General features: G+C 29.8%; 5 protein-coding genes across 5 annotated transcripts; 3 read left to right on the top strand and 2 right to left on the bottom strand.

The window, feature by feature from the left end:
- Positions 1 to 1,006: 1,006 nt before the first annotated feature.
- Positions 1,007 to 5,817, bottom strand: LOC149060172 (uncharacterized). The gene is made up of 8 exons (XM_089216180.1): positions 5,676 to 5,817; positions 3,299 to 3,483; positions 3,022 to 3,207; positions 2,496 to 2,920; positions 2,164 to 2,434; positions 1,949 to 2,084; positions 1,575 to 1,841; positions 1,007 to 1,495 (listed from the first exon to the last, which is right to left on the bottom strand). Exons 1-5 carry the CDS (start codon positions 5,770 to 5,772, stop codon positions 2,371 to 2,373), a joined length of 957 nt encoding a protein of 318 aa, XP_089072306.1. The 5' UTR covers positions 5,773 to 5,817; the 3' UTR covers positions 1,007 to 1,495; positions 1,575 to 1,841; positions 1,949 to 2,084; positions 2,164 to 2,370.
- A 21,154-nt stretch (positions 5,818 to 26,971) lies between these two features.
- On the bottom strand, positions 26,972 to 27,867 carry LOC149060171 (uncharacterized). Its single transcript, XM_089228032.1, has 2 exons — positions 27,066 to 27,867; positions 26,972 to 26,982 (listed from the first exon to the last, which is right to left on the bottom strand). Exons 1-2 carry the CDS (start codon positions 27,865 to 27,867, stop codon positions 26,972 to 26,974), a joined length of 813 nt encoding a protein of 270 aa, XP_089084158.1.
- Positions 27,868 to 29,134: 1,267 nt separating this feature from the next.
- Positions 29,135 to 31,289, top strand: LOC149060170 (uncharacterized). The gene is made up of 4 exons (XM_089228027.1): positions 29,135 to 29,188; positions 29,547 to 30,231; positions 30,296 to 30,886; positions 30,931 to 31,289. Exons 1-4 carry the CDS (start codon positions 29,135 to 29,137, stop codon positions 31,287 to 31,289), a joined length of 1,689 nt encoding a protein of 562 aa, XP_089084153.1.
- Positions 31,290 to 36,926: 5,637 nt separating this feature from the next.
- On the top strand, positions 36,927 to 38,901 carry LOC149060169 (uncharacterized). Its single transcript, XM_089216176.1, has one exon. It carries the CDS (start codon positions 37,189 to 37,191, stop codon positions 38,563 to 38,565), a length of 1,377 nt encoding a protein of 458 aa, XP_089072302.1. The 5' UTR covers positions 36,927 to 37,188; the 3' UTR covers positions 38,566 to 38,901.
- A 24,474-nt stretch (positions 38,902 to 63,375) lies between these two features.
- Positions 63,376 to 64,884, top strand: LOC107170810 (uncharacterized). Its single transcript, XM_089228026.1, has 2 exons — positions 63,376 to 63,426; positions 63,514 to 64,884. Exons 1-2 carry the CDS (start codon positions 63,376 to 63,378, stop codon positions 64,882 to 64,884), a joined length of 1,422 nt encoding a protein of 473 aa, XP_089084152.1.
- The last annotated feature ends 7,205 nt before the right edge of the window (positions 64,885 to 72,089 follow it).

The raw sequence follows: 72,089 nt of genomic DNA, 5'->3' as shown, positions 1-72,089 counted from the left end.
CCCATCTAATAAATCAATTATATCTGTGTGAGTAAGCTTACTCATTTTTAAAAAAATTATGTTAAAATTATAACAATAAAATTTAATAAAAATAAAATTACACAAGTAACGACGGAAAATAACAACGAATCGAACGTCAAACTACTAATAACAATAATAGCATTATGACGTTCACGTCACCCGTTAGTCCGTCGCGTCTCGCGCGGTCGTGTTGAGCCGACGAGTCCCAATGTACATTGTAATGTACATAAATAGTACCTTCTATAAACTCCGTGATATTTTATTCTGATTCTACACATTATAACGAATTCATAGACAACACAATAACGAACGTAGCGCTTATCATTATTTAATTATCAATTATAAAAATGTATGTACATTATAATGTACATGGGGACTGAAAGGGTTAATGTTTCAATGTTATCAAGATTTAGTTCATTTTGAATTAGACTGGCTTTTATAGAATCTATTTCTTTTTGAGGCCCTACAATAACTGATTTATTTAATTTACCTTTAGTAAACATTTCATTCAATTGAAGTTGGTGTCTTATTGCCAAAGTCATGCAAATATTTCTTCTATTGAATGATGATCTAGCAGAAATTTTCGAAGTCTTGTGTTTGGCTTCATATCTCATGGACCAAAAGTTTATGACAGGACCAAATTTTCTGATCATGGAGTGATAATGCGTTAAAAAATGGAATTTTGGTTTGAGATGACTATTACTGTACTTTAAATAGAGTTTCTATATTAAACACAATATTTCATGATTATGTACAATGCACCTGTAGGCTGTAACCTGGATATGTGCAACATTGGCACATTGCACACGATGTATTTACCGAATCTAGACAAAATGTGATTTATCAAAATGGTCAGATGCCTCTCTTGAATTTAGTAATTCATTAACACCCGTCAGTCAGTAATATTAAGCTAAATAACTAATAAGCAGGCAGCATTGTTGGGCAACTAAGGCATGTCAAAAAGTGAATACAAATTTGCTAAAAAAACTTAAGACAAGGTCCCGAGGGAAGGTTAGGTTAGATTAGGTTAGGTTAGGTTAGGGTTAGGTTTATTAGGATTATTAAGTATAGATTGTATAATTATTATAAAAATAAAAAAAATAAAAATAAAAATAAAAATTTAAAAAAAAAAAAAAATATTAAATTAACTATTTTAGGGACGGTAATGGATTGATTCTTGTTCTTGGTGGTTGTTTATTAGGTGTAAAATTTCTTCCGTTGTGTATGAGGAGTCCTTTGTTTTTTTGGGTAATACCTGTAGCAAATTTTTTAATGTGTACTTGTAATTTTTAATTTCGTTGATATAATGTTCTTCAATGTTGTTAGTTGTGATATTGTTGAAATTTGTGTGTAGTATGTTCTCTATGTATTGTTGTATGTATATAATTTTTGTTTGGAACTGGTTGAATATATTGTTGTTATTGTACTGACTGTGTTTTTTGATTTTGTTTTTAGGGTTGAAGTTGTGTGGAAGCTGAAACAAATACACAATGAAGAAGATAATTTGAAGTTATGAATTATTGCTGGTATAAGAATAAAAGAAATAAAGTTACATTATAAAATACGCCTGTTGTATAGTACGTCTCTCTGCTGATAGTCATTATTTGGTTTATATATTTATTGGTGTTCATGTTTTTATTTATTTCCTCCATAATTTGTTCCATATTCAAATTATATATTATGTGTGTGGTAATAAATTCAATTGTCAAATAATTTTGAAATACTAATTCTTTTAATATTTTTTTTAAAGATTTTTTGTCAATGAAATTAAATTTTATTACACACATTATAATTGTAATGTGATCATAAATATTTAACAACTGTAAAAAAAAAAATTAAATGCTATTAATAAATTTTAAATAATGATATGTAATGAATTTTAAATAATTATATGTAATGAATTTTAAATATTTTTTTTAAGGCATACCGTGCGTCTTGTTTCCATGCTGATTAGGCAGGCCAGAATAATTGCATGATTACAATCATTGCTGGCCGGGATGGAAAATTGAAGGACTTCATATTGATCAATTACTAACGTATGTATATTTGTGGATGAATGAATTCTATTTATTTTTAAATTCATATTTTACATTATTTATTTGAATTAATTTAGTGATGATGGAATAGTCAATAAATATTTACCTTGTGGGTTCATATGATACACTAATCATATGGTTCGGCCTCCAAGAATCCATTTCATCCTCAAACTGACGAAGCAATTTCTCCAACGACAATACATTTTTTATGTTAATGAATTGCAAAAAATTCATTATTTTTTTATTATTTTCATCGAGTATGCCATTAGTGAGATATTTAAATATGTTTATGTATTTAAGGATCAGGTGTAATTTAGATAAATATTTTTTTTTTTTTATATGCATGTGTAAGGATATGTTTTTCAGGAATTTGTAAACTGTAAATAGAAATATTAGTTATTAGTTATATTAATAAGTTATGTTCATTATTTTACTTACTCATCAATAATTTGTTGTCTGTTATTGTATGAAATAGTGTTTAAAATGAAATAGTCTAGAGATGGAATGGTTGTAATGAAATTGATATCTGTTGTATTAAATTTGGAAGGAGCTGGAATCTTTTGTATTTTTTTGAAGAGTTTTTGAGGCATACTATGGTTAATATTGTTTTGTGGTTGTATATGGTTTATTTGTTTGGAAGATGTTAAGTATTGTGTATAATGTTTGACCGCTTGACTGTGTAATATATCTATGGATTTTTTTTTAATAGCCACCAATTTTTTTCGCCCTAATTTTTTGCTAAAATTTAGGGCAACATAATTAGATGCTATGTTATTTACGTTTCCCTTTGTAATATCTTCTTCTATTTCTTGTGTTTGTATATATTTTATTATGTTATTAACGTCTTTATATCTTGATAGCACCTGTATATAATTATTGTAGTTTATTTTTTTAGTTTATTGTTAAGTTTTAAGTGTACATATATGAATTGTAAATATTTTATAATATAAAAATTGTTACTTGCATTGGTTTTGGAATTAACAATGCATTGAATAGCCCCAGAATTTTCAATAATGATATTGTTAAATGTATTAACATCAGGTGTTCTTATTCCATAACTCTTAACATAGTGGAACAACGAGATACTATTCAATGAGTCTGTATTAACACTTAACTCTGTGATCGCGGATGCAATTGTTATTAATAAATCCTTTTCAAATAAAATGTATTTTATATAAATAAATGAATATTATAATATAATCATAGACAGCATAATAATAATGATATAATGCATTGATTACCTCTGAATGGCGTACTCTCTTTTTAATGTTATTTTGAATATCTATATGACTGTACATAATATGGTATATTAAACCCATTTCATAAATAAACTGTTCTTGACAAAATGGACATCGAATAAACAAGAAAGTATAATTTTGTACCATTGTTTGTTTGTGTTCATAAACAGTGTTTGATTTGTCAATAACTATAAACACAAGAAGAAAAGGACATTAACACCAGGTGGATGATAAAAAAACCACCCTGTATAATAAACAAATTTTGAGTATTAAAATAATCTTAGTTTCCATTGGGGTGGGTTGTAAAAATTATAAACAGTATTACGCTATGTTACATATAATCGTGTTTTAAATAATTCCAAAAATTCTGTAAGATCAACCCTTCCACCGATCGAATGAAACTTACACAACTAGTTACTGGTACCCTAAGCTACCATAACTCCCCTAAGCTACCCTACAGCTACAAAAAGTTACTGAAACCTAACTACTAATTAAAGAAAAATATTAAAGTGCATTGTTGGTTAAAAAACAACATTTTTATTAAAACATAATATTTTTTAAACATTTTTTATCCTTATAAAAAACTTAAAAAATTATAAGGATAAAAAATATTTAAAAATATAATTTTTACAACCCACTCCAACACCTAACTACTAATTAAAGAAAAATATTAAAGTTCATTGTTGGTTAAAAAACAACATTTTTATTAAAACATAATATTTTTTAAACATTTTTTATCCTTATAAAAAACTTAAAAAATTATAAGGATAAAAAACATTTAAAAATATAATTTTTACAACCCACTCCAACACCTAACTACTAAATAAAGAAAAATATTAAAGTGCATTGTTGGTTAAAAAACAACATTTTTATTAAAACATAATATTTTTAAACATTTTTTATCCTTATAAAAAACTTAAAAATTATAAGGATAAAAAACTTAAAAAATTATAAGGATAAAAAACTTAAAAAATTATAAGGATAAAAAAAATTAAAAAATTATAAGGATAAAAAATATTTAAAAATATAATTTTTACAACCCACTCCAACACCTAACCCCTGTTCCATAGGATAATTCGAAAAAATCAATGTGTTAAATACTTACAATCACCAAATTTCGGATGAGAACCACACGTAACACTCGGATTGACGCCACTACGCACTTCAACAACATTATGTGCGTTAGCCAAGCTACAAATAAAGTTAGCGCGTTTGGACGACATCACGACAAGATGACAAACAACAAGAATTATTTAGAGAACAGTGACGATGGCAGCCAAAACTCTTACAGAGTTGTGAAGGCACAGAAGAAGAAGAAGAATTACAAAATAATTTTGTCATGTTAGAGAATGGAGTGGGTAATAGTGATGATGGTTATGTGGTCGTATAACAATGGGATCGATGGTGGGGGACGTTTAAAAATAGTAATCCGTCCGTCCGATACAGCGTGGCTGGTATTTTTGAACGCTAGAAGTTATTAATAGTAATCCTGATAGTGTCAAACTCATCAGTGACACGCAGAACAGGATCACAGGCTCAGTTAAGGTGGAGTTATGGGTTGATTTTATATATACTTGACGGTTTAAATGTATATTCTTCGATTGGATGTACCGGGGTGAGTCTATATATCGACGCCCCCTACGATCTGTGAAAGTTTCAGGACGATCGGTCCAAGGGTTGATGTTACAGAATTTTTGGAATTATTTAAAACACGATTATATGTAATATAGCGTAATACTGTACGCGGATCGATGTATAACACGATATAATGGTGTGAACGGGTTCAAACCTCGGTAACACAGAGTCTACAGGGTCCTTCACGGGGTCGCAGTAGCTAGGGATGATCGGGGGATGGTCGTTTTTTTGCCAAAATATCGAGAGGTACCCCCCCGTTGGGAACTTTTTTCATTTGCCGGGTGAGTCCCGGGGCAGACTACCTACCCTTTCCAGGGGTGTACTTTTTATAGCTATAGGGGTTATGGTTATTTTTTAATAATTTTTCAAAGTAATGGTTTAGCGTACGGTTTCCGCATGATGCAAGCTATTCGGACTCGCTGCGGTAATCGTCTCCTCATCGCTAACGAGTTAAAATGTTATCCCTAAAAACGTATTCACAGGATAGCACACTACCTGCACTTTACAGGGACGTATTTTTTATAACTGTAGGGTGGATGGTTTTTATTTTTTTACGTATTTTCCAAATTCATGATATATCATAACGTTGCCGCATGATGCCAGTCAAAAGTCAAAAGTTCTCAACGGGGGGGTACCTATCGCTTTTTTGACGAAAAACCACAACTACCCCGATCGAGACCAGCACTTACGACGTTGTTCGGGGACCTTAAGCAAGTGTATCGCCAAAGTTACAAAACGTTATTACCATTATCTCGTAGTGTAGAGGTATCCGCGTATAATTGTACACCGATTTGACGTTTATATGGACCTGCTGCGGTAATGCGCTTCCTGTTGCCATCCATTATGATTGTTAACCTCCAAAGTACATTCACAGGATAGCACAGTACCTACCCTTTCCAGGGATGTACTTTTTATAGCTGTAGGACTGTGGGTTATTATTTAATAATTTTTCAAAATAATGGTTTAGCGTACAGTTGCCGCATGATGCAAGCTATTCGGACTCGCTGCGGTAATCGTCTCCTCATCGCTAACGAGTTAAAATGTTATCCCTAAAAACGTATTCACAGGATAGCACACTACCTGCACTTTACAGGGACGTATTTTTTATAACTGTAGGGTGGATGGTTTTTATTTTTTTACGTATTTTCCAAATTCATGATATATCATAACGTTGCCGCATGATGCCCGTCAAAAGTCAAAAGTTCTCAACGGGGGGGTACCTCTCGCTTTTTTGACGAAAAACCACGACTACCCCGATCGACACCAGCACTTACGACGTTGTTCGGGGACCTTAAGCAAGTGTATCGCCAAAGTTACAAAACGTTATTACCATTATCTCGTAGTATAGAGGTATCCGCGTATAGTTATACACTGATTTGACGTTTATATAGACCTGCTGCGGTAATCATCTCCTCATCGCTAACCAGTTCAAATGTTATCCCTAAAAACGTATTCACAGGATAGCACACTACCTGCACTTTACAGGGACGTATTTTTTATAACTGTAGGGTGGATGGTTTTTATTTTTTTACGTATTTTCCAAATCATGATATATCATAACGTTGCCGCATGATGCCCGTCAAAAGTCAAAAGTTCTCAACGGGGGGGTACCTCTCGCTTTTTTGACGAAAAACCACGACTACCCCGATCGACACCAGCACTTACGACGTTGTTCGGGGACCTTAAGCAAGTGTATCGCCAAAGTTACAAAACGTTATTACCATTATCTCGTAGTGTAGAGGTATCCGCGTATGGTTATACACTGATTTGACGTTTATATGGACCTGCTGCGGTAATGCGCTTCCTGTTGCCATCCATTATGATTGTTAACCTCCAAAGTACATTCACAGGATAGCAGACTACCTACCCTTTCCAGGGACGTACTTTTTATAGCTGTAGGACTGTGGGTTATTATTTAATAATTTTTCAAAATAATGGTTTAGCGTACAGTTGCCGCATGATGCAAGCTATTCGGACTCGCTGCGGTAATCGTCTCCTCATCGCTAACGAGTTAAAATGTTATCCCTAAAAACGTATTCACAGGATAGCACAGTACCTACCCTTTCCAGGGATGTACTTTTTATAGCTGTAGGACTGTGGGTTATTATTTAATAATTTTTCAAAATAATGGTTTAGCGTACGGTTGCCGCATGATGCAAGCTATTCGGACTCGCTGCGGTAATCGTCTCTTCAACGCTCACCAGTTCAAATGTTATCCCTAAAAACGTATTCACAGGATAGCACAGTACCTACCCTTTCCAGGGATGTACTTTTTATAGCTGTAGGACTGTGGGTTATTATTTAATAATTTTTCAAAATAATGGTTTAGCGTACGGTTGCCGCATGATGCAAGCTATTCGGACTCGCTGCGGTAATCGTCTCCTCAACGCTCACCAGTTCAAATGTTATCCCTGAAAACAATTTCACAGGATAGCAGACTACCTACCCTTTCCAGGGACGTACTTTTTATAGCTGTAGGACTGTGGGTTATTATTTAATAATTTTTCAAAATAATGGTTTAGCGTACAGTTGCCGCATGATGCAAGCTATTCGGACTCGCTGCGGTAATCGTCTCCTCATCGCTAACGAGTTAAAATGTTATCCCTAAAAACGTATTCACAGGATAGCACAGTACCTACCCTTTCCAGGGATGTACTTTTTATAGCTGTAGGACTGTGGGTTATTATTTAATAATTTTTCAAAATAATGGTTTAGCGTACAGTTGCCGCATGATGCAAGCTATTCGGACTCGCTGCGGTAATCGTCTCCTCATCGCTAACGAGTTAAAATGTTATCCCTAAAAACGTATTCACAGGATAGCACAGTACCTGCACTTTACAGGGACGTATTTTTTATAACTGTAGGGTGGATGGTTTTTATTTTTTTACGTATTTTCCAAATTCATGATATATCATAACGTTGCCGCATGATGCCCGTCAAAAGTCAAAAGTTCTCAACGGGGGGGTACCTCTCGCTTTTTTGACGAAAAACCACGACTACCCCGATCGAGACCAGCACTTACGACGTTGTTCGGGGACCTTAAGCAAGTGTATCGCCAAAGTTACAAAACGTTATTACCATTATCTCGTAGTATAGAGGTATCCGCGTATAGTTATACACTGATTTGACGTTTATATGGACCTGCTGCGGTAATCATCTCCTCATCGCTAACCAGTTCAAATGTTATCCCTAAAAACGTATTCACAGGATAGCACAGTACCTACCCTTTCCAGGGATGTACTTTTTATAGCTGTAGGACTGTGGGTTATTATTTAATAATTTTTCAAAATAATGGTTTAGCGTACGGTTGCCGCATGATGCAAGCTATTCGGACTCGCTGCGGTAATCGTCTCTTCAACGCTCACCAGTTCAAATGTTATCCCTAAAAACGTATTCACAGGATAGCACAGTACCTACCCTTTCCAGGGATGTACTTTTTATAGCTGTAGGACTGTGGGTTATTATTTAATAATTTTTCAAAATAATGGTTTAGCGTACGGTTGCCGCATGATGCAAGCTATTCGGACTCGCTGCGGTAATCGTCTCCTCAACGCTCACCAGTTCAAATGTTATCCCTGAAAACAATTTCACAGGATAGCAGACTACCTACCCTTTCCAGGGACGTACTTTTTATAGCTGTAGGACTGTGGGTTATTATTTAATAATTTTTCAAAATAATGGTTTAGCGTACAGTTGCCGCATGATGCAAGCTATTCGGACTCGCTGCGGTAATCGTCTCCTCATCGCTAACGAGTTAAAATGTTATCCCTAAAAACGTATTCACAGGATAGCACAGTACCTACCCTTTCCAGGGATGTACTTTTTATAGCTGTAGGACTGTGGGTTATTATTTAATAATTTTTCAAAATAATGGTTTAGCGTACAGTTGCCGCATGATGCAAGCTATTCGGACTCGCTGCGGTAATCGTCTCCTCATCGCTAACGAGTTAAAATGTTATCCCTAAAAACGTATTCACAGGATAGCACAGTACCTGCACTTTACAGGGACGTATTTTTTATAACTGTAGGGTGGATGGTTTTTATTTTTTTACGTATTTTCCAAATTCATGATATATCATAACGTTGCCGCATGATGCCCGTCAAAAGTCAAAAGTTCTCAACGGGGGGGTACCTCTCGCTTTTTTGACGAAAAACCACGACTACCCCGATCGAGACCAGCACTTACGACGTTGTTCGGGGACCTTAAGCAAGTGTATCGCCAAAGTTACAAAACGTTATTACCATTATCTCGTAGTATAGAGGTATCCGCGTATAGTTATACACTGATTTGACGTTTATATGGACCTGCTGCGGTAATCATCTCCTCATCGCTAACCAGTTCAAATGTTATCCCTAAAAACGTATTCACAGGATAGCACAGTACCTACCCTTTCCAGGGATGTACTTTTTATAGCTGTAGGACTGTGGGTTATTATTTAATAATTTTTCAAAATAATGGTTTAGCGTACGGTTGCCGCATGATGCAAGCTATTCGGACTCGCTGCGGTAATCGTCTCTTCAACGCTCACCAGTTCAAATGTTATCCCTAAAAACGTATTCACAGGATAGCACAGTACCTACCCTTTCCAGGGATGTACTTTTTATAGCTGTAGGACTGTGGGTTATTATTTAATAATTTTTCAAAATAATGGTTTAGCGTACGGTTGCCGCATGATGCAAGCTATTAGGACTCGCTGCGGTAATCGTCTCCTCAACGCTCACCAGTTCAAATGTTATCCCTGAAAACAATTTCACAGGATAGCAGACTACCTACCCTTTCCAGGGACGTACTTTTTATAGCTGTAGGACTGTGGGTTATTATTTAATAATTTTTCAAAATAATGGTTTAGCGTACAGTTGCCGCATGATGCAAGCTATTCGGACTCGCTGCGGTAATCGTCTCCTCATCGCTAACGAGTTAAAATGTTATTCCTAAAAACGTATTCACAGGATAGCACAGTACCTACCCTTTCCAGGGATGTACTTTTTATAGCTGTAGGACTGTGGGTTATTATTTAATAATTTTTCAAAATAATGGTTTAGCGTACAGTTGCCGCATGATGCAAGCTATTCGGACTCGCTGCGGTAATCGTCTCCTCATCGCTAACGAGTTAAAATGTTATCCCTAAAAACGTATTCACAGGATAGCACACTACCTGCACTTTACAGGGACGTATTTTTTATAACTGTAGGGTGGATGGTTTTTATTTTTTTACGTATTTTCCAAATTCATGATATATCATAACGTTGCCGCATGATGCCCGTCAAAAGTCAAAAGTTCTCAACGGGGGGGTACCTCTCGCTTTTTTGACGAAAAACCACAACTACCCCGATCGAGACCAGCACTTACGACGTTGTTCGGGGACCTTAAGCAAGTGTATCGCCAAAGTTACAAAACGTTATTACCATTATCTCGTAGTGTAGAGGTATCCGCGTATGGTTATACACTGATTTGACGTTTATATGGACCTGCTGCGGTAATGCGCTTCCTGTTGCCATCCATTATGATTGTTAACCTCCAAAGTACATTCACAGGATAGCAGACTACCTACCCTTTCCAGGGACGTACTTTTTATAGCTGTAGGACTGTGGGTTATTATTTAATAATTTTTCAAAATAATGGTTTAGCGTACAGTTGCCGCATGATGCAAGCTATTCGGACTCGCTGCGGTAATCGTCTCCTCATCGCTAACGAGTTAAAATGTTATCCTTAAAAACGTATTCACAGGATAGCACAGTACCTACCCTTTCCAGGGATGTACTTTTTATAGCTGTAGGACTGTGGGTTATTATTTAATAATTTTTCAAAATAATGGTTTAGCGTACGGTTGCCGCATGATGCAAGCTATTCGGACTCGCTGCGGTAATCGTCTCCTCAACGCTCACCAGTTCAAATGTTATCCCTGAAAACAATTTCACAGGATAGCAGACTACCTACCCTTTCCAGGGACGTACTTTTTATAGCTGTAGGACTGTGGGTTATTATTTAATAATTTTTCAAAATAATGGTTTAGCGTACAGTTGCCGCATGATGCAAGCTATTCGGACTCGCTGCGGTAATCGTCTCCTCATCGCTAACGAGTTAAAATGTAATCCCTAAAATCGTATTCACAGGATAGCACACTACCTGCACTTTACAGGGACGTATTTTTTATAACTGTAGGGTGGATGGTTTTTATTTTTTTACGTATTTTCCAAATTCATGATATATCATAACGTTGCCGCATGATGCCCGTCAAAAGTCAAAAGTTCTCAACGGGGGGGTACCTCGGCAGGGCTACTATACATATTATATTCTGTAAATAAGCAATAATTATAAAATGATTATTTATTTAATATATTTTGACATTTTGTAAATTGTATTAGCCATTAGGTACTTGCAATTCCAGACATAGTGCAGAACACTTTAGTCTATAATATTTATAATACCTATGCATGATAATATACACCATTTTTTTTTTTACACTAAATGTAACTATAAATCTTTGGAGTTTGCACAAACAAAAAAAAAACTTAATGTGACTATAAAATAAGTTAACTTGTTATGTTAAAAGTTCTTTAAAAAAAAAAGTAACTTATTAAAATAAAATTAAAAGTAACTCGTTAAGTAACTTGGTTAAAAGTAACTAACTTTTTAATTTGTTAACGCAGCCTTGGAAATATTTGTAAATTGAATTTAAAAAGTCATGTTTTATATTACTAGATATAGTAGATACTAGGTGCCATTAAAATTTAAAACTAAAACATTGTTTATTATTTATTTATTTAATACATACTTTAAAAACTCTATAGTGTTATTGTTATAATTAAGAATATTTTTGCTACTTGAATAAGTAAATAAAAATAGGTATCTAGTATCAGGTAGACACAACACACCTATATCAATTGTTTACAATTATTTGATCTTTACATTTAAAGTTTTATGTCTTACCTTATATACTTTTACTTTTGTTCAGGTGAACTTTGTGGACTAAGTAAAAACTACGACAATATTGTAAGGCAATTAGATAACGGGTTACAGCCTACAAGAAATTTAAAGTCAACATTTCTGATCAACTCAAAACGAATAAAATTGGCTGTTGAACAACATGATGCAAGAATAATTAGTAGCTGGCAGTTTTTGGTAAAGTGTTCACATTCTTGCACAACATATGAAGAAAGGCTAAGGCGTTGGGCATTGGACATTGAAGTCCAAGATATACTGCAAGATCAAGAACATGAACACGAACAAGAGCATGAACCAGAAGAACAAGAACACGAACAAGAGCATGAACCAGAAGAACAAGAACACGAACAAGAGCATGAACCAGAAGAACAAGAACACGAACAAGATATACAATTTCAAACAAACTCAACTTGCTTGACTTGTATGGTAGTAACTGCTGGAAATAATGTTCCACAGTACATTGCTTTACCATGTGGACACGCATGGATATGTGAAACATGTGTCTTGATGTTAAACGAACAATACCCAAAACGTTGTCCAATATGTCGTGCTGATTTTTATTATTTATGAAAAACATTTAAGTAGGTATTAATGATTCCTAAGTATTAAGTAGCCTTATTATTTAATATTATTTTTACCTATCAACACTAATTTGATGATGGGCATCCATTCAAATGTTGAAATAAAATATAAGTTTAAATTTAATTTCATATTATAATATAGTTTGTTGATAACATTTTATTTTATTAATTATTACAACTCCTAAGTCCTACTCTCATCACAGCCATATGATTTAGTGAAAAGACAATTAATAGTAAAAAGTAATCATTGCTGTTATTGGTGAAATATATTCATTAATATTATAAGCACAAATTTTTCTTATAAATATTTATAGGTACTACAAATTTTCACAACATTAGATAATAAAAAGAAAATATTTAATTAAATAAACAAAGAATAAAAATTTTAATTATTTTGTTGTGATTTAAAAATCTAGTGGTGAGTATTTACTTGCTACTTTTGTAGTATATTACTATAATTTATACAGACAAGAGCTTTTCCTAATGGAATATTTTTGACAAAAATTAAATCAACCAGCAGTAATAGGTACTATAATTCTTTTTTTTACAACACGGTTCTGACATTATATTTTTCGTCTCAAATATGGATCTGAAAAATACTTTTCTCAAAATATATTTTCGGATATTTTACGCGCTCCCCGTTTTATTTAGGTAAATTATTTAGCAGTTTAGTAGTGTAATCAAACGATTGACTTCCATGACAATGACAATATTAAACTTTATTATAATAAATAATTATGATATAGTATTTTAAGAAGACAGAGGTTAAATTTATAAACTATTTTAATAATATAACTATTTATTTCGACGACGTATAGCCTATAGGTTAGTTAAAGATTAACACCCTCAGTATGTTATATATTATTGCTATTGTTTGTATATATTATTCAATCAACCAATATTATATTGTAAGTTATCGTTGGTACTTGGTACGCTGCAGCTGTTTGAAGAAGTTTATACTATTGGTATTGGGATTTGGGAATGCTAAATTATACATTAAAAATATTAAAAATACAGTAAGTTACACTATTTATAACAATAATTCTTAAAGTGATGCATTTTAATAAATTATACTTTAATGGTTCACCTACGCATTTACCTAATAGTTGAAGGCAATATGTTGGTAAATTAATAAAACTAGCATATTATATTACTTTACATAATATGTATAGTCGCACCTAAATCTGATACAATTATTTTATTTTTACCGTACCTAGTATTGGTCCTTTTCAAATAAATAACATTTGATAAGTGTACAATAATATGTATTATATAAGTTATTTATCAGCGTGTATGCACATTATTATAGTTTTTATTTTGTACTTTTTCAGAGAGTATATTATAAGTCTATAAATACTTAATAGATAAGTCTATATAATTCTAGCTATAGGTAAAATGGTTAAAAAGTTACTATGGAAATATATACCTCTATAGGTACTGTTTGTATTGAATTAACTCATATTATGTAGGTAAATAGGTAATTAACTGCAGATAATACATACAATGCGATAATTAATCTAGTTTTTAAACCTAATAATTTGTGTATGTATTACATATTATCTAAGATCTTATTATAGATCAGGTAGCCACAAATGGCACACTACTAGGAGTACTAAGTATATTAATTTCAGTATAAATTAGTATAAAACAATGATAATTATATATTTAATAGCCCCTACTCCTTAGCACAATTTGAAAAAAATCATTTATAATTTTCTACTGAACATTTTGAGAACCATTGCTATTTATTCCGGATTATAACGGTCCGGGAATTTACATTCCGCAACTTTACGTTCCGGAAAATGACGGTCCGGAATATTACAATCCGGGATTTTAAATTCCGGAATTTTACGGTCCGGATTATTACGATCAGGAATTATACGGTCCGGGAATTTACGTTCCGGAAAATGACGGTCCGGAATATTACGATCCGGGATTTTACATTCCGGAATTTTACTGTCCGGGAATTTACATTCCGTAACTTAAAATTCCGGATTATTACGGTTCGGGATTTTACATTCCGGAATTTTACGGTCCGGATTTTTACTTTCCGTATTTTTATAGCCCCCCATTTGACCTCATAGTCAAAGAAAAATATCTTGTATCCAACGCAAAAACATACGTATATTAAAAAAAAAAATTTAAATATAATAAAACTTTATTTTTTTTCATGTTTTCCAGCAACCTGATGCAGTATACTTTATATTTTATACACATTTTCTCCCATCCTAAATACACCTTTGCAATCTGCACTAAAATATGCTTAAGCCTAAAATTATTTATTATAGGTAATAATAAAAACCTACCGATATCTTCTATAAAACTCTAATGATGTATACGCTTCCAAAGGATATGTATTTTCTTATGGGCACTTCTTGTTCATCGGCAGCATAGTGTATGAAGTCAATTAGCTCAAATATATCATCGTTCATCTTTAATTGCTTGTAATTAAAATTATTAATGAACGTTAACCTGGTACTGATGGATAGGTCATATCTAGTATAATATATTATCTAATGGATATGATACACTTAAATTGTATTAAAAAAATTATGAAAACTAATAAATTCAAGTAAGTAATTTGAGCCATATTCGGGGTTAGTCACATTATGTGTTTGATCTTTGGAGCACTCCGTAGATTCATCGATGGTACATATCCTACTCGTTTTTGGCTCCCAGTTATCCATTAAACGTTTCCCTAAATCCCACACTAAATTCTCCCAATTGACCTTATTTTAATCTTCTCATTCCCTTCACTCCGAACTTTAACAAGAATCTTCTACTCTACCCACAGTTGATCGTCCAATCACCGACTTCATTTTGTCTGCGAAAATCGTATGCGAAGATGGTCCTTTCGGCAGATTCATCATGTGGTCCTGCAATGGCGGTGATGTGGTGGCCGACTACTCAAACTTCTGCAGTTCGAGGTCCATGAGTTGTTGGCTCTGCTCCACTGGACTGCATTGATATGGGGGCAAGTAAATGGGATATCGAGGATGTGGGTGTCATACGGCCACGGAGCAATCAGCGTGATCCAAGGTCCAAACCAGACGCTGGAGGTACAATTTTCCTCACCAAGGTGACATTGTATCTTATGCAATAATGAAGTATGATACAGGCATTGTATCGTGTACAAGCTACATCGTGCGAAGGGTTCGTTATAATAATATAATTTTCTTGCTACTATAGTTGTATTTAGTAGTATGGATTTAAGGTTTAACCTTTTCAGACCTACCCACTCTTTTTTTAAGAAAAAAATTTTTTTTTCAATATTATGTATAAGTATGGACTCTATAATATGTAAAAAATCAAAAAAAAAAAATTCGATCATTTTCTTGGAAAATTCATGCTAGTACACTATGGTGTACTCTGGGCTTCAACTGATGTGAATTATTTGGTGATAGGAATAATAAATTATACACATTTATATTTATTTACACATTAATTATTATTTTAAATGTATTTAAAACGTCTAAAACAATACAAACTCCTTAAAAGTAACTATATAAAATTAATAAAAAAAAAAAACAAATTTACTTAATAAAAAATAAACACTGGTACCTTAGTATTTTTAAAACGATAAAAAAAAAAATAGTAAAATTTTATTATTTCATTTAAATGGTACTCCCTGAAACATTTACTTTTCCCGTCTAAACACAAATGTTGCTTGCATTTTGAACAAAACATATGCGTTCTACGAGTACACGTCTTCAGTTTACATTTAGTGGCATTTTTTAACTCATCAAAATCTGGTAAATGATCCACCGTATCAAGACGAATTTCATCTGATGGCAGCTTGCCATCAACTTTTCTATTTGATGAAGTCGGAGAAGCTTTATTGGGTGGTTCATAATCATCTTTTGTACAAGGACGTCCTTTTTTTCGTTTAGGCGTAGTTGGTTTTCCGACATTTATTAACCCATTAGCCAATTTCATTCGAAAATGTAAGAGATCGTATCTTTTATTTTTTTGTATTTTAAAATATTCAGCGTCTTTTATGTACGTTAGCCAGCAGTTTGCGGCAGTCATGTCAAAAGCATGAGCAATCATGCGCAATGTCCATTTTCTTGATTTAATAAATGTTCTATAATAACTAATTAATTTGTCCATATTATCAACGCCACCCATAGATTTATTATATTTTTGTACTATCTCAGGTCTTTCAACATCGACATAGGTTTTATTTTTCTTATCCCAACGTCTGACGACATCTGTATTTCCAGATGTAATGAAATTCGATGCCAAATTAACCACTTTGTTGTCATACCATTGTACAAGACCTATGTTACAACTAGGTACATCGGAACGAACTTCAAAAGTAGTCCCTCTTCCCATTTTAGCCAAGTTTTTATCCGAAAGTATTGGTGGTTTCGCAAACCGATTAACACGTATCGTACCAGCGGCACAAATACCTATTTGCTGCAAACGTTCAAAAAGATTGAATGATGAAAAATAATTGTCGAAGTAAAGAAAATGTTTATTTTTTTTAACGATTTTACAAAGATGTAATACGACTCCTGGACCTTGACCAAATTGTTTTTGAACTTGTAAATCAATTTCGGTATTATCACCTTGATATAGCACAAAGTCGTATACAACGCCACTTTCACCACATAACATAAAAATTTTAATACCCCATGGGTTAGGTTTATTTCTTATATACTGTTTTATTGATAAATGGCCCTTAAAAGGGACCATTTGTTCGTCAATACAAATATTCCTTTCCATAGGAAGAGAATTACATTTTTTTTAAATTGTATCATATAGTGGTCGAATTTTTATAAAAACATCTTTATTGCCTGGTGGTATTGTCATATTATCAATAAAATGAATATTTGATAGAATTGAAAAAAAACGATCTCTTGTCATATTATCTGCAACAAGAGGTACGCGAGTATCTTTTTCCCAGTACATACGGACACGAGGAAGCTTTAGCGATCCCATTATAATATGAATACCGATTACAATTTTAATTTCATCAGCAGAAGTTGGCTTAAATCTTGTTTGAGATTTTTGGATTGCGTATAAATTAGTAAAATAAGAAATTTGTTCAAAATAATTTTTATCAAAATATTCTAAAAAATATTGCAATGGCGTTTTTATAAGACTAGGGACTGTATCATCTAAACTATCTAATTTTAAAATCGGTGGATTAAATGGCATTCTACCCATTTTATGTCTTTTTTATTTGTTTGTATTATAATACTGTCATCATCTTCTTCGATAACTTCTTCAATGTCACTTGAAGCAAACTCTACCAAAAGATTATCTAACTCTTCGTGTGGAAAGTCGTCAATTTCATCACCAGATGAATTATCGATTTCCGAATCATTTGCGTTCAGTATAGATAAAATTTCAGAAGACCGTAATTTTGACATTTTGATTAGATATTATTTTATTATAACAATAAAGAAATACAGAAAATAAAACCTTTATAATATGGTAATTATTTCTATAAACGATATAATCGTGGTAATAAAATAACACGAAATAAAAATAGAATTATCATATGTTTTTTTTTTTGTCATGCAGGCCTACCGTACACGATAATGTACCTCCATATTAACTGATATAAAACTCGTAAGATTGTATTCATGACAACGAAAAACGTTTGTATAGATTCGTTACTAGCATCACTACCAGGAAAAAAAATACCGTTGGTCTTATCAAGTGCAATATAACAGATAAGCAATAAATCATTGTAGAAATTTAATTATCGATATTATATCTAGAATTAAGTTATAAATATCATTTTTATCGGTTGTTATTCTTTCTAATACTATTTATACCGGATTTTTATCGGGTTATATGTATACTAAAATAAAATTCTCGCTTGTTCAAACTAATATGTTGACAAGATGCTACGTAATGAATTGTTGAAAGTAAGGTACACTACAGTGACCCTGGGGTCTTAAAAGGTTAATGTTTTTAGGGTTTTATAGTTACATGCAGTGCTCGAATTGGGAAATATTAAGTTATGGAGCTCATTCAAAAATTTAAAAACTGTGTTCGAAGTGCTAAATTATTTTACACAGATTCTTGGGAATTTGCCCCATCCCCCACTATGCCTAAATTTTTGAACACTTTATTACAAATTTATACATAAAAATCTGAACATATGACTTATTAAATTGCATTAGAAAGTAATGACATTTATGCATTTAAAAATATATAAGTATTCATCAAAATATTAACAATTATGTGGTTAATATGCCCTAAAAAAAATACATTTTATAATATACTAAATATTGCATTTAAGAGAATGTAATTAAATATGCGCAAAAATAAAATTACATGCTAAAATTAAGTAAAATTTTTTTAATTATTTTATTTAGTTAAATTTTCCATGAATTTATATGCATACCTACAGATTTCAAAAAAATCGTGTCAATGCATCTTTAAAATATTTGTTTTGCAATTAAATTTCCTCTGAAGAAAGTTTAAAGTCATTTTAAGGTTTTTTTATTAACAGTAGTTGAAATTGAAATAATTTCTAATGACTATAAATAGCTCAAACAACTCAAAATTGTTAGAATGTTTTATTATTAAAGTGTCTATTTTTTTTGTCATGGCTTTCTGTTACACCCTGCATTATTATACAAATTATATACCTACTACCACCGTATAGATAAAATGGTCGGGTAATTAATGAGTTGAGTTATATTCCAGAAATGCTCACACCAGATAGCTGTTAAAAGTTAGATCACTTGAGTTTTTTTTTTGTTTATTTATGCACTTGCCATTTTTACGTCGTATCATATTATATTACTAGGTATTATTATTAGATTATCTCAAATAATATGGTGTAATTTAGGGTGGTCCTTAGTAATAGAGGTAACATTTTGCCCCCACATTTTTGTAGTGAGACCCCTAAAATCTGATCTTATGCATTTAAAAATAATGTGTGTAAAATTTGGTCAAGATTGACTGAACCTAGTCGTGCCCCAAGAGGGTTGATTATTTGAACTTAGGGTAGTTTTTCAGTTTTTCCTAATTATCTCGTTAACTATTCTACTTACGATAAAAATATGTAAAACGTGTATTATATATAAACTTATTTACTATAAAAAATGTTATAATTAGTAATATGCTTAAATCTATTTATTTACATGAAAATCAATAATGAAAATATTGCATACAATTTCTGCTACATATTGATTTTACAGTATCTCCATAGATTGATTAAATATACGAGTAAAAAGTCTTATGTTAAATTGACGAATTAATGATATTATTTTTTCGTAATGGTCTTAATGGATGCATAATATTATTGGTTGCATATTGGTCATTAACTTGTTTACGTCCGGGTTAAAAATTGAATAGAAATTATCTCTTTAAAAATTCATTCACAATAGTCTTATCGCACTGTATCGCAGTAATTTTTAGAATAAAAATATTGTAGCTATTATAGTTGTTTCAGTAATATTATCGCAGTTGTCATTTGGTGATCGGTGACTATTAATCGTTTATTCATATTTTAAATATTACTTTAAAATGTCGCAAAAACAAGTGTTTTTGGTTGGGATTAAGAAAAATCAAATAACTGGTGGAGAGTTACCCTCAAAAAGAGATATTTTAAGCGTACTTTTTTTTAATATGCGTGTTGTTAATCTTAGTTAACAAAAAAATGCGTCATTAGTAATTGACGAGTGTCTTATTTATTGGAAAAAAGCTCGCATACCTACACATCATCGTTTGGATTGTATTGCTAAATGCAAAAAATTTTACACTAATTTACGAAACCTGGAAAAGCATAAAACTCGTACAAGTAAATAAAATAAAAACAAACGAAAAGAATTTGAAGATGGCTTAAAAGATTTGTTTGATATAGCACATGCTGACGCTCTATCTATGATAAAAATTGACGAAGACAAACAATTTTTAATTTCACAGTGAATAAAAGGACGCCAATGGTGTATGCTTGGAGTTGATACGAAACAAATAAAAATTTAAAAAAAGAAGAAAAATTGAAATTACTTAAAGAGAAACAACAGTCAATCCTTCAACCAGGTATGTGTTATATAATTAATAAAATATTTCGATTTTTTATAGTAAAGTATTTAAGCCGTAATTATTTATTTTTATATTAACAAGTTAATCGATTCATTTAACAAATTATTTTATTTTTTATTTTTTAGTACACTATTCCGAAACCGATTCATCTTTGTCCGACTATTCGAATTCTTGTTGTGGTATCAATATGCTAGAATCTCCAAATCTTTTTATTCCTAGTACATCGGGACATCCAAGATAAAATTTTACCTGAGTCTGGGCCAAAAAAACAAAAAGAGCTAGAAAAGAAATAATATCTCCACGATTATCAGCTGTTTTTGATAAGTGAAAGATAAGTGACAGGGATTGTGTCCATATATTAACTGCAGTTTTAGATGCAATATCGGTAGATCCAAATGAATATATTATTAACAGAACCTCAATAAAATCTGCTAGGGAAAAATTTCGACAGCATGTTTTTAAAGAGATGCAATATAGGTTTGATAATTTAAATTTTAAATCATACGTACTTTATTGGGATTCCAAATTATTACCAGACATAACTGAACATTTGATTGTTGATCGACTTCCAGTAATTGTTACAGCGCTGAATATAGAAATGTAATAATACCAAAACCGTAAATTAATAACCGATCATTATACCCGTAAAGAACATGTACGTCACGTTATTTACATTTTACACAATAATGTAGCGATTATTGTGTGGTCCATCACTTTTGCAGGCATGTAATCGTATCATAAAATGTAACCAACAAATCATTTATGACTGCAGAACGGACTATATTGAATCAAAGTATTAAAAAATCAATAATTATCGAAAACATGTATAAGTATTGAATACTATAAAATAATTAATATTAGTTTATTTAAATATAATACGTACGATGTATGTATAAACAACTATGGGTTTTATTCCAGAACAAAGCATTGAGAAACGACATACTCTCGTTGGTTTGCAAAAAAAATTGAGATTGATCGGTCAGATAATACTGTTGTATTGATTTAAAGACCGTTTTACCCCAATAACTGACGTGGTCATGCCGTAAGAAATCGATTTCGATTTCATAACTTTCGACATTTCAATCCTTAGACACTAGACGTACGCGAGATTGCGTTGTAAATGCGTCTACGAATACCACTTAAAACGATTGTCGATTTGGTAGATAAAACTTCCTTATTTTGTAATCGTATAGTTCGGCATCATCAATGTCGATAATATGTAGTAAACAATAAGTATGAACACGGACGATAACTGAACTGGTTCTAATCTGTTTGGTGCCATGCTGCCGGTCGACAATAAGTACGTCAATTCCATTTGGATGACGTGTTATATTTATTTGTTGGTCGTCGAAAATTACTGATCTTGTTAATTTAGACTAACCAGATACTATTGATAATCGTCGAAAACCAAAAAATACTAAAATATATGCACTTTTTAACAAATGTGCAAATTAATTGTGTAAACTGAATTCGGGTTTAATGAACAATGGATGATATCAATCACACACATTTTTTATTCCGATTTTAACCAATCCTCATTCCAATTAAAGTGTTTTCAAGAAAATCCGCTCCCTACTATTATTTACCAACACATCGAACGGAGACGGGCTACGTCCTAACAGTTGTTAGGAGTTCCAAAACTTGATTCGGGTACGGGATATGAATCAAATTCTGCTATATATGACACTCTAGAGGAATGGTCTTTATTAGACAAAGTGCAGGCTTTTGTATTTGATACAACTGCTAGTAACACAGATCGATTAAACGGTGCATGTCATTTATTAGAGCATAAACTTGATCGTGATATTTTATACTTGGCATGTATATAGGCATCATGTGTATGAAATAGTTCTACAAGGTGTATTTACTGAAGTAAAATTAGCAAAAAGTACAGGACCAGATATTTTATTATTTAAAAAAGTTCAGAAAAGAATGGACCACTATAGATACAAATCAGTGGCGTGTAACCTAGCCACCTAGGGTCCAAGTGTTGCTCAAGCAACACCTTAATTATGGGTGGGTGGGTGGGTATTGCTAGAAGGACAATATTATTACAATAATAAACTAATTAAGCGTTTGTAGAAAAATATAATTATAGTAGGTATTTTGAGTAGTGAGTAGTGTCATAGTGAGTACCTACTTATATATGGCTATATAGGTACCTATAGTAGTAATACCTATAGTTTTGTTATTAAAACAAAACTATAGTAGGTACCTAGGTATATTATGATTTATAACTAATTTATTATGAGTACTTATATTTTATAATGCCTAACCTAACCGAGAAAATAAAAATAAATAAAAATATATTATACTATATTATTATGTAAATCAAAATAGAAAAATATCAAATTAGTGTTTACGACAATACGTAATGATTAGAATTATAAGACAAAAATAAACGGTACCTTCTGGCTTCCACTAGTTTCATAGAAAATCTATTTTTAATTCTTATATATTATATTGTATTTAGTGGAATATTGGATATTTATCAAAGTAATTTAATTTGTCAGTTGTATAAACTGCAAGGCGCAAGTGGTCACAAACTAACATAAGAAAATCCTAAATGCATAGTGCGTTCTTGTCTTCTTGGTTGTAGCCGTAATAGTGTATTATGTACCTATAGAGTATAAATTAGTGTACTATTATACTATTATTAGAGTGTATATTTTATGATTTTTGTCAATAATAAAAGTATAATGTCAGATTCCAATTACGCTGCTTGTTTATGTGGTAAAAATCGATTAAAGTTAAATGAAACTAACTGGAAAAGACATTTGACTTTTTGTAAAGTCGCAAAATTAAAAAAAAAACAATACCATTGTCGATGTACTTACATTTTTTACAAAAAAACGTAAAATAGATAATGAAGATGTACTAGAAAAAGGTAAGTACAACTTTATAAATGCTCATACTATTGCCTTCAAATTATTTATTATTATCATTTATCATTACAATTATAAATAGTTCTTATTAGAAAAAACAAAATTTCAGTTTTAGAGAAAAAATAAATAGGCACCTAATATGAAATATACTTTTACGAAGACGTGTTAATTGTCTTAATTAAATAATATCTAACCACCCACTACCTACATACTTTGTTAATATTTTTCTAGAACTTGGATTCATATTTTCATCATTTTTTTAGACATTGACTTAAATTTAATTGGTAAAATTGAATCAACAGCAGATAATTGTGACTCAATAGATAAATTACAAGTTAATAATTCAACAACAATAATTGATTCAGTAAATTCCAATAGTATTCATTTGGCTTCAAATTCATTTAGTTCTGGTAAGTACATATCCAATCTTCATTTATTTTTGGGTGAATAAACCATTTCACTTCTTTATAAATTGATTTATTGTTTTAAATTACAATTACTGAATTAGGTACCTACTATAATTCATTGAATAATAAAACAATTTACAACACAATATTTGCTAAGACTTGAACTTGAAATAATCAAATGATTACAAAACAAAAAATCCTATCCGTGTGTTTCCGATGTTTTTGAAATGTAACAATACCAAAACCGTAAATTAATAACCGATCATTATACCCGTAAAGAACATGTACGTCGCGTTATTTACATTTTACATAATAATGTAGCGATTGTGTGGTCCATCACTTTTGCAGGCATGTAAGAGTATCATAAAATATAATCAACAAATCATTTATGACTGCAGAACGGACTATATTGAATCAAAGTATTAAAAAAATCAATAAATATCGAAAATATGTATATTGAACACTATAAAATAATTAATATTATTTTATTTAAATATAATACGTACGATGTATGTATAAACAACTATGGGTTTTATTCCAGAACAAAGCATTGAGAAACGACATACTCTCGTTGGTTTGCAAAAAAAATTGAGATTGACCGGTCAGATAATACTGTTGTATTGATTTAAAGAATACCACTTAAAACGATTGTCGATTTGGTAGATAAAACTTCCTTATTTTGTAATCGTATAGTTCGGCATCATCAATGTCGATAATATGTAGTAAACAATAAGTATGAACACGGACGATAACTGAACTGGTTCTAATCTGTTTGGTGCCATGCTGCCGGTCGACAATAAGTACGTCAATTCCATTTGGATGACGTGTTATATTTATTTGTTGGTCGTCGAAAATTACTGATATTGTTAATTTAGACTAACCAGATACTATTGATAATCGTCGAAAACCAAAAAAATACTAAAATATATGCACTTTTTAACAAATGTGCAAATTAATTGTGTAAACTGAATTCGGGTTTAATGAACAAGGGATGATATCAATCACACACATTTTTTATTCCGATTTTAATCAATCCTCATTCCAATTAAAGTGTTTTCAAGAAAATCCGCTCCCTACTATTATTTACTAGGGATCAAAATTTCGGAAAATTTCCGGAAAAATTCGGGAAAATTTCGGAAAAAAACAGTTTTTTTCCCAGAGCCCCGGAAAATATTGAAAAATTGGAGAATATTCAAATAATTTATTTCCGAAAAAACCGAAGTTTTCGGAAAATTAAAAAAAAAAGTATATTTCGGAAAATTTCGGAAAAAAAAACAGTTTTTTTTTCACAGACTCGAAGAAAATATGGAAAATTTAGAGAAAATTAAAATAATTTATTTTACGCTTAAAAATTTAAAATTATTTTAAAGTATATTGAAAGTCCAGTTTTAACATTCAACGACCCATCGGTTAACGGTATTATACATTTATACTATTATCATTTATCAATACAGCGCGCGACGTAGTGCGTACGATCGGTTATCATAAATTACTGTACTATATTATTGGATATTTGTTGATTGTTCTAAAAATAACATTACCCACATTACCCATTATATGTATTTTAGTATTTATGTCATAATCTTTGAAGTCTGTAATTTTCCAAATAACGTTAGAGTGTTAGACCTTGACCATCATCATTAGAACTAGAAGTTAGAACGTATTTATTATTATTTTTATATTTTTAATATAAACATTAAACAATAAAAAATATACTGAAATACGTAACAATTAGTGACGTAAGATTAAAATTGAAGACATTGGTTGGGATACAGGCAACAGTAAAGTTATCACTTATCTTCCATACAATTTGACAATATTGTTATTTGGTAATTGGTAGTTGGTACTATTCGACTGAATAGTAGTATTGCACTATTGTAGTATAATAAATATAATAAAGTATAAACAATAATTATTGACGTCGACCGTCGCGTTGTGTAACTAAAATAAAAATAAATACAACACTGATTTAGATTTGATAAGAAACTTAGAATCAATAGAAACCACGGTCTTAGAAAGTAAAAACAAAAACATCGTTACTTATTAGTGTTATTAGTGTTATTACCTACAACTCAATACTTAATATTTGTTTAATTTTGTTAATGTAAAGTGGTTAAGTCATTACTTTTATTTATTGCTATGCTATTACCGCGGCCTTAGAATATCAATTCTTTATAAAATAGGTAAGTAATAATGTAATATTACTAATATTTATAATTAGGTAATACAGTATTTGACATTTGTGTTTTTTTTACCTATTGATATTTAAATTTTTTTGTGATTGTACTATTTTACTATTTAGTATTTACTATGGTCTGTGCTCACTATTCATAAATACATTATGCTAATGTTGAAACTAGAATTACCTAACCTAATGTATATGATATAGGTACCTATTAATTATAATAAAATTTCAAATTAGTTAATCAATATCTGTTTTCAGGAGGTTTTTCAGTTTCCCTAAACATTTAAAATGAGACCATTGTGTTCAATTTGGGATTTGTTGGACAAACATGAAAATAAATCGGTGAAAAGTAAATTTTGTGCATTTGAGTACAAGTTTTCTAATGCCACTAGGATGAAACAACATATTTCTTTTCAATGCAAAAAATGTCCACTAGATATTAAGCAGAAAATATCTGAAAATTTACCTCAGTCTGCTAAGAGAAATAATTTATCAGAATCAGTAAGGTATACAAATGATACGGATACACCTGATGAAGTTCAAATGTTAGAGACAACAACAACTGTAAGTATTCCTCTAGGTTCATACAATTGATAACAATATAACTAAAACAATTTAATCATTTTTGATTTTATTTGTTAATGTCAAGAACATTTTTTTATTCGCACATTTTATACATTTTGATGAGTAATGACCAGGGCTCGTAAGTTCATGCACTAAAAAATGCATAAATAAGCATGCATTCATGCCTTAAAAATTAGCAAAATATGTATTAAAATATGCACTAAAAAGTTTGAAAATATGCATTTATAAGCCCTAAAATTTTTAAATTATGCACTAAAAATATGCATTATGTAAAAAAACCATGGGCAAATTTTAAAATAATAAGAATATATCCATTAATTTAAAAGTGTTTTATTAATTTTAATTTTTATACATTTATTAACCAAAATTAGTAAAATAAAAAAAAATGAATACTTGTGAAGTTCATAATATGGCTTTGTTATCTAATTTTTGAACACCATTATTCTGCACCTACAATGAAAATATTTGGAATTTAATATTAGGTATTTCATTTTGAGATATATTAGTACAATATTTACAAAAATTATACTTACTTAAGAAATTACACTGTATTATTAGCGTTTTTTTTATGTTTTCCAACTTAAAAGATCGGCGATTGTCTACCAATAAGTTTTTGAGCATAGAAAAAGATCTTTCTACGTCTGCTGAAGTAAGGGGTGCATATTTGAAGTACAATAAATCGTTTGCCGTCATATCATCAGGTAGATCTAAATTTGCAATATTGTCTTCTTCGCCACTCAAAACTTTGGAAATTTTACGAATTATGTTGTACCCGATATTTTTGTCCAAAACATATTTTAGTTTTTTTTTAATTTCAATTCCGTGATGTCCTTCTAATTTTGTAAATGTGTCTTGGATTTCTTCGACTATTTTAAGTCCTTCACTTAATAGAATGCTTTGTTCTTGTAGACGCGTGATCGCTATTGGTAGGCAATCAAAGTTTGATTTGATATAAATCAAGTTAGCCTGAAGTTGTTGGAGTTTGAAAACATTTTTCGATTTTTTTATAGCCACAGCATCGCTTTCGTCAAATGATTCAACTATACGTTTTATAGTTTCAAAATGTGTGCAATAGTACGACGCAGCAGTTAACCATGTACCCCAGCGAGTGATAACAGGTGATGGGGGTAATGGTAAGTCAGGTGCTTCATTTCTAAAGTATTGTATTCTATATGGACATTTTCGAAATACTTGCTTAACGTTGGCCACTAAATCGTCTACATTTCCAAACTGTGAACGAATTTCTTCGGCCACACGATGTAGACCATGTGCCATACAAGTGAGATGAATCATTTTCGTGTAAAAAGATTGTAAAGTACGAGCGGCCTTTGTCATATATGTGCGGCGTCAGTCACAAATAACAGGACATTATCGTACTGTATTCCGTCGGGCCATAGTAACAACAGTGATTTATCTAATGCTTTACATATAGTACTATGATTTGCTTTTTCCAGTTGATCAATATTTAATAAAAATATTTCACCAGGAGAATCATGCAAGAGTGTTCCAATTATTGTGCTCACTATATACCTGCCCTCAACATCTGTGGTCTCATCCATCGATATCCATATTTTTTTACCGTTAACTTTTTCTTTAATCTCGTTAACCGTATCGATGTAACATTTGTCAACATATCCTAATCGTAATGTTGATTCTACGGGGGTATCCTTCATAGTATACTTTTCAAGAAAACTTCTAAATTGTGGATTGGATAATTTGTGAAAAAGGAATATTGGCAGCTAGCATCGCTTTACATAAATCTAAGTTATATTCACTCTTTTTCGATATGGAAGGTACGAGCAGCTGTATTTTTTTGTTTCCTTCCTTTCTTTTGAAACGTTGAACACCACGTACATGCTTATCTGAAGCAATGTGTTGTGAAATACTAAAACGTTTTTCACTGGATACTTTTGTTTCACAAACTTTACAGATCAAAACTTTGTTGTCCGTTGAAAAAATATCAGATCCAAATCCGACACAAAACCTTGCAATCGGCTTGCAACTGTTTTTTTTTCTTTCGGCATTGTTTAAATAAAATATGAATTATGTGTACGGTACCAATATCTCACACGAAAAAAGGAAAGCGAACGGACTACGGAAAACGCGTTAGACTCATACAATTAACAACTCATCGGCGAGACGGTGACTGGCGGGTGCAAGAAAACTATTCTGTACCAATGCACAAAATTATATAATAGATGCGGGTTGGTGAGAAACATTGCACGAGCGTACATGACTGTACAGGTATCGTTTTGACGACGCACGACGGACTTAAAACGGCGGAGGATGGTAGTGGTACGATAACATTGTTTCCGCGGTACTAAGTAAAACGCAATCCAAATAGGTATGTACTAGCTAGGATACTAGGTAGTCACAGGATAATAATAAAAAAAAAATACTATCATTTTGTAAACGGAAAATTAAATAAGAAACAAGAAACTTTTCAAATATTTGTCTAAAAAATTTTTTTATGAAATAATATGCGCTATCAACTCTAAAAAATCGACTATATGCCAAATATGCCCTAACACCCAAAACATGCACTATTAAACTTTATATTATTATTACTACTGTTATGAAACGGATTTGTTTCTCAGTTAGCATGTTTTCCTGTGAAGCAGAAAAAACATGCGGATGCATGAACTTACGAGCCCTGGTAATGACTACAATTCAATTAACAAAATTATCAATTATCTCTTAAAAGTTAAAACTGTTAAAAGTGAAAATAATCCAGCAATAGGTGTAAAACTATAAACATTTAGTGTTATAATTAATGGACATTAATTAGTAATTAAAAATAATTTATTAAACACAATTGTTTAACTATTTTCCAATGATAAGTAAATCATTGGTAATTTATTATAATTACTAGAAAGCATATTATTAGGAATACCTTAGTACTTATTAAAATTGTTTTTTTTTTATATTATTTTTTGTAAACAAGGTCAAAGTTAATCTAAAATAGTGAAATGTATTATAATATTATTCTTTATTTACTTTTATTTATGTTTTAGGATAAAAACACAAACCATTCATTTCATATTGTGGCTTCTACATCAAACTTTAATGTAATTCAATCAGAACTTCAAGGACCATCTGTGAAATTTAAGACACAAAAGATAACTTCATTTTTCGATCGAATTACAGTAGAAGAACAAAGTGAATTGGAAATAAATATGGCTAAAGCTGTATACCATTCAGGTATGGCTTTATCTGCTTTTGAAACACCATATTGGAAAACTTTTTTCCAGAGTATTAGGCCAAAATTTGTAGTTCCGTCTCCATACAAGCTAAGTAACTCTTTGTTAAATTCTGAGTATAAGAGAGTAATGGATGATGTGAATAATAAAATTAATAAAGCGACATGTCTAGCATTACTTACTGATGGGTGGACAAACATAACAGGAGACGGTGTAATTAATTTTGTTATTATTACACCTGAACCTGTGTTCTATAAGAGCATAATACCAGGCCAAGAAAGAGAGACATCTGAATATATTAAAACACAAATTGCAAATGTTCTTGATGAAGTTGGACAAGAAAAATTCTTTCTTATATGTACTGACAATGCAGCAGCAATGAAAGGAGCATGGGCAAAATTAAAGGAAATCGAAAAATATAAACACATATATTCAGTTGGTTGCTTGGCGCATGGTTTAAATTTGTTATTTAAGGACTTATGTGCTATTCCTACTATAAGTAAGCTACTTTTACAAGTTAAACAAATAGTAAAGAATTTCAAAAATACTCACATTTTACATAGTACATTTAAAAACATTCAAAAAAAAAATCTACGGTAACACTTCAGTAACAACATTAAAGTTACCTAGTACAAGATGGGATGGTGGTATTTTAATGATGGAATGTGTGAAAAAAAATCAGCAAGCTCTTAAAGAAACAAGTGTAGCAGTTGGATTAGAAAGAACTATAGATAAAGAAGTGAAACAATGTATCCTAGATGATGATTTATTTTGGCCACAAGTAGATTCGATTTTGTCAATTTTGTCACCCATATCAGTTGGAATTACAACTGCGGAATCAGACGAAACTAGACTTTCTGATGCACATGAAATTTTTACAAAAATTGAGAGTCAATTATTTGAACATTTAGGAATGTGCTGTTTAAATTCTGTTGAGATTAAAACAATTAAAACTGTATTTAAAAGCCGTAAAGCTTTTTGCATATATCCAATACACTGTGCAGCAAATCTAATTGACCCAAGATATAAAGGAAAAAATTTAACTGCTGTAGAAGTGTCAGAAGCAATTAACGTTATAATTTGTATTGCAGATTGGTTAAAAATTGACCATGGAAAAATTTTAAGTTGTTTGGCTGAATATCGTACAAATACTGGTTTTTTGGATTAATTAATAATATTAACTTGACTTGTCCTCCAGCAATATGGTGGCAAGGGATCGCGTCAAATGAACCACTCTGTCCAATTGCATCAAGATTGTTAAGTGTACCTTGTTCATCAGCTGCCTGTGAACGAAATTGGTCGAGTTTTGGTTTGATCCATACAAAGTTGAGAAACAAACTTCTATCAGGTAGGGTAGAAAAATTAGTAGCCTTAAGAACTAATTTGAATATTAGTCAGAGAGTTCAGACCAAGAAAAAAATTCATAAGTCAATGTTAACTCCAATTGTTGAGAAAGAAAACGAAGAAGACGTAGATTATTCAACTGATTGTTCATTAGAATCAAGTGAATCAACTGATTCTGTTGATAAACTATATAGTCTAGTATCTAGTTCTTAAATGTCAAAACATTGTAAACTATTAAATTTTCTCTTTTAACTCCATTATATATCTTAATCCTTTATAATGTAATTCTAAACGCCGCATAACTTCTTTTACTTATTATATTTGGACATTCGGTTATCACTTGAGTTATTAAATTTGATAAATGTTTAAATATTTTTCATATTTATGTTATTTATTTTTAATTTTCCAAGTTATTATTTCCTGTTAATTAGTTATTAGTTATTAGTTTATTACCTATTAAATGTTTTAATATTTTATATTATGTACTTAACTCTTAAGATTGAAGACTGAGTTTACACAAAGTGAGTGTTATTATTTTAAAAAATAAAAACTAATTCAAACTACGAACAATGTTGTTAATTTAATTTATTCAGGACATTTTTTATTTTTTTATATTGAACTCAAAAGTTTTGAGAATATGTTATTAGTTTATTACGAATAAATAGTTGTAATATAACTTATAACTTAGTATTACTTACCTAATGATAATAAATAAAAGATATAATATTTTAATATAACCTGAAAGTACCTATAGAATCCTCAAATTCATCCATTGTGATGAATTAATGCATTATCAATTGAGAATTATCTTTATTCTTTTCAATTATTAAGAGAAAAAATATTTTACTATTAATAATCCAGATAAAATATTCTGGAAATTTTAAATATTACCAATTTTTCTCAATTTTTCCGAAAAAACCCCGGTTTTTTTCAGGTTTTTTTCAGAAAACCTTTTTTTTACGGAAATTTTGATCCCTATTATTTACCAACACATCGAACGGAGACGGGCTACGTCGAACGAGCGTGTGCGTCTTTCTCATGTATCCCTGGTATTCGTAGACACAATATAAAGGCCTTTGCTTTTATTTTTGATATTCAAATGTGTACAGCAGCTATCTATTATAGACGAATATTATTGTCCGCATAACGCAAAGTAAATGTTCATAATTAAGGCAGATTGCATTTTTATTTTCCGATTTTAATTATTAATACTTATTTCAACTGATTATCCACTTTTCTAGGTTTTTTTTTTTATCAACGGCTCATTTAAGTACATGTGCATTTTGAGCATTTAAGTCGATTACGTTTGGCAAGGAAGTGCGCGTATTTGGAAAAATACCTAAAACCCTTCTCCCACGAAACATAATAAAGAATAGAAACAAATGAATTCGAATGAATTTATCGAAATCAATGTACGAACGATTAAGCGATATTCGCTAAACTGATCGAATGACATGAATCCTATGAAAACAGAGAAGACAACAACTTTGTTTGTATAAATGGCTGTGTTGCATACCTATTTAGCTACCGTACAGGACGGGTGAACACTATTGGGTAAACGAAGTACATTGCAAACGGATATCTGTATGGATATTCGAAGTGTGTTTATCGTGGAATGTGTATAATGTGGCAGGTAAAGGGAATACTATTAAAAATTGTTGTTCATGGAAATGCTCGGACCGCGCGAATCTCGTTCATAAAATCCTGGTACGCGTAAGTGCTGCAATTAGAACCTCGCAAGAAATAAGAGCTTAAAGTCGATGCCGATTCTGTCGGCGCGGCGCCTGATGATAGTAGAGAACACAAACGTACTCGTCAGTCGATTCCTTGGCTGTATGTTTTCCGAATACCAGGATTTTATGAAATGATTCGCGCGCCCTGACCATTTCCATAGCGATTACTTGGACTGCACGTTGTGAAACGTCGTCATATTTTTAATGAAAATATTCTACTCGTATCGTAGATTAATGTGCATTAGAATTAAAGTCCGAGCGCTGAACATAACTTAAATACGTAAGTATCTACTATATGTTAAACTCAATATCGTAATAAACATTGCAAAATATGTATAAATTGAATAATACAAAATATGAATGCATTAGGAGGTAATATTAATATATTCTATTAATAATATAATAATAGTAGTTAAGTAACGTTTAAATAATAATAAAAAAGAAATGTATGAAAACTAAATAGGTAGTAACTAGGTTATAATAAAACATAATAATAATAAAAAAAAACATTATGAATGCTTTTGCAGATAATTATAATAACGCATATTAATAATTAAAAAAAATATATGATTCCCCTTATTGTAGGTATGTAGGTAAAAATATAATAACATATAATATTAATAATATAAATAAAACTAGAAACCTTATGCAGAATGCATTTGAAGGTGTGTCACTAAATAAAAAAAAAGTAAGAATGCTTTTGCAGGTACATATACAATATTAGAATCCACCTAAATTTAATAATAAAAACAAATTATACATAATAATACATTATAATGGTACAATTATTTAAACGGTCTTCATCAAATTATCTTCTTTTTGTTTTTAAGTCACGGAACTTAGCTCCGCCTAAATATTCTTTGAGTGGCTTTTCAATTATTAAGGATGGTGTATCTTTAAATTGTTTAATATTTCTTAATGCATCTACAAATTTATAAAACAAATACATATGCATCATCACCAGATTAAAGTGTTGTAATAATTAGTTATCAACCTTATAATAATAAATAAAAAATATAATAAATATTTTATAAGAAAAAAAAGGTAATTGTATTCAAATTATAATGTTTATTTATTATTAATGTTATTCAAACCAATGAATATGTATTGGTTTTACAATGATGAATTTTTTTTTTTGTATTGTTTGAAAATACTTTTTAAAGGAGAAAAAATACTCGGGTATTAAATTTTAATAATGATGCGGTTTCTGATCAATATTGAATCTTGTTAGTACTTAAGATGAAAGGTACTAATCTATTTATATTTGAAATATTTTTAATAATTTATAGATGTATATTATGTAGTTTTGAATATATATATACATTAAAAAATCAAACATTTTATTTTTCTTACCGAATATAACTGTGCAGGAATTTAAAATGGAAAATGATAATTTCTTTTTTTGCCCAACAAATGAATATTTAGATAAAACTTCGTTAATAAACATCCTAGAAATAATTTGACGTACAGTCTCTGATACTGTATTACACACCATTAAATTAAGATACTTCACCTAAAAAAAATGCATTATTATTATTAACAAAAGTGGTTATATAAATTAATTTATCAGAATAATTACCATTCTCAATCTAAATGATTTATCCAGCAGCTTATCTTCAAATAATTGAAGTTCCTCTAATGAGGTTATTGGAAAATTCCACAAGATGGCACCATCTTGTTCGTGAACATCGGAGAATTTTGTAGAAGAGCTTAGCCGTGCTTCATTCTCAGTTGCTTTGTTTTCAAGACGATCTAATTTGATAAGAATTTCCTTAATATCGTACTTTAGATAACTACTGAGCGATATAATTTGTTCATTAAATCTAAAATGAAATAAGGTAACAAATCTTACATATATATTACATATATTTACTAATATAACAAAGTTAATCAAAATATATTTATAGACCAAAAATTTGATAATAATGTATACCTGCAGAAGATACCAAATCATTAGTCACGGATTTTGAAATATTTGCTTTTTTTGTCATTTCTAAAGTGAAAATAATAATATTTATTTCTTTAACATTGACTATTTCAAAAAAGAATGAATTTACTTGAATGTTGTAGAGGTTCAGAATAAAAATTCAATTTTTTTTTTTACAGCTAATAATGGTGGGTGTTAACTGCTTTGTTGGAATTACAGTCCAAGATTTTTGAACAGGACTGGATGTTGAGACTAGAGACAAGTTGCCAGGACTTATGTTCCAATTTACAGGAGATCTATTTATTTTAATACCTATCAAAATACAAAAATATATAATCTCATATAATATAACAGGTTAAATAATAATTGCTATAAAATATTATCACTCTTGGTTTCCATTAAAAAATCAAAAATAATATTATTTCAACAACTTAATCAAATTTAATTTTAATAATCATCTTACTATTTATTTGAATACAATTTTATACATTTCAAATTATTTATATTCAGAGATTTGGATTATTTACAATTTAATTTTTACCCTGCAGGAAGGAAGTGAAAGTGATCTTATAATTAGGTGTTAATTATTTGAATAAATTAGTAAATACTTGATTTTAAGTCTGAATCACTATTGCCTTGATGAATGAATGTAGTACCACAATTGTTATCTTCATCAGAATATACAATATTAAACTCATCATTGCTACTACCATTATCTATATCATTCAAAATAAAATAAATTATTAGTAAACACTTTACAATAACTAAAGAGTAATTTAAAAATACATTTTATTATTAACATTCAAGCTCAATTGAGTCACATCTTGTTGTATAGTATTACCATTGGATTTTTTGGGTTCATCATCAGAGACTAATTGTTTCATGGTTATAGTTTCAGTCTTATTACTTGTAGTTTTTGAATTGCTTTTGTTTTCACCTAAGACATTGGTAAAAAATACAATTAAAAATACCTTTATATACTAAAATAACATTTATTATATGAAAAATAAATATGTATTAGTATTTTTTATATTACCATATTTATGAATACATTTAGGTGGACTTTTGATAATTGAGGAGATTTTATTCTTTGGATGTATCTTCATCGTAGTTTTTTTATCATCAATATTTATATGATTAGAATTATTTTTCATATGTTTTGACTTTGGTTGACTGATGACTTCGTTTTCAAATGTTGACAATTCAGGAGTATCTTCAGCTTTTTTTTAACTTTTTATATGCTTTGGTTATATTACCTTATATAAAAATAATCAAATAAGATTTTTTCTGCGTTTAAATAATATAAAAGTTAAGTTACTTATATCAGAAGCTAATAATCTTTGCTTAAAGAAATTGAACTCTATTTGATTTGGAGAAGCGCGCCGTTCAACGAGTAATCGAGGATTAATTTTATTCGCACTATTTGGCCAGGCACATAAATTGTTTTTATACCAAAAGTTTGGGATACATTCAATGGTATTTTCTTCAGTAAAACATACTATGGACCACATTTTAATACAATCTGCAGAAAAAAAATTAGAATTATCATTGTGGTAATATATCTTAATTATGTATACCTATACCTACATTCCATTAGAAAAAACTAATAGATGGATTAAATTACTATATAAAATAATGGAATCATAAAAATTAATAATAATTTAAAAAATATATATATACTCTGTATATGTATATTCAAACTTATATATTAATGATTATTGTATTATAACTTAGTTGATTAAAAATAGGTTTTAATAAAATACTTTTGATGAAAAATTTAATATTTTAAAATGGTTTTAGTATTTAAATGTAATATTAACAATGATTTGTATGTATTATAGGTATAGCTATCCTTTTTTTATCTAATGTATCCACTATAGTGCGGCCAGCGAAACTAGGCGGGTGATCGCCGCGCGCCTGGTGGCTGTTTTCATGTGAACCAGGGATTCTAAAAGTATTGCTTATTAAATGAATAGCTGATGCAGTTGTGTTTCAGCTGTTTTATAAAAAAATTTGGGTGTCCTTACAACACAAATATTTTATTAGCGTATAAGCATTGAACACTATATAATGTAGTGTTCCATGGTATGAGGTACATCGTTTATACAATATATATAATATAATAATATGGGTACTACATACTGCCGAGGGTGAGGGTAACCGTCTAGCGCGCCGTTTTTCTTTTGAAACTGGACATCTGGCACTGGAGACCACATTCCATTGACTTTATTGTACCTATTGTAATTTTATTGAAACCAAATTGTGTACAAGAACCATTTTTTTCTTCATAATGTGTTAGTCTTCGATCCTCTGCCCTTCGTGTATCTGTTGATTGCTATCGTTTAAGTTTAATGTGATTTTTTTACACGGCTGTTTTAATATTTTACAATATTTGAATTTTTTTTTGTGTTTGTTTTTTTTACTGATCGTTTGTGTAAATTATTTTTTCAAAATGTCAATTAGACCCGATATACATTCCCAAACGAAAAAAACAATATACAACGTATATACATTTTTTAAAACCTTAGCCAACTGCAAAGATAAGCCGGAATTAGCAGATTATTTTCGACAATCACAGGAGAGGACGGCCGAAGCTTGTGCGGTGAGTCTGAGAACTGTACAACGGATATGTCATGAAAGTAAAGTAACTGGAAATCGAGAAGAACTATTATGTGTCGGAAGTTCTAATGACCTTAAATTTCAATCGCCACGAAAAAAATACTGTCGCGAGAAATCTGTCACTGAACTTGATGATTTTGACAATGAAGTGGTCAGAAGAGTTGTCCATAGCTTTTACGACAAAGGTGAATTTCCAACGAGTGCTAAAATATTATCGGAACTGCGTGAAAAATTAAATTACCGTGGATCAAAATCGTCGGTAAAAATAATTTTAAAACAACTTCATTTTAAGTACAAAAAATGTAACGACGGTCGCAAATTCTTGATGGAACGGTCCGATATAGTAGCTGCGCGCGTTAAATTTCTTAGAAAAATGAACGAGTTTCGTAGGAACGGTGATACTCGGCCGGTAATCTACTTAGATGAAACCTGGGTTAATCAAAATCATACGCGTGGACGTATTTGGCAAAATGAAGAAAATACGGAAGGCTTAAAAGTACCTACAGACAAAGGCAGCCGCCTCATAGTATGCCACGCCGGATCTCCTTCCTTCGGATTCATTAAAGAATCAAAACTTATTTTTCGATGTAATTCTGGTGACAAGGATTATCATTCACAAATGAACGTCACAATTTTTGAAAGTTGGTTTTCACAAATGTTACTTAACTTAGAAGAGCCGAGTATTATTGTCATGGATAACGCTTCATATCACTCTTCTTTGGCCAAGAACTATCCGAAGTCCAACAGTAGAAAGTCAGATGTTCAACAGTGGTTACGGGATAAAAATATAGATTTTTCTCCTGTAGAAACACTTGACGAGTTACGGGAAAAGGTGAAACTTTCGATGCCGCGCGGAAAAAAATATAAACTGGATGAACTAACTTCCGAAATGGGTCATGAAGTGGTAAGGCTTCCCCCTTACCACTGTCAGTATAACCCAATAGAACTTATTTGGGCGCAAGTTAAAGGCAGAGTGGCTGAAAAAAATTCAACTTTCAAAATTGCAGATGTCGAGAAACTTGTGCATAAAGAGATCGATGCAATTACTTCGAACGATTGGGCCAAATGTGGTGAGCATTGCGTCAAGATCCAGGAAGAGGACTACGTCAAGGCGGGACTAAGGGATGAGATATTAGAACCAATAATATTGACCATTAATCCTGACGAAAGCAGCTCAAGTGAAGATGAAGACGACAGCTGTGAGGACTAGAATATTTCAATTCGGAAAACCATTTTTCTATGTAAATATTATTATAATAGTTTTAAGTTTCATTACTTAGTTATTAGTTTTTAAATGTACATACATATTATATAATTGCGTAAAAAATAATGATATTAATATTATTACTTATTAGCGAATGTGATAATTAATAAATAATAAGTTTTACGTATAGAAATATCGAACGTTTGTCGTTTAGTTTTTATTACAACTCCAGAGCTTTTTTAAAATTATTTTACGCGGGAATGAAGTCTTGGAAACACTGACGAAAATTGGCCACCAGGCGCGCGGCGATCACCCGCCTAGTTTCGCTGGCCGCACTATAGCATAATTTTTTTTTTAAGTTCTTCAAAATGAACGATGCACATTTATTCTGATAAATTGTCTACTTCATATTATATATTAAAAACTTCTGAATTGATTGGTTGTTCATAATATGGTTTTTTTGATAAAAATGTTTTCCCCATCAATACTGCAATGTTGATGTCTTTTATATGTGCAATATTTATCACTTTAACTACATCATTGCTATTAGTTAAGACATAACAGTCAGCAGCCTTTGTTGTTTTGATAACCATACCTTTCAAATGTATAGTATAGTACTATATTAAGGTCCAGTCAAATTTTCTAAAAGTGGTCCATTTGTATGCTCTTTTTTAAAATCCAGTTGTTTGGAATAAATATTTTCCTGACCTACTTTAAACTTTTCAGCCTGATTAAATTCTTCATGAAATCGTTTCACTAGCTGTTGAAGAGGTAACTCGTGTTTTCATAACTTCTTTTTTATATTTTTCATGAAATTTTCAAAGGGGAATGCACAGGGCCGGCGATAGGGGGGTGCATGGGGGACACCCCCCCCCCCCCCAAACTCGGTAGTTAGATTTCTGAGTCGGCAATTTGACGATTTTATTCCCAAGTCGGCAAACAAGTTTTTTTTTCTAATTATTTTATTTCATTAATATTAATTGCCATATAACCGTATGGGTATGATAATATGTGATTATCGTAATATTACTAAATATATCATACTATCATGATGCACGTCGGGCACTCGGGTGATTTGTGTGACCATGACCAACGTGACTATTCCAGTGTTGCATAGATAATATTGTAAGACTTATGGACTGTCGACCACGATTATCTATAAATATCGACTGAACGACAGCTGCTTGTGTATGGATTACCAATATCACGTAACAAATAATGATAACAATAAAACAATGACAAATCAACTAATTTAATGAAATTATTATTTACATTGATTAATGATTATATTACTATCGTATTATTCGTATTATTTCCGATTTCGTTAATTCAAAATTGTTTTATAACTTTTTGTAATTTGTTATTGTTTATAAGTTCTGTACTACTGTTGTGAGGTGGGTTACCCTGGCAACCCAGTGTTCGAATTTTTTATTATTTTTTTTACCATTAATTGTACTATAATTTGTACCAATTTGTACCGTAAATTTCAGAATTTGTACCAAAGTATTTCCCCCGGAAATGAGCAATATTTGTATTTTGTACCTAATTTTTCCTTAGTACAATCCAGAAGACAGAATAAGTTTGTGTAGTCAAAAAAAAATATTTTAAAAAATGTCTAATACAATGTATTATTATACACGTTTTATACGGTATAAAATTAAAAATATTTTTTTACGTACACAAATTACTATTATCATATAGAAGATAAATATTATAACGAACCTAACCTAACCTACCTATTTAGCGCAAAAAATTGTAACAATTTTTTTAAATATTAATTGTACTAAAATTTGTAACGATATGTACCACTAACTTAGGAATTTGTAAAAAGTTCTGCTCTGATCGCTCTTAAATATATATAACTATAACAAAACCACAAAATGTATTATAATATAATTATTAATTATCATTTTGAAGATAAATACTATGACGAACAAACCATTAATTGTACTATATTTTTTACCATTTGTATCACCAACTTAGGAATTTGTATCAAGTCTGTAAAAAGTGTAAAAACTTACTTACCACTTTTACTATTACTTTTACTTGGTAAAAAGTAATTCCACAAGAAAGTTCAATTATACACATATTTTCATGAGTTAGTAATGACAGTAATCTGCAAATCGTTACAGGTCCATGACTTAAAAAGTTAAAACATAATATTTTACTTACATTTGCCTTCTGCTTCATTAAAATTCAAAACATCACGTATTTGATTTTTATTATTCAACAGCTCATCGTCTATAAGATGGCTAGGAACAGCCGGAATTCTACCACGTTTAGCACCCATATTCCACGAAGGACAAGAGGCAAATGAAATTATAAAATAAACGTATTAATATAAATTTCTTTTTTAATTCATTACTTTGCTTAATATAATATACATTTAATTTAATAATAGACATATCAAAAAAATATCAAAAGTTAATTTTAGATAAACGTCGATTCTTATAATTATTTTTAGTGTTTGAATTTGTAAATTCGCCAATACGTATTAATATAATATTGTGTTACGCATGGTATTACACAATAATATGTGAACTGTATAGAATAATGTTTTTAATAGTTCTGTTAGAGTATTATAATATGGAGTATAATTTGTATAAAAACGAAAAAAATGAATAAATTTTAAAAAAATGTTGTGCTAAATCGGTAAGTTTTGTTCGTCATAGTATTTATCTTCAAAATGATAATTAATAATTATACTATAATACATTTTGTGGTTTTGTTATAGTTACCTATATATATTTAAGAACGATCAGAGCAGAACTTTATACAAATTCCTAAGTTAGTGGTACATATCATTACAAATTATAGTACAATTAATATTTTAAAAAAATGTTACAATTTACAAACTTATTCTGTCTTCTGGATTGTACTAGGAAAAATTAGGTACAAAATACAAATATTGCTCATGATATAGTACCCTGCATTTAAATACTCAACTCGACAGATAAAAGGCGCAAATTCAGCTGTATAAGTAAGCCAACATTTTTATTAGTCAAATTAGCAACGGGGGTGCTGGTGTAACGTTTGGCCATGAAGACTAGAGATAAGGAGGCCAAACTCTACCACAAAAAACGTCCCGTAAAACATAGCGCACTAATTTCTCCACAAGTCTGCGTGGCGGTCAAATCCGAGGCTGGCTCGGAGTATAATTAACCCGTATTAGATTGGGACATACTCGACTTTATTACATTTAAAAAATTATAATTAAAAAAATAATAATCGTATTTAAATTAGAATTACACCATCGTATTCAGCGCAAATTTATCTTTAAGAATGTTATATATTTACGTAATATATGTACATATAAATAGTAAAAAAAAATTTTTAAAAAATGTAAACTGTCACGTTTACATAATTATTATATATAATTAGGTATTTTACAATATAATTTATACATATTTACATTTATACTGGTGCATATTATTTTCTATTTTGACGATACCGATTGATTACATCAAATTGAGGAATTATTGATAAAAAGCTTAAAGTAACTATAAGCACTTAAAGTTTTCGATATTTTTACGTGTTATGTTCTTCATTTTTTAAAATTAAATTAAGTTTTAGATATTAAAATAGATAAAAATGAGTCGAAATTGTTATGCCCCTGGGTGTTCAACTGGCAATTCTAAAGAAAAAAAATATAATTTGTTAAATGGCATTCGAAATAAAAGTATATTTAAAGCACCAAAGGTAAGTAATTGTATTATTTATACAAATACCCATAATAATATCCATATTATTTTTAGGACCCTGAGCTTTTAAATAAATGGGCCAAAGCGATCCCAAGAAAAGATAAGGTACTTACCCCAAATTGTGGAGTATGTGAATTACATTTTTTAGAAGGTGATATTGAAAAATATTATGAAATAAAGCTCCCTTGTGGTAAGGTTGATAAAATAGAAAAAGGAAAGCCTACGTTAAAATATAAAGCTATACCTACAATCTTTCCCAATCTACCATCTTATTTATCTACTGCCCCAGCAAATAAAAGAAAGTCCCCACAAAAAAAACCTGATAATTTTATTTGTACAAAGAGACCCAAGCTCCAATTGTTGGCTATAGATTCTACCAAAGCAACAGGAAATACTCAGGTACAATATTCTGAAACATCACGTTTAAACTTTAAGTTACTACTGGACCTTAGAGATAAAATACATAAACCTGACAATAAATGGACATGTGGCTTACTACCAAACCACATTTATTATGTACGTTGGGAATTAGGGTCAGAAAAAAAAATTACTATAGATGAAAATTTAAAAATCCAGGTAATATTTTTAAAAAATACTGTACCTTATTAATTGTTAATTAATTAATCATTCTGATGACTATATTTAGTCATACCTGTATATCTACATATTAAGTATACATATTTGATTGCTAATGCTAGTTATGTAGTAATATTATTAGTGGTGGGTTGAACTGCTTCGACATTTAGATTTTAAGTTCGACCCACCTTTAAAAATAATAGATCCCTATTATGTTTAATCCAACATTTTTGTTTTGTCCAACAGATTTTTTTAAACAATAGTGAAATCTCTTTACAATCTTTAAATTTTGATGAAATAACATGTATAAAAGATTTAAATGCATGTATTAAAAAAGTTCACGATTTTATTATTTGTCAAGGGACGTTAATGCTTCCAAATAATATGATTGGGTAATTTAACTAATATTTATATTTTTTAGTAAGTACCTACATTCAATTAAAATTGTGATTAAAATTACCATTTGTAGAAAATCCAATTTATGCAAAGGTTACATCATAAGACAAGATGGCCAACGTGGCTTTCTTAGTAAAAGTTGTTTTGAATGTAGATTAGATAGGAAAAGAATGGCTGATAAATACCGTAACAAGATTTTGAAACCATATTTTAAAAAAAATAAACAAAACCAAAATACAGCTAAGTCCCTGAAAAGAAAAAATGCAAGACTTAGAATAAAAGTAATTACAATAATAATATTATTTATTATTATTATTATTTAATTGTTCAAATGGCATACTTCAATCACTATAGACATTAATAATGTTTCATCATATAATACTTATTAAATGTTTGTGTCTTATGAATGTGTACTTTTTCAGGTAAACCAAATGAGGTCTAATGTAGACTATCTGAAAAAAGAATGTGCAACTAAAAATCTTGAACCAATAATGGAAGCAATTAAACTATTACCAAATAGTCAACAAGAAGCTATAAAGGCATGTTTAGATGCATCAAAAGTTTCTAGAGCTAATGGAAGAAGGTACACTTTGAATTGGATTTATGAATGTATTCTAATAAGAATTAAAAGTAGAAAAACATACGAACACCTAAGAATTCATGGTATCTACCATTACCTACCATAGAAACTTTACAAAAATATTTATTGCACACAAAAGGTGTTTATGGATTTCAGTCTAGCACTTTTGCTTCTCTAAAAGAAAAATCTTTCCACATGAAGCCTGAAGAAAGAAGAGGTAACTACTAATTGTGCTTTACTTATAAGTTGTAGGTAGTTATATTTTATAATCTTTTTTTGAATGTATGCATTATAATTTGTAAAATGTTAGTTCTTATTATTTTATTATAGGAACATTACTCTTAGATGAAATGAAAGTATCAGAACAATTGGTGTTTGACAAAAAAACATTGAAAATAAATGGTTTTACTGATCTTGGAAAGCACACACCAGAACACCAAAAAAATGTTATAGGAGATCATGCATTAGTCATCATGTTTCAACCTTTTCGAGGGACGTGGGTTCAAGCTGTGACATGCTTCCTAAGTAAAGGCGCAGCAAATAGTTCTGTTTTACATCAAATCATTATAGAAGCCATCGTTCTTCTTGAGAAGTCTGGTTTTTTCGTTGATGTTGTTACCACAGATGGAGCTCAATGGAACAGAAGTATGTGGAATAAATTTGGTTAACAGAAAGTATTGTAAGCTGTGAACATATCTGTGATGAAAAAAGAAGATTGTGGTTTATGTCTGATTTCCCACATTTGATAAAAAATTTTAGAAATTATCTTATAAAACGAAGAGAAACTTGGGTAAATATTTAAATTATGTGCACAACTATCAGTGTTTGAAATTAACATGATCATTTTTTTTGAATGCGTACATTTAATTTACAATCATTGATTATAATTTAAAAATAAGACTATTTAATATGAAGTAGGTATAAACTAATAAATAATATAAATAATCTTAATATAATATTAGACACCAGAAGGAGGCATTAAAATCAAACATTGGGAAGCAGTAGTTGATGAAGAAAAGTTGTTTGATTATTCACTAAAAGTGTCAAAATTACAACATGAAGACATACATCCAAAATTTTATCAAAAAATGAATGTTGGTCGAGCATTTCGCGTAATAAGTTTAGATTACACAATTGCAATAAAAAGTATTTATAAGTACAATAGTATTTCAATCTTAATATTCTTTAGTTTTTCAGTAATGATACAGCTATAGCTATGGAGCTATATAGTGCAACAAATGTAAATCTAAAAGACTGTAATAATAGCATAGTTTTAATTAATAAAGTAAACACATTAATCAAAGCAATGAACTCTCGCACTCCCAGACAAGCACTAAAAATATATTCAATAGAAGAAAAGGTAAAATAATTAGATAATATTATATTGTATGAATTGTAATTTCCTATTAAATAATTGGGAAAAATGAATATTCTTCAATATTTTAGTGCATTAAAGATTTCTATATCTACTTGACGGATTGGGAAACTAGAGCCAAAAGTTTAAATTATGAATTTATTACTGATAATACATGTTATGGACTTAAAGTTTCTTTAAAAGCGTCATTGGAGTTATTACAGTTTTTGGTCAATGAATGTGGGTATACATATCTTATGACTTCTCGCTTGAACCAAGATGCTCTTGAGGTACCTAATAATTTAATATTTTATTCTGTTATTCTTAAAAGTTTAAATGCTGTCTACTGCAAAGTTTATTTTTGTTTTTAGAGATTCTTTGGTATGATGAGAAGTGCTTGTGGTTCAAATGATCATCCGGATTCTGTCTTATTTATTCAAATGTTTCGTCTCATCAGCACATACTCATTAATTAAACCACCAAAAAATAGTAATGTAACTGGTGGAGAAATGATTGAAACATTAATAAATATTCAAGATTTATCAAATGTGAATGTAACAAAAGATACACTAGAAGGAGAGTTAGATTCAATTATAGACAAAGGCCAGTTTGAAGAACTTCCTGACGTTATAGCATTAATGCATGACCATGATTATAGGTCTACCAGTACTTCAAGTCAAGTATTATCATACTTAGCAGGTTATATAGCTAGAAAGGCAAACCGATTTACTAAGTGTAAAAAATGTCTCTCTAGTTTAAGAAACGATTGTTTGTCTTCATCTAGAGACAAACTTATAGACATGCGATCAAAGGGCAACTTAATACATTCATCAAATAATCTATTTAGTTTAATTTCTACTTTAGAAAAATCGACACTAGAAGCATTAAACAATGAAGAACTTAATATGAATACTTTACTAACTATTACGGAAATGATTGAACAAGGGGATTCAATCCAATTAGTCGGTTGTGTAGATCATAAAGAAGAATTTTCTAAAGCCATTGTGCGATTTTTTTTAATAATGCGCATGTGTTTTATTGTCAAAAGAGCCAATTATAAAGATACGATGACTAGCAAAGAAAAAACAAAAAAAAACAGGAAAGTATCTAAACTGTAAATAATAATAAAAATTATATTGTAAAATAATTATGTAAACGTGACGGTTTACATTTTTTTTAAATTTTTTTTTACTATTTATATGTACATATATTACGTAAATATAGAACATTCTTAAAGATAAATTTGCGCTGAATACGATGGTGTAATTCTAATTTAAATACGATTATTATTTTTTTAATTATAATTTTTTAAATGTAATAAAGTCGAGTATGTCCCTATCTTATACGGGTTAATTATACTCCGAGCCAGCCTCGGATTTGACCGCCACGCAGACTGGTGGAGAAATTAGTGTGCGATGTTTTATAGAACCAATTTTTGTGCAGGCGGCCAGCAGTGTTTGGCCTCCTTATCTCTAGTCTTCATGCGTTTGGCGCTCCGGCGGAAAATCGATTTTTCCGGGGGAAATACTTTGGTACAAATTCTGAAACTTATGGTACAAATCGGTACAAATTATAGTACAATTAATGGTAAAAAAAAAAATTGTTAAAAGTCCATTTTTTAGCAACGGGGGTGCTGGTGTATCGTTACCCTGGCACCCCAGCGGAAAATCGATTTTTCCGGGGGAAATACTTTGGTACAAATTCTGAAATTTACGGTACAAATTGGTACAAATTATAGTACAATTAATGGTAAAAAAAAAAATAAAAAATTCGAACACTGGGGTGCCAGGGTAACCCACCTACTGTTGTGACTTGTTGTGAATTTAAAATAATAAAGCCAAATATGAACATGAACACAAACAAAAAAAGAAATAGGACTGAATTAGTATGTTTAAAACGTGGTAGTACTTTTGACGATGATTATAAAAAAAAAACATGAATTGACTCAACATGGAGGGGAAAAAGTTAGGGTGAAACATTTAGGAGCTCCAGATAACCTTTTTATTCTTGCATCATCAAAAAAAAAATGTACTTTGGATTCAACATCAATGCATAATATGGAGGTAGTACACATTATATTTATTGTTTTTATTAAAAACAAATTTCCACCAATAGTCATCATACTCATAGATTATTACCTATTATGGTTTTATTAAATTACAGGAAAATAACAAAAATGATTCTCAACCTACTAATTCTGAAATCATCGATTTTCCCTCTATTTCAACAACAATATTGGAAGAAGATATTGAAAAGGTATATAATAATAATATATATACATTTAATTAATAAAATTAAAAGTATTCACACAATATATTTTTGTTTTTTAAATTTAGAAAAATGGTCACAGTTCTACTGATGAAAAAATACTTAATAAAAGTTCATTATCTCCAATAAAACCTGGATCAATTAATATAGAATCTGATGTAAGTTTTATGGGTGGTGGTGACACCGTGGTGTGGTGTTTTACAATATATTGTATTACTTAATTTTACATCTTACATGCATCAATTTATTATACTATAGTAGTTAGTAGTTGAATATATATATACACCTAATATATACCTAACACAAATTAGGTTAAAACAAAACCAGTTGAGTTGGAGATAAACACTACAGACATGGTTGAAAATGTAGAAAATAGTTTTAAAATAATTAATGAATATTTAGAAAATTCAAATATTATCTTGGATAATAGCAGTGGCACAGGTAAAAATTATTTTTGTATGCGTTTTACTAGTTTACTACCTTCATTGATATTATCTAATTTATCAAAAAATAATAATTTAAGATAGTTTATATTAAGAATACCTATTAATTATTTCAGAAAGTAGCAGTTGTGCTTATGATTGGGTTGCTTGCGCTGGAATGCTTGAATCGCTTATAAATAGCTTTCAGGACTGTAGTATGCTTTTAAAAAAACTAAAAACTGAAAATGCGCCAAATCCAATTTCTTTTTTAGTTTCTACTTTTCATATAATATCTTCAATTAAAGCAGAATCTGAAAAATACTTATCCATAAGCAATTTAGTCTTAAACTCCTTAGTATCGCTTTCACAAGTTGCACCAAAAGAAAATGTTGACTATTTTCTTGAGCATGATTAGAGATGTGGAATTTACCGGTAAAAAAATTTCGGTAAATTTACCGGTAAAATTTACGTAAAATTCGGTAAATTGGTAAATTTTGAAAAAAAACTAATTTTAAGTGAAATTTTTCTACAATTTTCAAATAAAGCTTATGTATCAAATTTTTTACCTTTTTTCACCATTTTTATGAATTAACATAAAACTATATTATGTAAAATAAATCATGAAACTTGTATTAAACATAAAAACATTACTTCAATAGTTCAATTACTTTGTTTTTTTTAAATATAATTACTTTTATCAAAATAAAACAAATAAATTAATAGTTTATAATATAATAAACAACAGAACAAATAACAAAATAAGTAACATATCTTTAAAAAACAAGAAAACTTAAATCATTAACAAAACTGTCTGCAGACTTATACAGTACCTAATACAGTAATACATAATAATAATTAAAAATTTAATTTAAGTTCGGAACATATATTTACTTAATCAAGATTAGGTTTAATGGAGTTAAAAAAATCATCATCACTTGAATCAGTTTCACCAAACTGATCTCCTTCAGACTCTACTACTATGTCATCAGTATTGTAATATTCTTCCTCGTTCTCACTACTAGAACTAGTAGAACTACAAGCCTGATACCTAACTACAGGAAGGCTCATCATCGTCATTGTTAACGGTTAAAGATTCTTGGTTTGTTTGTACACTTTTTACCGGTTTTGACACTTCCAGGTCTCGATTATTTATATGTTCATAAATAAATAGTAACTTTTTGGCTGTTAAATTTGTGAGGCGATTTCTCCTTTTAGTATGGATAAGTGAATAAGAGCTAAAAGAACGCTCTGTAGCTGCTGAGGATGCAGGCAAGAAAAGAATAGCAGATGCTACTTTTGATAGACTTGTGTTTGAACAAAGGCCATTCCACCAGATACGTGCTTCAATATCATCAATATTGTTCCATAGAATATCTTTGGCCCATAATCCTTCGTGTGAACGATACTCGGCTAGTTCAATTATTATCTGTGAAATAAAATGAAAATTAAATACACAAAAAACCAATACAAAAATATTAAATTTACAAACAGTTAATTTTTAGTCAAAACAATAGGTTACAATTCAATAATATTTTAATATGATCTCATTGATAGTACCCATTAATTGTATAATTTATTTAACAAAGTAATATTATTATTTAATAAAACACTGACAAGTATGAAATAAGTAGTTATTTGATGAAAAAACATAATACAGAAATATTTATAACAATTGTATATTTACCTTGTTATATTCATTTGGTGTTAATAATTTATCAGCAACTTTTTGTATATAAACAATTCCCTCTACATCACATCCTTGAGGTAAATCTTTCCCTTGATATTTTGGGTCTAAGACGTTTGCTGCATAATGAATCGGATGAATAGCCATATCATAAGTTTATCAAATGCTTCATTTAAAATATTTTGTTCTTCTAAGAGTATAGGAGAAGTAGACATTTGCAACATAACATTGTTTTTTATATCATTCAAAGCAGCCGGAACATCAGACAACCTTGGTATATCAGACTCTAATTTTGTTATCCAAAGAGTGATTGGACTAATTAGAGTAATAATACTTTCAACAAGCTCCCAGAATTCATCTGATAAAATGCTTTGTTTTACACTTTTGTCAAGTCTTTCAATTACCTACAAAATAATTTGATCAATAATATTTCTTGTTAGTTTTTGTTTTTATCATTTATTGAATATATTATGTAAATATTATAACATTTATATAGGTATATCTAAATATCACTTACACTTAAATCTTCAGAGACAGCTAGCTATTGTAGTACATTTTTATTTTTATGAAGACTCTTTAAGCATATACAAAGTGAACCCCATCTTGTTGTAACTGGTAGTTTTAAGGAACAGTCAATTTTTTTTGTTTTTTGAATGTTCGTAAAGTTGGCTATTAAAAAGTCATACAATAATACATTACTACATCAGGTACAGTGTATTATTTTAAATAGCTACTATAATATAATTATATATTATATTATATATAATTTATTGTTAAATACATTACCTTTAAGAATATGACTGCTAATTATATTTTTGACTATGTTTTTAGATTTTTTTTCAATTTCCATACATGATTTTAATTTAATTATATCAGCTATCAAAAGATTTAAAGTGTGGCAAATACATGAATAAAATGCAATTGGTAAATTTTTGAAACGGTCATCTTTTTGTAAAAGTATCCATGCTTTTTTCATGGATGATGCATTATCTGTAACAACTCCAAGACATTTATTTCTATCCAAATCATCAATCACTTTACCCAGTTCAGTAGCAATATATTCCCCTGTATGACGCTCTGTGTTACAATCTATTGTTTTAAATACAAATGGTTTTGGAGTAGTAACTATGATATTCATTATGGACTCATTTCTGAAATATTTATATGATTATTATTTTAAATTGTATATAAGATAATAATATACATGAAAGCTAATAAGTAATAATATAACAATGTGTTTAAATAAAGAAATATGTAAAAAAAAAATATGTACCTAAAAGTTATTACCACTTATTAGGTACCTATTGAAATTAGTTTAAATAAATAATTAATTTTTAATTTAACATTAAAATCTTTTGAACATTGTGGCAAACTATAAACTAAAATTATTTTAGCTATTTACCAAGTTAAATTAGGTTAAAATAATGTAGATGAATAATAAAATTATAACTAACTTCAACATAAATCAAAATATTGATGCTACAGTTTTACTATGATACAGTTTTTTGATGCTAACTAACCTTATATTACTCCAACCATCAATTTGAATTCCATAAACTTTACTGTTTTTAATCTTATTGTTGACTTCACAATTAATTCTTTCATACTCATTATTTAAAAGTCTTTTGGATAAGACATAACGTGAAGGAGGTGTGTAACTTGGCCTTAGAGCCTTAAAAAAATTAATCCAATGAGTGTTTTCTACAATTGAAAATGGTACAGTAGAAGAAAATATAGCTCTTACCATTAACTCATCCAGACGCAACTAAAATAATTTCAAATTTCTAACATTATTTCATACATTAAATTTATAAATTAGATATTGTCATATTTATATAAGAAATACATTGTATTCCCACAAATTAATTTAATTATTTGATTTTAAATATAATATAATTCCTATCATAAAAATAACAAATTTGAAGTACTTTTATCTATATAATATTATGTTTTAAGTCACAAATAGTATTATTGTAATAGTATTAATAATAGTAGTGTGTAATGAGAACTTATCAAATTATATTTCCATTTAAAATGTATAATATGATTTTTTACAGATATAAATACAAATAATTAACTATTTTACCTTTTCTTCATTGCTCATAGTATCAACAAAGTTCAATACACTTTGTTGGCAAGACACTTTTGAGTTTTTGGTTTCAACTTCAGGTGGTGTCGAATTGGTCAAAATTACTGCAGCTATTTTCCTCATTAGGTTTTTCAACATAAGTACCTAATAAATATAAAAAGATAATATTTTAAGAATAGTTCAAAAGGTTTTTATAAATTATTTATTATTAGGTATGTGAAACTGATGAGCTACTTACGTGCATACTTTGATGAAAAGTTGTCCAATATATGTTTTGGTACTTTTGTACATTCTTTTTTAATATGTAAAGCCATTCTCGTAACATTTTCCTTGTAACTTTTTTCACAATATTTACACAAATACTTGTCACCATGTTTAATATAGCATTTGGTTTTTATCATTTTTGGTTTGATTTTTTAAGTAGGTACTTATTAGTTATTTTGAAATAATTTTCATAAAATATAATATAACTTACATTTACGTCGTTAATCTTTAAGTTCATACATTTATGATAATCGTAATCAGGAACATAAAATAGTAATTAATAATATTATAATAATCATAATTAGTAATAAATGATAACAAATAACACCGATAACCGTCAGCTAATTTTAAAACTTGGAAATAAACAACGATAAAATTTATCATGCTTATTTGCGCAATCGCGCATGTTATTAATACACAGGGTACCTAGTACAAACTACTACACTGTCAATGTTTACTTTTTAAATAAATCTAAATATAGTCATAAACTCATATAGATAATAAACTAAAATACAGAAATACCAACTAAATAAACGTATTCCACTTGTAAAAACATTTAAAATAAGGGGTCACTCAATTTTTTTCAATGGTAAAAAAAAATTACCGGGTAAAAAAAAGCTCGGTAAAATTTACGTAAAATTACTTTTACCCGTAAATTTACCGAGCTCACATCACTAAGCATGATCCTGGTAAACGATCAGTCGTAAAAACATCTTCTCAAAGGAAATATCTTTTAAGTTTGGGGCCACATCAACCCAAACTTGCAAACTTTCCAAAAAACTTAGATATAACACCCGGAAAGCAATGCCAATTTAGTTCATTGTGGTATAATGAATACCCTCATTTAGAATATAGCTTAATTAAAGATGCTGCTTTTTGTTTTATTTGCACTTTATTTCCAAATGGGCCTAATAGAAATTATTCTGATTCTGCTTGGAGTGAAATAGGTGTCCGTTCTTGGCATAAGATGAAAGGAAGAGGAATTAAAAAACCTGGGAAACTTCATCAGCATTTCACATCAATTGCTCATAAATCAGCATTAATAGATTTCAGCAATTTCTTAAATTTTTCCGGCCATATTGAATGCATTCTTAATAAGAAAAATAGAGAGCAAGCAATTAATGATGAGCACCAAAACAAATTTAATCAAGAAGTGCTAAACATACTATTTGATATTACTCGTATGCTTTCAAGACAAGGTCTAGATCCAATCTATATAATGATACATAATATAATAATTTAAATATAATGATACATAATATCAGCGGCGGATCTAGGATTTTGTTTTATTTTTTTTTTTTTTTTTTTGGGGGGGGGGGGGGGGCATTAAAATGAACAGACAATCCGAACGAGTGAAGGTAAGTATCAAGTAAGTATCATCAGGTAAGTATGTGATTTACGATCAAAAATTTAATATAATTAACATAATAAAAATGAGAATAATGAAATAATAAGACATTACTTTGACGTCGGCGTGGTCGCGTCACGATTTAAGATAGACTGGTTGCCCAACGACCCATTAGAAAAATGTTATTACACGGCATACGGTTTGAATCGAAAAGTCACGTGATCTACGGGGGCCCCCGCATACAGCGCTCATAACGGTTAAAATGAAAATTAATAGGTATAAATATATTTATAATAATCGTATGTTATAATATTATATAGTATCTAAATTAGTTAACACATAGATATAACATAATTACTTTGTTAAACCATAAATTATGTTGATTCAAAATAATGCTAAAAAAAAAAAAAGTTATTATATTATAGTATATTATTCTATGACCTTGTCATATATTATAATCACGATTTAAGATATTCTATAGTCGTTAACATTTTTATTTTAATAGTCCACACTCCACTAGAAGCGCTAGTGCCGGGGGTCCGATTTAAATCCAATGCCGTCTTATCATAGATCGTTGGGCAACCATACTATCTTAAATCGTGGGTCGCGTGGATAATCATGTTATCAGATTAATTTGATAATAAGAAATACGGGGCCACTCGTTGCAGTGTGACCGTAGAGAGAGAATATTGTATTGATGGCTTCTAGTAACCAGAACCGTGGTTGACATTGTTTATACTTTTGTAATAAATTAAATTATATTATTTAATAAATAAATATTATTATATTATTTTAATACTTTTGTAACTAATTAACTTTTAGATTCACCCGGCACACTATACAGACTCACCCGGTTAAGTATATTAGACTCACTCGGCACATTATATAGACTCACCCGGTAGTATATTATACTCACCCGGCATATATAGTTTACAAACATAACTGTAGAAAGTGACATTATTATAAAAGAGATAAGAGTGTATTATAGGTGAGTTTTTTCAAACAAAATTTTTTTAAAAAATACAGCAGTTTTAAATATATTTTGAGTTTTACATTACAATTTTCAGTTCATTATTGAAAAGTATTTAAGCTAGGTTAAAAAGTATAAAAAAGAGATAGTTGTGTATAAGACTTATACTATAAGATAATGAAATATGATACATAAGGCAATTACATAATACATTTTGGTAAGGCCACTGAAGAATTTCAATTGTTCAACAATTTTCTATTTGTGGTCCTGAAAAAAAAAAAATTCAATGTTAATAAATTCATAATTGTTATTGAAGTTTCAATATATTACCATTTTTATTCGATGATCACTAAGCATGCAGGGTACAGGAAATCTTTCAGCACAGATGTTGCACTCAAACGGTTTTTTTTTTTAATGTACACGGTTGTCGTGATACCTCAATTGTCTCTTTCCCGAATACATTTTGTGACATATTTTACATTTGACCATTGAGCCTTGATGGATCAATTTTATATGCATGTTCATATTTCTTTTGTCGCCAAATTCTTTGTCGCAATGCAAGCACTTATGCTTCGGACCACCGAAATGAAGTTAATGATGCTCTCGCATAGTGTCTTTCCTTTTAAAAACTTTAGGGCAATATTGACATGTAAAAGTCCCAGGGTTATGGGTTGCCATATGTCTTTTATACCAACAATTATATTTGAAGGATAAAACACAGTTGGAACAATGGTATTTATAAGGAGAGTCTACGTCACTACTTCCTGTTGAGTTTATAGAACCTTCATCGTCAGTTTTTTTGTGTACTTCATTTTCGTCAGATGAAGAAACGTCTGTATCTGTAGAACTGTCATTATCTGTCTCAGACTCTTCTGTAATATAAGTAAAAATTATTGTCATAATTTAATTGTATGAGCTATAAAAGAATATAATTGACGATAGGTAAGAAATTCACAAGATAAAAGTAGAATGTAAAACAAAAAACAGCTGTATTACCTTCGGTTTCAGTAGATGCAGGAACATTGACGGTCTCTGGCGGGTCGTTAACTGTGGACCCGGGTGGGTTGTCTACTGTAATATAAGTAAGAACTAATGTTATAATGTATTTAAAAAAAAAAAAAATGCTTAGAGTAAAATTATTGAAATTGATATGTGGTATGTACAATTGTATATTGTGTGAGCAATAAAGGAATATAATTGACGATAGGTAAGAAATTCACAAGATAAAAGTAGAATGTAAAACAAAAAACAGCTGTATTACCTTCGGTTTCAGTAGATGCTGGAACATTGACGGTCTCTGGCGGGTCGTTAACTGTGGACCCGGGTGGGTTGTCTACTGCCATACTCTCTACTGTAATATAAGTAAGAACTAATGTTATAATGTATTTAAAAAAAAAAAAAATGCTTAAACTAAAATTATTGAAATTGATATGTGGTATGTACAATTGTATATTGTGTAAGCAATATAGGAATATAATTGACGATACTGTAACAACTAATGTCATAATGTACTTTAAAGAAATGCTTATATATATAAGAAAGCATGAAAATAATATGTAATATTACCTTTTTTTGAGAAAAAGCCCTTCCTATTGTTTTCACACGTCATGCACTCACACTTAGCATTATTTTTGCCAAAATAATCATGACCGTAGAACACAGTAATCTCCTCTCCTGGGAGAATCTCTTTCACTGACTTTATTTGCACATAAGACGGTTCACCAATTGATGAAAAAACTGTGTTCGACTCGCAGTCGTGGTTTATATAAGCAGCTGGGCCTAGGTAAACATGCTGTTTTAGGGAACGACTGCGGGTAAAGACTGAAAAATCGTTAACACCGGCTTTTAGATCATTTTGATGAATAAAAAATGATTGTCCTCCTAAACCAGGAATAATTTTATTTTTTTTAATGAGGACATTCGATACAATTTTTGCACCAAATCCCTTCTCATTAGTATACCTCATACATGGTTCATACCTGAAATTCAATATACTATCATAAACACATATTGCTCAAATATTTCAAAACAATTTATAACAAGAAATAACATACCTAAAACAACAATTTTTGTTTATAGAATTGGCATACAACTCTTCGTGGAATGTCCAGATTCTGTGTTCCACACGCGATAATTTCATCTGACATGTTGGTGTATGGGTTTTGTGTGACCGGAATCCTAATTTTGTGTCCACAAATCTTTCTGTAAACTCGTCGTCGGCCATACATAAAATAATAGCATTGCGACTCTTTGGGTGAAAAGGCAGTTCTTCATTCTGTGTCTATAATAAAAATGTAAATATTATAATGAGTATTACTTGATCACATGGCTTAGATAACAGCTGCTGATACGTTTACAACCTCCCTGACAATATCATGGAAATCCCAGAATGGACAAAAATAACTGATTAATATAGAATTTAAATGTTACAGCTACGTTCACCGTAATGTTAAGAAGACATAACAGTTAACACTGGTATTTGTTGTCTCCGTCTTACCAGTGCGTTATATGGGAAAATTACACTCGGCAGAATGCTTGTAGCTACCTTAGTTTAAAAATTAGAGTGAATCGACCTATTATGAAACTTAATGGTCAAAACTCACTTAAAAATTTAATTATTGTATAAAACCAACTATAGGAGGTACAAGTGTTCTGCCGAGCGTAATTATGCTATATTACGCACTGGTAAGACGGAGACAACAAATACCAGTGTTACGTCATCTTAACCGTAATGTTAAACTTTCGCAGTGGATCCGAATACATGGTTTTTTTGGAGGATGCGTGCTGGGAGTATATTTTAATTTTAAAAAAATGGCACTTAGGCCCGTTACGCGGCGTAGGAAACGTGACGGAAAACAACGTGTATAGCACCGGAATCAAAAGTAAAAAAGAAACAAAAATAGGCGAATATCGGGAGTGAGTAGTTAAAGGGACGCGCGTGAAGAACGCGACATTGTATCAAGTTAATTAATAAACATAAAAATAATACTCACAACAGAGGCCATGACAAAAATATGTAGACGAAGTGTGTTACTCTCTAAGTTGCATGAGGAAATGAAACAGTGACTGTCACTGCTCACCACACATCGATAGAACTCACTCGGCCAGTGTTACCAATTACTGGATATTAATTAATCGCAATCCCCAAGATTCGATATTTACGTAATACGTTTTTTTTTGACTGCTCATAGATACATTCTCATTCTGTCGACCCTCACACACTCAATACTTGTCTGACGGGGCTCCAACCAATATCAAAATACGCACCGATGTGTCCCCCACGCGGGTAGGTACTTTGGAAAATTCAGAAAAATGTCGTAGGTCCCTTAATCGCAACCCCGTAATTTTTTTAAAACAAATTCGAGCAGTTGCCGGGTGATTTCCGTGCGATCGGTCAGACTCCAGCCGTCAGCTCGGTGCCTACAGGGTTTTTCGTATTTTTACACGAAACTAGCAGGGATGGTAGCCAGAAACATTTGCAAACTAACAGTGAAGGTCTGGAAATATTTTGAGGGGGAACCGTTAATTATGACACTTTCAATTGTTTCTGCGATACCTAATCCAGTTTTGTCTGATCCTTCAATTATTTCCAGGAGCCTTTCTGATATTTCCCCAACCGCATTCACATACCTAACACAGACTGATAGCTGATCTCGATGTGAAATATCAGGTGTGGTATCTGCCATCACCGAATATATATCTGCTTCTTTTACTTCTTGAATATTTTTATTTTTTTACTTCATTACTTAATAAGTCGATAAACTCATTTTGTGAATCATGACTCATATAAGTGACATTATGTTTTCTAAATGCTTTATCATCAAGTCACTTTTTTAATACAGCATTATGTTTAGATAATAAAAGCACAATTTGATTAAAATTACCATTTTCTTCACTTCTTTTTTAGACAAGGTCTAGGATTAGGTTCCTCCTAATAAAAAAAAAAAAATAATAATAATAATAATAATAATAATAATTATAAATAAATAAATATAGTAATAATAATAATATATATATTATATATCCAAAGAAAAAAAATTAATATAATAATAAAAATAAAATAATAAATAATAAAAATATTAAAAAACATAATGTTTTTTTTATATAACTCCTTAATTGAGTGTCGGTCGGGTAAAAGTCTGTTGTTTTGATTTTTAAATTTTCTATGTTATATGTCTGTATGTTATGTTGAATGTTACTGTTTGTATTTGTTGGTTGTTGGTTGTTGGGTTGTAATATTAGGTCAGTAAGTTCGTCAATTGTTAAGGTTGAGTCATTTTTTTTAGTAATTAATGTTGGTAATTTTTTCTGTAATAGTTGTTTGTAACTGTGTAAATGGTTAGTGTAGTCAATGTGTATTTGTTCTGGAGTCGTTGTAAGTGTTATTGTTATGTTGTTAATTAATTTTTTGATAAACTGGTATTTTTTTATAATTTTTTTAATTATGTAATCTTTATCCCATGATGTCTTTATTACAGGTAATTTACAAAAGACTATTGTTGGAAGCTGAAACAGATGACAAAACACAATTAAATAAATTATTTGAATTTGTGAATCGTGATTATTGCCACTTACTCCATGAAACAAAGCAGTCCCAATATATGTTACATCGGTTATAGTAAGAATTTTGCTTGCCGTTGAATTTTTATTTGTATTTTTATAAATAGTTATTTTTTGAAGATCATCTATGTAATATATTGTTTTATTATTTATTTGATTGATTTGGACTAACTGTTTTTCGTTTAATTTATTTAATATTATTTTAAGTGATGTTTTTGATGCGATGAAATGTATATTCAACACCGCCATTATTATTTTGATATGATTAAAAATGTTACCAAGCTAAAATGAAAAAAAAAAGTGTTATAAAAGTGCTGTCAAGACGGATTTAGTTAGGACATAAACGTAAAAGTATTAACAAGTACCGTATTGTACTGTTGTGAGACAGTAGAATGTTCATTATAGGTATATAATGCACAAACTACATACAATTCAATTTCTTCTTCTTTAAATATAGTGTATTCGATTACAGAATCTTCGTCAATTGACACATCAAATGATTGGTAATCTTTAATATATGGATATCTGTTAAATTATACATTTTACGTTGATTATTAATTTTTTTTATTTTTTACTATTTGAAATTCAATATTTTAATTAATTATTGTTTTAAAATATACGTCATACTTACAACACATGTGTATGGTGATCATTAATGGTTGCATAATGATGCCACCATTTATCCATTACATTAATAAACTTAATAAATTCAAAATCAAGATATTTTAATACATTGTTATTTAATAATTCTTTCATATTCATTAAAAATTTATCATCCCTTATGAATATTTGTGTTTGACTCATAAATATATGTATATAATTTTTTACGATAGATAATTTTATTAATTTAGATTTGCTTTCAATAATTTGTTTGAAAAGATCACTGTATAATAATAAAAATATATATTTTAATATATAATTATATTAATATAATTAATATTTTTATACTTACTCATCAGTAGACGGGACGGAGTTATAATGAAATAATGTGGTTATCTTTAAATCTAAATCGGATACGGTTGTTGACTCTATTGAAGAAAAAATGAAATTTTGTGCGTTGTTGTTTGATGGAGTTTGAAAAAAATTTAGAAATTGATTGTTTTTTAATTGATTATGTAAGTTTGCCGGAAAATTGTTTGAACATTTTAAAAATTTGAAGTAATATTGAACTGATTTGCTATGGCATAATTTAATGGAATCTTTGACTAATTTATTAATTTTTTTTTTCCAATTTTTTTAGAAAATGAAGACTGGACATAATTTTTTACGAGGATTGTGATACTTTCTGAGTCATTATCTAGAATAGTGTTCAACTCATTTTTGGACTCTATATAATAAATTAAATTATTTACATCTGTGTATCGTGATAAGTTCTGTAAATATAATTTGTATATTATTATTATTGTTGTATTGCTATTTTTTTACTTTTTACATACTTTAAAATTATTGTTCATTTCAGATAAAATGGCGTCCCTTTGGTTCAATAAAATGTAGTTCAGATGTTCCAAATTTGTGAATCTACAATCGAAACTTTTCAAATAATAATATAAGGCCTCTATATTTGTATTTTTTAAACTCTTAATGGCCATAGCTATTTTTGCTATTAGGTCCTATAAATTATTAAGATAAATTAATAACAAATACCAATAAAGTTAAGTTAGTGACGTAGGAATATAACAGTTTTACTTTATTCGCTACATAAGGCCTTTTTATTAGCCTTGGAAAATGTGCAGTGTTTATATGTGTTATAAGTGTCATTTCAAAAATAAAATGTTGTTGGCAGAATGGGCACATAATTTTTAAAAAATGTAGAGTACTTGATGTCCGATCGGAATCATCATAATTTGTGGTGTCAGGCGGAACAATACCAACTGTAAAAATAAAAACATCAATTTAAATACCACCAAACAGTTTGGACTCCAACAACTCGACTCCAACAACACTTTATGCAAATTGTAAGTATCCAAAATGCATTTCCCATGTGATACAAATTCTCTGAATACGATAGCGGTCAGGTTTCTAAAATGCATAAATTTGTGTTAAAGACAGGTAGTTTTATTTAAAATGAATTAATGGATCAAATGATTTTTTTTCGGAGTGTAAATTTTGAATGAATAAATAATGATTTTATTTTATCATATTATAACGTAACCATGGAAAAACCTATAATCGAGACTGCGATCGGCCAGACTCCAGCCGTCAGCTCGGTGCCTACAGGGTTTTTCGTATTTTTACACAAAACTAGCAGGGATGGTAGCCAGAAACATTTGCAAACTAACAGTGAAGGTTTCAAGTCTGTAGTCCAATTATTAGGTATTTAAATAATTTTTTTCACGCAGTTGCCGGGTGATCACCGTGCGATCGGTCAGACTCCAGCCGTCAGCTCGGTGCCTACAGGGTTTTTCGTATTTTTACACAAAACTAGCAGGGATGTTAGCCAGGAATATTTGCAATAAAACAGTGAAGGTTTCAAGTCGGTAGTCTTATTATTAGATTTTTAATTAATTTTTATATAAAAAAGAAACCGTAAATATCGCAATACTGGAGTGATGTACACTCCGTTGACATACCCAGATAGCAATTTTGTAATGATGATGTTCTATAAATATCGTGTTTTCATTAAAAAAATAATAGTATGAAATAAACGTTTATGTATTACCAATTAGTTGTTTTTCAAATATTCTTTTGATTTTAAATAACTATTTTGTAAAACAATATTTTGAATTTGATAATAGTGTGATGTTATAATTAAAATAGTTATATCATATTGAGAATATAATAATTATATGTATATAAAATCCAAATAATTAAATATTATTTTGAATTAATTATCATTATGACATAAATTGTCAAATAACTTAATGATATTATAAAGTTATTATTTATAATGGTTCAATATTGGAATACTATATAACTATTTTTAATAATCTATCAATAGCTTATTAAAATTGAAATAACTGTATAATATTTTGATAATATGCGTGTTTATATTATGTATTATTAAAATTATTGTGAAAATTTTATTAAAATAATGTATAATAATTAGGTACCTAATTACCTATATATATGTATATAGGTATTATTCTTTTATAACATATCTTTAGACTTAAGTTTACAATTAACTTTTTTTAACAATCGCAGTTGTTTTTGTTTTTCTAATCTATAAGTTCTAAACAATATATGTATATAATAATATATAATAATATATCATGTATGAATCTTTGATTAATTAACAACAATGTTTTAATATAATATATGTATTATATATAGGTACCTAATAATATATATATTTTAGCTGGGTCTGGGGCGTGCCAAAGAGGTGGTTTTTTTTTTCAAATTGACTGGTTAATTTTTTTCAACTTAACGATATTTACAAAATAAAAAATATACATTAACATAGAATTATGGGAAAATCCGATTATATAATAATTAATATAAAAATAATACAATATTTGACGATCTTTCTGTTTTATTCCCTTTTTAGTACATTTCTGCGTATTTTATATTCGTGGTACAATAACGGCAGGTTCTTATCGCTGCAGTTTTCGGGGTTTTACGTTGAAATCAGTTTTCACGTCTTGATAACATCATAACAATAATTTTATTACAACGAAAGCAAATCATAAATATTAAATTTGTAATCTTTCACAACATTTCTGTAACTGACAAAAAATTATTTATTTTTATTTTATTTTTGACTAAACGAATTTACATGAAATATTATTTTTTTTTATTAATACAGTAGGTATATTCTTACATTTATTTGAATGAAATTGTTCTAAGTATTGAAGTTTGACTTAAAAAATTTAAGGTTAAACCTAACCATCCCCCAAAAAAAATCCTGGGCACGCCCCTAAGCAGGGTGGTTCTTATATATTTATAGGTACATTTTTTTTTCGCTTGTTATTTTAATTGATCCCTCAACAACGTTTAAATACGTATAAAAATTGTATATATATTATTGTTTTTTATGTAATTAAGGAAATATTTTAGCATAGACTTTAAACAACTCATGCACTATGATGCGCAAATTTCACAAATTTAATTTTCTTTTATATAATATACACCTGTATGACTGAATGATTATAATACTGTTAAATTTTGTTTCATAAATAGTTAAACATTAAAATGATTGTATTTAGTACCTATTAGGTAATATGCAATAGCAGTTCAATTTCATTGACTTGGATTCTAGGCAATTATTGAATATTTGGCCATTTGGGGAACCTACCTATCTTTATTTCCATTCAATTACTATAATGCTTATTTATACTCCGGCCACCGAGAGACCGCTACTGGGCGGCGACCAAATTACGTCCGTGTTCGCGCATTCCCACCACCATACCACATTTTTTGCTTGCCACCGTCAGGTTACCACCGCCGCCGCCGATGTCGTTTTCGTCACCGCCAAAAACGTATCACGTGACAGTGGTTGTCTGTATACAGCGCGACTATAGTTTTTACTGTTTACCGTATTTTACGTATTGCCGTACAAGGCGTACAACCCATACCAAGTTTTTATCACGTGTTTTACACATTTTTTTATTGTTTTTACATTTTTTAGTTGACTACATTTTTTAGTTTATTGTATTAGCAAGACTACAATGGATCGTAATGATATTAATTCACCTAAGAAAAAAAATCCTTGTGGAAAGGTAAGTGTTTAGTTAAAAAATTTATAATTTTTTTTTTTTATAATTATCTTTTGCTAATTCTTATTATTTAAATTATTTTTTCTGCAGTTTGTTGGTACTGGTCAAAAGCAAATAATCATAAACCTGTACAAAGATGAAGTCAATCAACAACTCGAAAATCCCGAAAGCCCCCGATTGAACTACAGACAAATGATTATGAAAATTTCAAAGGCATGCGGTATTGGTCAACGAACAATCCAAACTACTTTGGCCGAGTATAAAAATAAAGGTACTGTATCATCGCCCAACAAAAAGAAAATAAGACCTACAATTATTGAAAAAGTGGATGATTTTGACAAGAATGCAATTAGGCAAAAAATTCATAGTTTTTGGTTCAATCGTGAAGTGCCCACAATTGCGAAGATTTTGACTGCCATAAATGAAGATGAGCAATTACCAAGTATGAAACGTTCATCATTTCAAAAAATATTAAAAGAATTACAGTTTGTATACGTCAAAAAAAGTCGGAATAGCGCGCTTCTTGAAAGAGATGACCTCGTGACTTGGCGGCAAAATTATTTGAGCACCATAAAGCAATACAGAGCACAGGGCAGACCGATCTATTACTTAGACGAGACGTGGGTCAACGCGGGAGAAACGCATAGTAGAACATGGGTCGGCAGTTCGGTCACTTCACGACGTGACGCATTCAAAAGGGGCCTCACAACAGGACAAAAGGAACCCTCGGGCAAAGGTAAACGGCTCATCGTCTTACACATTGGTTCATCTGACGGCTTTGTCCCGGGGGGCCTTTTGTGTTTTGAATCAAAAACAAACTCATCCGACTACCATGATGAGATGAATGGTTCTACTTTTTTTGAATGGTTTGTCAAAATTTTACCGTTACTTAAAGATAATGCAGTCATTGTTATGGATAATGCCTCGTATCATTCCGTAAAAAAAGATCCAACTCCAGTAAGGTCGTGGAAAAAACAAGACATTATAAACTGGCTGGAAAGTAAAGGTGAGGTCGTAATACAACCAATAGTAAAGGCAGTATTGTTAGAGAGAGTAAAAAAAATAAAATCGGAACACGAAAAATACGTTATCGACGAGTATGCAAAAGAAAACAATAAAACCGTATTAAGATTGCCTCCATACCATTGCGAGCTAAACCCGATAGAGCTCGCGTGGTCATCCGTTAAACATTATGTCCGGACGCATAACAGTACATACAAGATAAAAGACGTACAAGAATTATTAAAACAAGGCGTAGAACATGTAACGCAAGAAATGTGGACCAATTTTGTTGAGCATGTCGTAAAGGAGGAACACAAATTCTGGAAAATTGACTTCATCACAGATGAAATTTTGGAGGAAGAACCTGCCGAAGATCAACACATCATGACAATAGGAACAGGTGATACCAATGGTTCTGAATGTTCTGATTTTGATTCAGAGTATTCAGATTCTGAATGATTAATTTGTATTATTATTTTTGTTATTGTATTATTTAAATTTGTCTTTTATTTTGGTATTATTATTTACAAAATCCATTTTGCATTACATTTATGAATGATTAAATGAATTGCGATTATTTGTATGTATTTTATTTGTAATTTTTTTATATTAAATTTTTTTGGTATTTAAACGATTTTTTTTTACTAAATACATGCTATTTAAATGTGTATTATGTAATATACATATATTATGTAATTACTCATTTTGGTTTAAATAAATAAAAAATTGCATAAATAAAATATTGGTGTTACATATATATCATTAGTATTGTATAGTGTATACACAATAGACACGCCCGACACCGGGTGTTATTATTTCTATTGTTTACTTGAGCCGCTGTAGACAAACCATTTGTTGCCGCTCGGCAGCGGCGGCCGTGGAATTAGCTACCATCACCGCGTAGCGAGTGGGGGCATGTTGGGCGGCCAATAGGCAGTAGAGTGGGAGAAAAATGGGTACGGAATCGCGGAGCTCGTTCATTTGGATGCGCCAAGGAGTAGCGCTCTCTCAGTGGTCGGAGTATAGTAAATGCAATATTAAATTAATAAATTCTTTTTCTTTCAAATCACAAAACATATTATATTAGGTATGTTGAAATAGTAAAAAATAATTATCATTATTCAAAAATAATAACTGATGCAATCAATGATACCTAATTTAATTTGAATAAAAACAACATGTGACGTTCTGTTACATACATTTTATAGTGGTTGTGTTGAGAAGGGGCTGGACGGCAATTTTAAGAGAAAAATAAATAAATACAGTCTTTGGCAATACCGTGCCTGATTTTAGTTAAATATTAAATATAAGTAACTAGATTTTAAATATATTTTATACTTCTTATCATGGTATTTTTTTAAATATTTAGTTAGAATTACCTAATTGTTTTCATTATTATATTATAATATGTAATATATAAATAATAAAGATAAAGCCTATTATAAGGCTCATATATATATAGGCTCCCGCCTATATAGGTATTGCATTATTACAACCTTTAAAAAGTTCGTCATAAAGATAAAAGTGATTATTATTTATTATTGTATTTTTTTTCATAATGATATTAAAGTGACATTTAATTTGTCGACAAATCGTTTCGTGTATAGCCTCAGCAAAATTATAGAATCAATATATTATTATGGTAAATTATGGTTGGTTAACTGTCATCATTATCATTTATTATTGAAAATATACCCAACAAAATCAAGCGCAATTTATATATTTGGGACTGTTTGTAAATATTGTATGTTGTTAATAGGTATGGTTCCTAACAAAAATATACTTATGGGATTACATTTTTTGTATGATACTATAGGTATTTTATAGTAGGTAGTAAAATAGACAGATATCTACATATTACCTACCTACCTATCTAACGACTAATAGCATACTTTCAAACTTTTGCTTATATTATTGATGTACCTATTTTAACTTAAATTGTATTTATCCAATAATAAAATATATGACATAATGTCAGGTTTGTTTTGATTATAATAAATGCATAGTTTAATAAGTAGGTACCTACTCAATCTTGTAAAATATTTAGGTAAATAATAAACCATATAATTTATTCTAAATAGGTATAGGTACTTATAAAAATAAATACTCAAAAAATGTATTTTAATTATTATATTTTTAATCTTGCATAAGAATAGATAGATACTCATTGTCAATTTTAAAAAAAAGGAATAGTTTATCTGATTATTAATTATTATAAATTAATAACCAATTGAAAAATGTAATCTTTATGTAATAATGAATTTGGATACCCAAGCCAATCCTTGTAATTTTGTTTTTTAGATAAAAATGTTGTATGTGTAATATTATAATTTTATAAATATTTTAAGTGATAAATATAAAATATATAAGTAGGTAAGTACATATCATGAAGATACATGATAACTATTTACTATTAACCTATTTACTCAAAAGTTATAACTATGCCAAAAACAATTTTTTATTTATTCAAGTTTCCGTGTACCTATAGTATTTAAAATGTTGAATGAGTAAAATCTAAGATACATATTATTAGGCACATTTTTTAATACAAAGAATATAATTTATTTTTCAATGAAATTAAGATGTAGACTTGTTAGTACCTACCTATGTGTTTAATTTTTTTAAGAATATTAATAAGTAATTATTTATATCACTGAAGACATATATTATATAAATACATTTTAGCCTAGACAAAATATAAGCAAATGACAGATTCAACTGTTTATCTATGTAGGTACAAGCTGTTTTTTGTAGTTAATGGTATATCCTTGTAGGACACTGTATGATATACATTTTATATATATAAAATAAACTAGTAATTTTAAGTTAAATTACATATGTATGTAGGTATATAGTAAATATTTTATCATTTTATGAGTATTAAGTAACTTAGGTATTTAATGATTGTTTGTTTTTTATCACTATTTTTATGTTTGAAAAACAACTTGAACTATAAAACTGTATCTTATCTTATCATTTAGAATGTCATACCGAAAAAAAACAATTAATTTTAGTAACCGGTCCAAACGAAGGAGAGTTCAAGAAGAAATGGAAAAGTTTATTGAAATTCCAAATAATGTTGCGTCAACTTCACATGTCTTCATTGAACCTCCCATAACAAAAACTATTGAAAATATTGAATCCAACCAACAATTAATAACAAGCAAGCACATTACTAATGATGTAGAATATAGTGAATTAATACATTCGTTATCATTAACATCATCTTCCTCAGAAGATGATCAGGGTGATGATAATGACTTAACTAATTGGAATGATGTTTTTGATCAAGTATCTTTATTTAGGTCGTTAATTTCTGAATGGGCTGTTTCATTTAACATATCTCAAAATGCACTTAACAGATTATTAACAATACTTAAACAGCATAAATGTTTTGAAACTTTACCAAAAGATTCAAGGACAGTTTTAAATACCTAATAATTGGACTACCGACTTGAAACCTTCACTGTTAGATTGCAAATGTTTCTGGCTACCATCCCTGATAGTTTAGTGTAAAAATATTAAGAACCCTGGAGTCCAGGAACTGACGGCTGGAGATTGCCGGAGATTGTACACGCGTACTTACAAATGCCAAAGTCAATTCGCATGATATTGAACCGATTGGTCCGAGACTTGTAAATCAGATTGTAATTGCTCAATCATAAAATCATAATTGAATCACGCATAAAAGTCCGTAGGACTATTATTTATCGAGATATCGTATTGTAAAAGAGTTGAAAATCGATACGTAGATAATTACATGATACAGACCGCGGTGTGTATACAACCTCGATGTTTTGAATTTCAACGGATTACTTTTCATTTGTAATTAATGAATATCCTTGGGATCGACCCCGAACCTTCACTGTAATATTGCAAATGTTCTTGGCTACCATCCCTGCTAGTTTCGTGTAAAAATATTAAAAACCCTGTGTGCACTGAGCTGACGGCTGGAGTTTGGCCCTACACCTTGGAATCACCCGGCAACTGTGCAAATTTCTATGAAAAAATTTAATTAAAGACCGAATAATATGACTACCGACTTGAAACCTTCACTGTTTTATTGCATATGTACCTGGCTAACATCTCTGTTAGTTTCGTGTAAAAATACGAATAACCCTGTAGGCGCCGAGCTGACGGCGGGAGTATTTTAATGTGAACGAACTAACCAAGTTCTCAAAATCGACTTTGCAAGTTCAAGTGTGATCTCTTAGATACTTGGAAATCGGACTAAACATGTTAAATAAAACACAATTGTACATAGGTACGAAACCCGTAAGATCAATATTTAGCGAGATATGAGGGTGTAATTATGTTCATAAATTGTCATTTGTTTAATTCGAAGACTATGGGCCGGTTCTACCACCTTTAGATAACTCATAGTTAAACTTATCCATCGGATAATTTGACTTATACCGTTCTACAATGTCTAGTTATCCCTGAAGCTGTTGGTAAAGTTATTGGTAACTTGTCAAACAGTTTTACTACTGAATAAGTATTTTATCTGGAGGATAATCTATGGTTATATCGGATTATTATCATATTGTGAAAAGATGTTATAAAAACTGTACCTAATACTTTTACTATACAATTGATTTAGTTTAAATTCGAGTCTTATATAAGCTTATAATAATTTTTAACTAAAAAAATGTTTTGCAATTTTGATATTATATCTGATGAAGATGAATACAATATTGAAGATTTGCCGAAACCACGAAAAAAAAAAGTATTTCGAAATCGAATGGACGATTTAGAAATGTGGGATGATGATGAATTTTTTATGAGATTTAGACTAAAAAAAACCACAGTTATTGAACTTTTATCTAAAATTGAATTTCATTTAAAGTCAAAAACGAACAGGTAAGTAATTTATTGTATATATTTATATGAAGTTATTGTTATAGGTATATTTATATCTAACTATTTCTAAAGTAAATTAGCCATCAGCAAGAGCAGATTAGGCAGTATTATAATTATAAAATTGGGAATTTCTCACATTACGTTAGCACTTAGCACGTTGACGGACAATCGATTAATTTTACTGCATATTAAATAGTAATCGTCTATTTGTATCTATATTGACAATTTAAAATATTATTACTGCTATAGCAGAATTCTAAATACCTTCCAAAAAGTGGCATTACTGATGTGTCAGTAATATTTCCAATGGTTACTTATGAAATAAAAAGTTGAGTTGCCCATATTAAGCATATTATTGCGCATTTTGGCACTATTGATTATTATTGATAATTGTTGTTAATAATTAATGTTAATGTTTTAACCGATCTAAAATCACTAGTCACATTAACATTAAACTCATTTTGTATCGTTTGCCAGCAACTATCCTTTTGTTTCCACGTTTCTGAATCAGTTTCTTTGTTTTCAATGACATTCTTATACTTCTCCACCAAACTTATCAACCTGTTTACTTCATCACTAGTAAAGTTTTTTGACCGAGATTTATCTTTATTTTTAATTGCCGACATTTTAATTTATAACTTTAATAATAAAAACCAGTTCAGTTTTAATTTTTTAAAAGACGTTAGTACGATACTACGATATTAAGAATTAAGATTATGATATTTTAATTATTATCAATAATCAACTATATTTATTACTGATAATACAACAATATCATGGAAAGAATAACAAATTAAAAATGTATTTTAACTACAGGTTAACAATCCAATAGATAGTAATTCATAACACAAATATGATTTGTAGAACACACATTGATTATCAATAAGATAAATGTCTTGGATAACGGTATCTAATAGATAGTTAACTCATACTTTATCTATAGTTGGTAGAACCGGCCCTATGTCAACGGAGTGTACATCACTCCGGTATTGCGATATTTACGGTTTCTTTTTTATATAAAAATTAATTAAAAATCTAATAATAAGACTACCAACTTGAAACCTTCACTGTTTTATTGCAAATATTCCTGGCTAACATCCCTGCTAGTTTTGTGTAAAAATACGAAAAACCCTGTAGGCACCGAGCTGACGGCTGGAGTCTGACCGATCGCACGGTGATCACCCGGCAACTGCGTGAAAAAAATTATTTAAATACCTAATAATTGGACTACAGACTTGAAACCTTCACTGTTAGTTTGCAAATGTTTCTGGCTACCATCCCTGCTAGTTTTGTGTAAAAATACGAAAAACCCTGTAGGCACCGAGCTGACGGCTGGAGTCTGGCCGATCGCAGTCTCGATTATAGGTTTTTCCATGGTTACGTTATAATATGATAAAATAAAATCATTATTTATTCATTCAAAATTTACACTCCGAAAAAAAATCATTTGATCCATTAATTCATTTTAAATAAAACTACCTGTCTTTAACACAAATTTATGCATTTTAGAAACCTGACCGCTATCGTATTCAGAGAATTTGTATCACATGGGAAATGCATTTTGGATACTTACAATTTGCATAAAGTGTTGTTGGAGTCGAGTTGTTGGAGTCCAAACTGTTTGGTGGTATTTAAATTGATGTTTTTATTTTTACAGTTGGTATTGTTCCGCCTGACACCACAAATTATGATGATTCCGATCGGACATCAAGTACTCTACATTTTTTAAAAATTATGTGCCCATTCTGCCAACAACATTTTATTTTTGAAATGACACTTATAACACATATAAACACTGCACATTTTCCAAGGCTAATAAAAAGGCCTTATGTAGCGAATAAAGTAAAACTGTTATATTCCTACGTCACTAACTTAACTTTATTGGTATTTGTTATTAATTTATCTTAATAATTTATAGGACCTAATAGCAAAAATAGCTATGGCCATTAAGAGTTTAAAAAATACAAATATAGAGGCCTTATATTATTATTTGAAAAGTTTCGATTGTAGATTCACAAATTTGGAACATCTGAACTACATTTTATTGAACCAAAGGGACGCCATTTTATCTGAAATGAACAATAATTTTAAAGTATGTAAAAAGTAAAAAAATAGCAATACAACAATAATAATAATATACAAATTATATTTACAGAACTTATCACGATACACAGATGTAAATAATTTAATTTATTATATAGAGTCCAAAAATGAGTTGAACACTATTCTAGATAATGACTCAGAAAGTATCACAATCCTCGTAAAAAATTATGTCCAGTCTTCATTTTCTAAAAAAATTGGAAAAAAAAAATTAATAAATTAGTCAAAGATTCCATTAAATTATGCCATAGCAAATCAGTTCAATATTACTTCAAATTTTTAAAATGTTCAAACAATTTTCCGGCAAACTTACATAATCAATTAAAAAACAATCAATTTCTAAATTTTTTTCAAACTCCATCAAACAACAACGCACAAAATTTCATTTTTTCTTCAATAGAGTCAACAACCGTATCCGATTTAGATTTAAAGATAACCACATTATTTCATTATAACTCCGTCCCGTCTACTGATGAGTAAGTATAAAAATATTAATTATATTAATATAATTATATATTAAAATATATATTTTTATTATTATACAGTGATCTTTTCAAACAAATTATTGAAAGCAAATCTAAATTAATAAAATTATCTATCGTAAAAAATTATATACATATATTTATGAGTCAAACACAAATATTCATAAGGGATGATAAATTTTTAATGAATATGAAAGAATTATTAAATAACAATGTATTAAA

Source organism: Diuraphis noxia, unplaced genomic scaffold (assembly GCF_037042655.1).
Source record: "Diuraphis noxia isolate RWA-SAM2 unplaced genomic scaffold, SU_Dnox_SAM2 contig0001, whole genome shotgun sequence".
NCBI classification, from domain to species: domain Eukaryota; kingdom Metazoa; phylum Arthropoda; class Insecta; order Hemiptera; family Aphididae; genus Diuraphis; species Diuraphis noxia.
This window is presented reverse-complemented; position numbering and strand designations above follow the sequence as displayed.

What these genes read in the sequence shown, in the direction of transcription:
- LOC149060171 (XM_089228032.1), bottom strand. Translation starts at nt 27,867, where the DNA reads ATGACAAAGGCCGCTCGTACTTTACAATCTTTTTACACGAAAATGATT.
- LOC149060170 (XM_089228027.1), top strand. Translation starts at nt 29,135, where the DNA reads ATGTTTTCCTGTGAAGCAGAAAAAACATGCGGATGCATGAACTTACGA. An exon ending in ATGTGCTATTCCTACTATAA is followed by an intron (nt 30,232 to 30,295) that starts GTAAGCTACTTT and finishes CATTTTACATAG; the next exon opens with TACATTTAAAAACATTCAAA. An exon ending in TGAATATCGTACAAATACTG is followed by an intron (nt 30,887 to 30,930) that starts GTTTTTTGGATT and finishes CTTGTCCTCCAG; the next exon opens with CAATATGGTGGCAAGGGATC.
- LOC107170810 (XM_089228026.1), top strand. Translation starts at nt 63,376, where the DNA reads ATGGATCGTAATGATATTAATTCACCTAAGAAAAAAAATCCTTGTGGA. An exon ending in AAAAAAATCCTTGTGGAAAG is followed by an intron (nt 63,427 to 63,513) that starts GTAAGTGTTTAG and finishes TTTTTTCTGCAG; the next exon opens with TTTGTTGGTACTGGTCAAAA.
- LOC149060169 (XM_089216176.1), top strand. Translation starts at nt 37,189, where the DNA reads ATGTCAATTAGACCCGATATACATTCCCAAACGAAAAAAACAATATAC.
- LOC149060172 (XM_089216180.1), bottom strand. Translation starts at nt 5,772, where the DNA reads ATGGATGGCAACAGGAAGCGCATTACCGCAGCAGGTCCATATAAACGT. An exon ending in CTCTACACTACGAGATAATG is followed by an intron (nt 3,484 to 5,675) that starts GTAATAACGTTT and finishes TTGTGTTTATAG; the next exon opens with TTATTGACAAATCAAACACT. An exon ending in AGACAACAAATTATTGATGA is followed by an intron (nt 2,435 to 2,495) that starts GTAAGTAAAATA and finishes TTCTATTTACAG; the next exon opens with TTTACAAATTCCTGAAAAAC.